Source organism: Alnus glutinosa, chromosome 6 (assembly GCF_958979055.1).
Source record: "Alnus glutinosa chromosome 6, dhAlnGlut1.1, whole genome shotgun sequence".
Lineage (NCBI taxonomy): Eukaryota > Viridiplantae > Streptophyta > Magnoliopsida > Fagales > Betulaceae > Alnus > Alnus glutinosa.
In genome coordinates this window covers 3,469,336-3,529,569 of record NC_084891.1, presented here as the reverse complement: position 1 = coordinate 3,529,569, position 60,234 = coordinate 3,469,336, and the positions used below count along the sequence as shown (strand labels likewise).

General features: G+C 37.9%; 4 protein-coding genes across 4 annotated transcripts; 2 read left to right on the top strand and 2 right to left on the bottom strand.

The window, feature by feature from the left end:
• The first annotated feature begins 23,513 nt into the window (after positions 1 to 23,513).
• LOC133870634 (putative UPF0481 protein At3g02645) lies at positions 23,514 to 24,152 on the top strand. The gene has a single exon (XM_062307797.1). It carries the CDS (start codon positions 23,514 to 23,516, stop codon positions 24,150 to 24,152), a length of 639 nt encoding a protein of 212 aa, XP_062163781.1.
• Positions 24,153 to 33,581: 9,429 nt separating this feature from the next.
• Positions 33,582 to 35,164, top strand: LOC133870633 (putative UPF0481 protein At3g02645). The gene is made up of 2 exons (XM_062307796.1): positions 33,582 to 34,533; positions 34,635 to 35,164. Exons 1-2 carry the CDS (start codon positions 33,582 to 33,584, stop codon positions 35,162 to 35,164), a joined length of 1,482 nt encoding a protein of 493 aa, XP_062163780.1.
• A 3,361-nt stretch (positions 35,165 to 38,525) lies between these two features.
• Positions 38,526 to 39,929, bottom strand: LOC133870632 (putative UPF0481 protein At3g02645). Its single transcript, XM_062307795.1, has 2 exons — positions 38,901 to 39,929; positions 38,526 to 38,846 (listed from the first exon to the last, which is right to left on the bottom strand). The coding sequence occupies exons 1-2, from the start codon at positions 39,927 to 39,929 to the stop codon at positions 38,526 to 38,528; spliced, it is 1,350 nt and encodes a 449-aa protein (XP_062163779.1).
• An 8,176-nt stretch (positions 39,930 to 48,105) lies between these two features.
• LOC133870630 (putative UPF0481 protein At3g02645) lies at positions 48,106 to 49,740 on the bottom strand. The gene has a single exon (XM_062307794.1). It carries the CDS (start codon positions 49,738 to 49,740, stop codon positions 48,106 to 48,108), a length of 1,635 nt encoding a protein of 544 aa, XP_062163778.1.
• Between the last annotated feature and the right edge of the window lie 10,494 nt (positions 49,741 to 60,234).

The following is a 60,234-nucleotide window of genomic DNA, read 5'->3' as shown; positions in this document are numbered from 1 at the left end:
TACTTTGTAATTTTCTCCTGCCACAAGGATCTGAAAATTATTTTTTATATCACGAAGAGTGATTTGTACGTAATTTAGGCCAATTAATTACAAGGTCCAATAATGCAATTTTCCTAAAATTAATTTATCGGTGCTTTTTCATTTAACTCAATCTCTTTAGAAGGAGTTACACAAGATTATTGTAACGACCCACCCCAATGACATAATATTGTCTGCTTTTGGCTCTCCTGAACCAGACTTTTCAGGAGGTCACCCATCCTAGTACTACTCTAGCAGAAGCACGCTTAACTGCGGAGTTCTGATACTTTCATGGCCATCACGACTTTAAAACGAGTTGTGTCAAGAAGGGTACATTTATACATATAAGCACATCCCCATTCCCATACCCAGGTGATGTCGGACGTCACAATCACCTCCTCTTGGGACCCAGCGTCCCCGCTAGCGATCTTTATAGGATCACCCCATTCTTGGCATCCCAGCAAGTGCCCGCTAGCAACCCTCATGGGCTTGTACACGCTCCCCCTATCTCAGACTGGGTAATGGCTCTGATACCATTTGTAACGACTCACCTTCAATGACACAATATTGTCCGCTTTTGGCTCCCCTGAACCAGACTTCCCAGGAGGTCATCTATCCTGGTACTACTCTTAAATTCAGAGTTCTGATAGGTTCATGGTCATCACAATTTTAAAACGCGTTGTGTCAAGAATAGTGTGTTTATATATATAAGCACATTCCCATTCCCTTACCCAGACGGTGTGGAACGTCATAATTATGAAACAAAATACTATTTGGGCCAAACCTTTTCTAGCATGTTATCAACTGGGGTTCGCATCTGTATCACTTCTTCATCTTTCTGTATGTTGATAAAATAGAAGCCCTTTCAACCATTTTTCCTCACACTACAAAAAAACAGGGGATTCGCCACGTGGCTACAGTAGCAGTTACTGTAGCCACGTGGCCATATAACAACGTGTCTTCCAAAACACGTTGCTATATGTAAGAGAAAAGCCAAGGTAAGTATTTGGCCACGTGTAATTTGTACACATGGCCATATGGTCGCGTGTAATTATTCCACATGGCCATATGGTCACGCATATTAATTATGTGTGGCCACATGACCACGTGTACAAATTACACGTGGCTAAAATATTCATACTTTTTATAATTTTTTCAGGAATTGAAAGTTTTTCAATTTTTTTTTTTTTTAAAGATTTAAAACTTTAGTCATATGTTTTATTGGTCACGTTGCCAAAGCTAAAATATTCATATTTTTTTCAAATATTTTCAAAAATTGAAATTTTTTCTGAATTTTTTTGAGGTTTGAAATTTTAGCCACGTGGTTTATTGGCCACGTCGCCAATTGGCCACATGGCACATAAAACCACGTGACTAAGTAATTCCCTAACATTTTTCTCTTTCTTCAAGGAAAGCCCAATTTCCAATTCTTTTTTATTTCATTCTCCTTAGCCTTAAAATATTTTATTTATATGCAAACCAATTTGATTAGTAACGTACCTATTTATAAAATTCTATCTAGAATTCTCAACTTAATTAATGCTTCATTTGTTTAAGCTATCAAAATATACTTGGTCCTTGTATACTTAAAACACCAAGTTAAACTAAATCCACTAAAAAAATTTGAAGCACTTAACCACTTTTAGTATGCTTAATTTAATTCATTCAATAATTAATCACCTTTCCAAGTGGATTCAAAGTCTAATTAAGCGTTTCTATAATATCAATATTATTAACTTGACCTCATGGTCCTTCTCCCATCCTCCCATTGTACAAAATCATCATTAGATATGTGGGGATCATGTGTATCTCACACCCATCCCTATTGACTTAATGGTGAATTTGAAAAGTGGGAAGATGAGAGAAAGTTGTATAGCACATCTCTATAGACATTATCTTCTAATACCTTAGAGCTATTTTGGGTGGCAATTATAATCCTAAGAAATCTTCACCTTAAATTATATGAAGTTATTTGCGCTTAATTCATACTCCCAATAAATTATATTGTAACACTAGTTGAGGTCAAATATCAATTTCCAAATTGTTTATCTCTATTTATTCGACTAATTTATTTATTGGCTCATTTATTAAGTTTGAACTTACTCATAATAACCTAATTTTATCTTTGCTTTCTTTCGACTGGTTTCGTTTAATAACTACTTATTTAATTATCCATCATATTTGGTTTTCTTTTAAAAATCCAAATATATCACTTGACCAAAATTAATTGCTAAAATGCCGTAGACCAATATTAACTTTATGCTAGAGACATTTTACTTAAGCTAACAAAATCATCCCGGCCATCACATTTTAATCCTTACACACCATCAATCAACTCCTAAACTACATACAAATCAAAACCAAAAGGCCCAAAGATACTCACATTCTCACCACACAGGACTAGGGGTGAAAACCCAGAGCCGGTTCTCAGTTATTGGCTAAAACCGATAATCGGTTCCGGGATAACCGGTAACCAGCTCCAGAGTAGCTGGTTATTGGAAATTACCAATCGGCTCTAGATTCGGGTAGCCGGTTAACTGGATACCCCGGTTGGTACCCGGTTATCCAGATCAGGTACTGATTTAACCACTTACAATTACAGATACAGTTAATTTGCCACCAAAATCATACAGCCATATCAAGAAAATGGGTCAAGTAATCAGCATAAACTTCAATTTTCCACTTTCCAGCATTTTCTCGGAGATCAAATAGACCAAACATGATAAATAAGGATCATATGTAAGGTAATATTACACGGAAACATACAAACATAGATGCGTTGACGCTGTCAGTGTTGGAAAGGGAAAGGTCTTAGGTCGGAGGTTGAAGTGAGGGCAAAGGTCGGAGACTCGGAGGTCGAAGTAAGGCGGAACGAAGTGAGGGAAAAGGTCGGAGACTCAAATTTTGCCATGACTCAGAAAATAGACAATCAAAATCAACTCATCATTCCTAATCGGCCAGCTCCTACCGAAACAGGGGAAATCAATTTTCCGCCTCAACTCATTCTCGGCCAACAGTAACCAAACAAATTGAATCCCCAACTCAAAACAATAATTTATTTAGAGTAACTAAGAATCAATTTACCCAAAAGCACAACGCCCAAATATGCAAAAACTCAATCCTAAAATGAACCAAAAACATAAACACCCATTTCAAGATAAAACATTCATCTTTGGGTATGTTGGTACAGTTTACGGTACGGTGTGAATTGCATGTTCTTCGATGTTTTTCATGCTTCCCAAGAATACTACAAAACAATTAAAATTAAGAGACCCTTTCGAGGGTCTCGCTCTAATGCCTAAATTAGTTTATGAGAGAAAAGTATGCTTTAAACAAATATTCAGTCTGTAGTTTATACATGGGGTATGAGTCAATTTATAGGCAAATATGTGGTGTCAAATCTAAATTAGGTTTATTATTCCTTCCTAAACTAGAAGTGCCTGGAGTTTGATTTGTTATGAGAGTCTTATCCCTATTCAACTGGGAGTTGGACTGTTGATCAGATTCTTTAAGGAGTCTTTATTGGACCCGGTTGGGATTACTACCTCAATTCGACTTGGAGCAGGATTATTCCCAACAAAGTGCTCCACCGCCAAGTTGAGCCTAAATCGCCGCAGATCAAGTTGCGTCGCACCAAGAACGGGTCGCACCTCTCCCTGTACACCCAAAGCCACACGACAACCCAGCTCTCTCAAGATGCAAGTATGCAACACTCACAGGGTGATAGGGGGGAGTCTTTCATAAAAGGGGACCAAACTCGGTCCACAAGTTGCATACATTTTCTTTTCTTTTTTTAACCACTATAAGTTTCTTAGTTTGAGTATGCCCCTGCTTATTTCTTGTTTTTTCTTTTATCTCTATAATATTTATTACTTGAGTAATGCTACACAGTACACACACTCCCACTTTCTCGCATTCATTTTCACACTCCTTTAGGTAGCTTTTAAAACAACCATTGAATTTATGATGGATCGCTATTGAATTTTAATCCAATGGTTGTTTTAAAAGCCACATAAAGGAGTGCAAAAATGGATGTAGGAAAGTGGGACGGATTAGCATCCATTACAATTTCAAAAAAATTGTATATTATCAAATTATAGAATTTAGATCGTTTATAATCGCATGTTATCGAAGAAGCCATAAATAATTTTCCTCCCAAAAGACTTTTCCTTCACTTTTGTAAAGATGCTTCTTGTTCATAAAACCAAACAGCTATTTTTTGCTCAAAGTTTTTTTACACCATAGAGAGCAAGAATTTGATGAAAATATTCTCAATTTTCAATTGTAACGTGTCACAATTTTAATAGGTGACGTTTTTCAATCGTTTTGATGCCTAGAAATGGCCTAAATTCTATAATTTGAATATATACAATTTTTAAAAGGGAATACTAATCCAGGTGGAAGTGTGTGTGGCATTACTCTTATTACTTTAACTATTTCTAATTTCTCATTATCTCTAATTTTGTCTCTCAATCACTTAGGATCTAAGTAACTCTCCAAAAAATTTCCATTGGTCCCACTAAAATCCCCTATCACTTTTTCATCTCTTGATGATAAAATTAAAATCTAAAATAAATTTATTAAAAAAATCAGGACCTATAAATTAAATTTCATTAACCACAATTCATTTCATAATAACCACGTGTTCTCTTAATTTCTTCCAAAATTATTGCTTTATCTATAAAATATTATAATATAGTCTTAATCTCAAAATGAAAGCCTCTTTACTCCGCGCTAAATCTATAAAAGGCGGCAAAAAGTTATAGAGAGCCATTGCGGTAAGAGGTGAAAAGGAAGTTTGTCGGGGTTGCAAGTTGAGTCAAGGTTTACATATGTTTTGTATGTTGACTAGTTGTAACACATATTTTCTATAGTAGATACCTTTGAGATTGGCTGACTCCTAGATTAGTTTACTTTTGAAGATCTTTTCAAGAAGTTTTCACTTCGTCACTAAATCCTTGTGTCTATTTTATTTTATGCTTAATTTGGATGTGGTGATATCAACTATATATGGTAATTTGCTTAACAATTGATTTATTTGATAATCTGATTAATAACAACTTTAGCATCTAAAATGAATTTTTTAGTTTGTTTTATACTTGAAATGATGACATATCTTCCTCTTATGTGGAGCACCCCCTAACGATATACGACCTTGGCTAAGGGTCATCTCCTAATGGGATACAACCTTGACCAGGTGTGATGCCAAACTACGGACTTGGCTTGGCGTGACCCATGTACAAGTACGGCTTATTGTAAGGTTGTCATTGTGACTTGATGATGCATTGGATTCTATGTGTTCGCTAACAGTTAGTACAAGAAAAGGGGTGGCTATTCTGTGTGCCCCATTCCTTACGCTTCTGATGCAATTGTCGGGCTGGCAGGCTTACTTCCTTGGCTCAATAAGGGCCAATGGGGCTTGATTGACTTGGCCCAAGCCGTGGACTCCCATGCCCGTAATCTCAAACTGCGCGGCCTATCTCTGTCTCTCTGTCTCTCTCTCTGTCTCTCTCTGTCTCTCTCTCTCTCTCTCTCACACACACACACACACACACACACACACACACACACATATTAGAAGTTGGGATAACTTCACAAAATGGTATCAAACTATACGTCGTTTTGATAAAATGGTACTGAACTATCAAGCGTTTTAAATTAGTGTATCCAAGTTTTAAAACGTCTCACTTAAGGGCAGTCCGTTAGGATTTGCTATTAAATCCTGCAAAAATTTCCAAAATACCATTTTTTTTTATGAAAAAAAAAAATAAAAAAAAATGTTAAGATTTAGATGTTGGTCAAAATTTAACGGAATTTACAAAAATACCAATGCCTGAATCTATGAAAATTTTTATAATTTTTTTATAAAAAATAAACACAGGGATATTTTAGAAATTTTGGCAGGATTTAACAGAAAATCCTAAGGGAGTATCCTTAAGTGAGATGTTTAAAAATTTAGATATACTAGTTTAAGACATTTGATAGTTTAGTATCATTTTCTCAAAACAACGTACAGCTTGATACCCTTTTATGAAGTTATCCCTTAAAAGTCAAACACCAAACCAAAGACATGGCCAATAAAGAAAAGCGAAATCATGAAGTTAAGGCTTCCATACCAAAGAATGCAACAAGACAAAGAATTCTTTATTAAAGATTGAATAAGAATTGATAACATATATGCCACTCAGTATGCCGTCAATCAAATACAAACATTAAACAACAACAGAAACAGAATACATTCATAAAGCGGCTGCCACCCATTTGGAGCAATTGTACATAGAACAAGTAGTCTCTAGGGTAGACAACAATATCAGCATGTTAGCAGCTAAAAACGCGCGTAAGATATGGCCATGAACCGCATATATACTTTTTCATGACCACATTCATCTTGGCCTTCCAACTCTCCGAATAATAAGTATTGCACCTTTAATGGCCTTGTCGAGAATTGGAACTTTCGTTACCCTCACAGGCTTCGTCATGCCATTCTAGAGTGCTGCCACTTCTTTATCGCTTTTGAGGCGGTTCAAGATGATCCCTGCCTCTCGAAGAATTCTCACATCTTCCTTCGTATCAATTATTCCATTCATCAATTCCATGTAACGTGTAAAAACCATCACCTCTGGTGAAATACATGCCTCATAGGCCACGAGGTTCCTCAGCACAACTTCCGAGTTATCATCCAAATGAATAACCGGAAGGTAAAATGTACCACAAGACTTGTCGAAATTGATAGATCCCAAGCCGCCCTTTGTTGGATGAAATTTGACACCAATTTTATGGAGTTATGTCACTCCTGGGATTGCAATCTCTTCGACCAAAGGACTTTCGTCTTTCATCTCATGAGATGCACTTTCCACCTCTTCGGCCATACTCCCTACCGATGATATTAGACTGTTTATATCACCTTTTTTTTTTCAAGATGAAAAACATATGAGATGATTGTAAATGGCAGTGTAACTAAAAGCATGACCGCCTTTGATTTGAACGGTTAGGGGTGTGCAGATTAACCGATTACCGCCTACCGAACCGCGACCGAACCGAAATTGACCGCCTACCGACTTAACCGACAAAATTTGGTTCGGTAGTCGGAAGAGAATCTTTTAACCGAAAATTGGTCGGTTCGGTAGGCAGTCGGTTAATCGGTTAACCGAATTACCAAATCGAACCGAACCGAAAATTAACCGTCCGGTTGACCGATCGATTAACCGACCGATTAACCGATCCGTGAATTGAGATTTGAGAATTTCACTGAATTGGAGTTTTCATTTTTATTTAATTATGTTATGTTTTCCAATTTCCACTGCCACTGGACCACTTTTCCATTTTTTTTTTTTTGTTTTTATGTATTATTATTATTATTATTATTATTATTATTATTATTATTATTATTATTATTATTATTATTATTATTATTATTTTTAAAAAATGTATATATGTAAAAAGGACTCAAGGTATAAGAAAATAATTTTGATTTTCATTTGAAATTTTGAATGGGCCAATAGGGCCATTGGCATTGGCTTGTAGTTGTGGAGTTATAGACCTTGTGGTGGACTAGTGGCAAAAAGGCCTTAAAATTAATTTGACTTTTTGACCTATTAAAAAATGAGGCCCAAATTAAGAAGGCCCAAAATAAAAAATGAGGCCTAAAACCGATTAACCGACCGCCTTACCCAACCGTTAACCGATGCCTTAACCGACTGATTACCGACCGCCCTAACCGCCTAAACCGAAACCTTCGAAAATTTTTCTTGTCGGTTAAATGTCGGTGAATTAATCGACTTAACCAACCAAGTTGGTTAACCGAACCGACTTAGCCGATTTAACCGAATTTCGAACCGCTGCACACCCCTATGAACGGTTTACTGAGAAGGTAGAGCGGTGCCAAGTTAATATAAAGTAGTACCGCCAAGAATGATTTCAAGGCCTTTTTAAACCAGCCAATCTCTTCGTCCGCTTTCGGCTCCTCTTGTTCACAATCAGGTACAAGTTGCAGCTTTGGTGCAACCATGTGGTAGAGAAGGTCTAGCAAATGAGCTCTCTCAAAACATTCTTCTCTAAAATGTTGGTAATTAATGTACTTGATGGGTGATAGATCTTTGCAGAAACCCATCAACATTGTGGCTAATGCTTGGTCATGATCTTCTAACCCTCGTTCTTCTTGGCTTTGGAAAGGTTTATTGAAAAATCGTAAAGTTGTTGAATTAGGAGCATGTATTTCTATTTCTAATGGTTTGAATGTGGATATTTGGGACTCTCCATGGATTCCTTTAATGCCAAATTTCAGACCTAGACCAAATGCAAATCTGATTGTGTTATCTTCTTTTTCTGTTAATGATCTGTTATTTACAGAAGATCATGTGTGGAACATTCAGTTGCTGATTGATCTTTTTGATCCTACTATTGTTCAGAATATCATGAGTATTCATATTCCTCGCATCTCTTCATTTGATAAATGGGTTTGGGCTCCTCCTTCAGGGCAATTTTCAATGAAATCTGTGCTTGAGATTTCTATTGCTCAAGGGGGCCATGTTTCTTCTCTCTGTGGATACCTGGAAATCCCTTTGGGGTCTCAAAATCCAGGTTAGGCTTAAACATCTTTTATGGAAGATTGCTTGGGATATGTTGCCTTCACGTGCAAATGTTGGTCGATTTATTATCTCTAAGGAAATGGATGCTTGGGTTTGTACTTTCTGTAAGAATTCTCTTGAAACCTTATCTCACATTTTCTTGGAATGTGATTTAGCTAGAATTTTATGGAGGAGCTCTAGTTGGCCTCTTTTTCCCTCAGCTTTCGCCACTAGACATATCTCAAATTGGATTCTTTCTATTATTTCTCCTGTGATGATGCTTGCTATTCCTAAATCTGAAGTTAGGAAATTTCAATTGTTTGATTTTCTCACTTTAGACTTTATCTGGATGGCTCGGAATAAACTTATTCATAATGAAATTCAACCTTCTCTTGCAAAAGCAATCAAGCAGATTTCTTATACTTTGGGCTTGCATTGTGAGGCATGGTCTGATTCTATTTTACCTTCTCTTTGGACAACACCTTTTGCTAGATGTATCAAAGGAAACTTTGATGTTGCTGTCCATGGTGCTTTTTCTGTTGCTGCAGCAGTTATTAGTGACAAAAATGGTAATATTATTCTAGCTGTTACTCAAAAGTTGACTTCTTCTGATGCACTTCTTGGAGAAGCTTCTGTTGCTTTTTTGACTTCTCAGTTGGCTGCATCTTTTGGTTGTGGGAATTTATTTTTGGAGGGAGATGCTTTACTTGTTATTCTTGCTATCAATAATCCTCCTCTTTTCTCTTCTTGGTCTTTTGCTAATTGCATTTCAGATATTAGTTTAGTTTTATCTTCCTTTCATAGCTGGAATGCTTTGAAAGTGTCTCGTAGTGCCAATTTTCGGGCACATTGTTTAGCTAAGTGGACCGTTTCCAATCATGTTTTTGGAAGAATTCCCATAGGATCTCATATCTTCTCTTCCATTAGGATAAGAAGCGGGAAAGATCTAACCTTATAACCCTTTTCTCATATTCAATTAGAAAAAAAGAAAAAAAGAAAAAAAAAAGTTCGTATTGACTTGTAATTTTTAATGGTTTTAAGGGTGTGATTACTGATTAGAGAGAAAAAAAAAAAGCCATAAACTTAAAAACTCACACGCACCCCTGCATGGGCGTGAGTCCGCTGGTCCCCCCCACATTCTCCACCGAAATTAACCACATGACTACTCTAATTCTTTTAAACAATAAATCAACAATATAACCTGATGAATAATGCCGTATTTTCGTAACGTTTATTAAATATTTTTGTACATATAGATAACAGTTTATTGTTAGCAACAATCCCTAAATCACTACAAAAAAAAAAAAAAAAAAAAACCCGTCTAGAATCAATTTCAAACGGTTTTTTTTGGACGGTTTAGAAGAGAAGCAAATGAAAGGCTTTCATAAAAATTCTTGTAGAATCGAGAATGAAGTTTTCATTCTGTACATGCCAGATCATGAATTAGTAACTGCATCCAATCTCCAAAAAAAAAATTCCAATTGCTTCGAACTTTCTATTTTTGGAATGGAATATTTACAGAATCCCCACCCTTTCTTTATTTTATTCAAGTTTATTAAATTTTTAGACAAAAACAAGATAATAATATACACATAAGAAGGGAACGTGAAATTCTCGTTTTATTCGCCTTGCCTAATTTTCATTTCGCAGAAGAAAGAATTCTCTCTTTTTTGGTTTGATAGAGGTTTCCTTATTAGTAATCAGGAATATTGGTAAAAAAAAATTATTCGCATAATTCTTTTTACAATTAAATCTTATGTTACCAAATGTTATCAAAGTAAAAATAAAATCCGAAGAATTGATTTTTACTTTGATTTCTATAAACTAAATAACTACTTGTTCTACACACAAAAAAAATAATTTCTATTTTTTTTTTATTAAGCATATACTTGATTGAATTTTGATTCAGAGGAAAGAAAGCATGGAGCCGAAATAACTCATTCAGAACGCCTTATAAAACCGTCCAACATATGAAATCACTAAATGAATTTCTGGATTTTTTTTTCCTTTCTCGATTTATTTCTTTTATATATATGTGTGTGTGTGTGTGTGTGTGTCTTAATATTTCTTAATTATCGTCTAGAATATCTAAATACGTCCAGGAATTTTCTCGTTTTTGGCGTTATTGTTTTTTTTTTTTCTCCTTCGCCAGAAACTTTTTCAAGGGCCGGCGAAATCTTCCCCTTCCTCCCCCATGAAATCCAACCCAAAATTAAAATCCAACCAACACAGAGTTCCAAGAGAGTTCAAAAAGGGAGAAAAAAGTGGAAGATCGAACCCAATCTTCCAAAAATCTGGCCTAGAGAGGATCGGGGTTCGAAGCCTTGATCTCCGTCACCATGACGTCAAAACCAACCCCCCAGCGAGAACTCGACGCCTAGATCTCCGTCACCGGCGACCGAGTCATGCGGCGGTGGAGTCAGTCATCCCAGTGGTCCTCCTCCGACGCTCAAGTTAGACCAAATGTTCGTGAGGAAAAAGAGAGAGATAGAGAGAGTAGGATCCAGGAAAATCCGAAGAGAGAGAACCCAAGCTTAGTACCTGGGTCTTGCTATTTATAGGCAGTTGTGATCATGGTTAGGTGGGATTATTCTGGCTTTTAAGGGACATCACTTCCCCATACGTGAACAGTGTTCTAGTACACTTTCAATAGTGACTGGCAGATGGACCCCTCGCTGATGGAGCATGGGACTCCAGTAAATCCCAGATCTTCAGGGGTTTAGCTACCTAACCGCACTTCTTTGTCAGCCTCATCATCATTATCACCTATCGGTTAATGGAGCATCCGACACTTCGCTGCTCGGACATCTTTGGTTGGGACCTTCCCTTCTCGGGAAAGTGGTTTTATCAACAGTTATCCCCCAATTCTTTTGTCTCATATTACGAGACAAAAGAGTTTTTTTTTTTTTTAGGTCACTAGTCAACCAGATTTTTGGGTCGGGATTTTTGAACGTAAGAACTGTATTCGATCGTACTTCCCGACGCCGAGAGGTTGAGCGTACTGGCCTCGCTGGATTGTGTTTGCCGAGAAGTGCAGCTGGCGACCCCTCCATTTTTTCGAAAGAATGAGTGCGCGGGAGTTTTTATTTTTTCGAATTTAAATTTCAGACATCTGCTGCCATGCCGCCAGCATTTAAAGCGCCTGACGCCTCGTCTGCCACGCCCAGCGCAGTAATTATTGCTGTCGCTTCAATATCCAAACGAAATCTGTCAACCGAGTCGATTGGGTTTCCGGTCGTGGGAACTGTTTTCCCTACAATGGTCCGCTTGGGGTCCAAGTCGCGGGCACCAGCAATCCCCGGTCGTTGCGAGTCCTATAAAAGCCTTTCCCCTCATTTTTTTTTTACTTTTAACTTTTCTCCTTTCCCTTTTGCTCTCCCGTTTTTCCATCGGTGCGCCCAATACTCTCTCAAAATGCTTCCTAAGAGTAAAGCCGACGCCTCATCAGTGTCTGCTCGTGTGGTCGCAGAAAATGTAGCCAAGCAGAACGAGGAGGGCATTCTCAGGGATCGCCCCCCAGTGCTTATTCCTCTTGAGAACCGACATGTCTCTCTCCTCTTCGTGCAGAATGAATGGGTTCTGCGTGTGGACTACGACATCGACAACTCGGTCCGTCTTCACTTCCAAGATCCGTCCGCATTAAGCATCTTGGGCGGTGATATTTCCCTTTTTGAGAGGATGTTTATGGCAGGGTTGAGGCTCCCGTTTCCCGACATCGCTCGGGAATTTTTTTCTTTACTTGAAGCTAGCCCCGAGTCAAATTTTCCCAAATTCGTGGAGGTACCTCTTCACCTCATTCATACTTTGGAGGACCGTGATCGGGATTAGGATGTCGGTTCCCCAATTTATGAATGTATACCGACCGGCTATGGACTCTGAAGGGGTTGTGAAGCTGCGAACCCGGCAGGGTCCTTCATTTATATTTTTTAAGCCCATCTATTCAAATAACAAAGACTAGGAGAAGCAAGTTTTCCGAGTATTCGGGGAATGGGAATGCCCCACATCTATGAAGATCGCCGAGTCCCAAAGGATTTCTCGGGAATGGAGGGCTTTGGATGGCAACCTGGTGAACCCCCCCGAGATCTCCGATGCTGAACAAGAGGAGGTGACTCGCATGATCGACTTTTGTAATTGTCACCACAAGGTGGAAAATGATTTCGATGTGATTGTCACCGACAAGTCACTGAACGATCACTTGGGCTACAAGATTCCCGAGAATAAGGTCCCACTAACCAAGACTGGGAAACCCAAGTTTACGAAGAGCAAGGCCCCACTGATATCCGTCCCATCCGCTGCTCAAAGAGGGACATCGAGAACTCGGAAGCCCCCCTCTTAGGCTACCAGCTTCGAAGGCGTCCGTGCGGCCCCAAGCGCCCCCTTTCTCTCTCGGGAAAAAATGACGCCTAGGGGCCCTCAAACTCTGAGGCACGATACTGCTACTGCTGCAGATTTAGGGGCAGTTGTTGAACCCGAGGCTCCCTTATTCCGAGAGGCCGGGGGGGTGGTGATAGAGATGGGTATACCGGATTCCCCCCAAGCGGCAAGGGCCAACTCGGCGGGAGAATCAGATGAGGCCTCCCGAGAGGAAACTCCAGTTACTAAGATCCAGAGGGACGTCATTCTGCCGGAGGTTCCCGACCAAAGATGTGCTCCCGAGGTCCATCAAACCACTCACTCTGACGCAACACGCCTCCGTAAGGACATTGGGACCAAACACAAAGCCGATCTCCAGAAAGGCGGGGTCTCGAAAAGGCTTTATGTGGAAGAGGGGGATGACTTCTTACTTAATGAGATCTCCCTCGCCATCCAAAACTTTGGGCACCCGAAGTTTACATGGCGAGGTGAGCCTCTTTCTCCCCTGAGCCTTGCTGGTAAGACTAGAGAGGAAAGCGAACCCTCTCCAGAACTTCAACCTGCCTCGGTGCTCATACATGCGGGGAGGAAACCGCCGAGGCGCTCGGGGCAATCTCTCCCGATACTCTAGCAGAAAAATCAGCCTCAGGGTCCAAGGATGGTTCCCCAAGATGAGGGACTCGGCCAACGCGCACCATTGGATCCGGGTACAGACGCTCCCAGGGACAGGCCTTTGGGAGAAACTTCCATTCCGAGTACTTCGAGTGTCGGGTTTTCTGATGCTCCTGGCACGTTTGATTTTTTAAGCGTCCGCCTGCTCGGCGACCCTCTAGAAGCGCTGGCCTCCGTCCTCCCCGACGGCCTTTTCGAAGACTTCGGAAAGACTACACCTTTCAAGTTTGCCCAGGATATTATTGAATCCCAAATAGCGGTACCCTTCCTTTGCTTTCTATTGATGATTGTTCTCTCTTTTCTTTTCTTTTATTTTCTTTTTTTTTCGGTCATTTCTCATCATTTTCTTCGCTCCAGGATTCTCTTCGATCCGTTGCAGCCTGGTCCAATTTCTTGGAACATATGCGCGCCAACCCCGACATAGAAACTATTCTTCGTCCCAAGATCAGCCAACTTGAGCACACTGAAGTGTCTCAAGAAGAGGTCATTGTCGGCCTGAACCAAGAATTGTCCGATTTGAAGGAGAGATATAGGGTTCTTCAGACCAGGGCCAGAGTTCCCGAGGGTATTCCCAGCCGAGTTCCCGACCTTTCCCCCGAAACTGGGGGCGTTGGGGTACCTCCCGCCGTCGAACGGATGCAATTACCTACTGATTCGATCGGCGCACGCCAAGAAGTGGAACGCCTCTCTAGAGAACTGAGTTCTTTGAGAGACGAGAAGTTAACCCTTGTTGCGGACCTTAACTCGGTGGTCCTCTCCAAAGAAGCTTTAGTTATTGAAAAAGCTCGTCTGGTCGTCGAGAAGGATGCAGCCTTAGCTGAGAGGGACACGGCTCTTGCTGCGAAGGACACAGCTCTTGTCGAGAGAGACGCAGCTTTAGCCGAGAAGGATCGAGCTCTGAGCGACAAGGGCCAGATATTGGTTGAAAAAGATGAAGTATCATTAGCACTGGGGAAGGCCGTGTCTGAGAGAGATCTCGCCGAGGCTAATAAGGATCAAGCTATAGCCGAGCGAGAATCCGCTCTTGAAAAACTGGAGGGAATAAAAGGTCGGTACCAGAGGATTCGGAGGAAATACCGTCATTATAAGGCCAGAGTCAGGAGACTCTCAGAGCAACTGTCTTTTGTGCCTTGGCTTCGGACCAAAGCTTGGGCTTTCAACTTCCACATTGGGTTTGAGAACTTTCGAGCTTTAGTTCTTCGCTCAGATCGGCTGCGAGTCTCTTATGAGAACGTGAGTTCTAACTTCTTGTCGCTTCCGAGTTCATGTTATTCGGAGCTGCTGAACCTCGGGATTGAGTATTTCCCCGATGTTTTTGACTGGAGCAAAGACACTCCAAACCCGGAGGATGCCTCAGACGGAGAACGTGGCCGGGATGATGGTTCGGGAAACGACCATCCCGACGGCGAATAAATGTTTTTTTGCCTTGTGTTGTTTTCTGTAATTTGAGCGAATTAAATTAATAAATTTACTTGCTGGCTTAGCATCATTTGCTTCCTTTATTTCTCTTTTGAGATTGCTGAGAACAAAGAAGATTGTCAGTGCTTACTCCATTGCGTAACCTTGCTGCGTGGGTTACTGGTTGGTTTCGTCATGTTTCTTTGTGCTTGCATGACCGCACTGGTTGAACTGGCCATGCCTTAAGTTAATTTTACTACAGACCTAGTTATTTATCTTCCCCCCTAAAGAACTAAGGTAATTGCCGTTGCATTACCTTAGTTGTTTTACACCGAGTTAGTCCTCTATCCGAGTGAGGGTAACCGAGAAAGATTCTTTTAACTTACCCCCCTATCCGGGGGAGGATAAGAAAAAATGTTATGCCGAGTTACCCCCCTATCCGAGTGAGGGTAACCGAAAATGCTTTTAACTTAGCCCCCTATCCGAGGGAGGATAAGAAAAAATTTTATGCCAAGTTACCCTCCTATCCGAGTGAGGGTAACTGAAAATGCTTTTAACTTACCCCCCTATCCGAGGGAGGATAAGAAAAAATGTTATGCCAAGTTACCCCCCCTATCCGAGTGAGGGTAACCGAAAATGCTTTTAACTTACCTCCTTATCCGAGGGAGGATAAGAAAAAATTTTATGCCGAGTTACCCCCTTATCCAAGTGAAGGTAACCGAAAATACTTTTAACTTACCCCTCTATCCGAGGGAGGATAAGAAAAAAAAATTTATGCCGAGTTACCCCTCTATCCGAGTGAGGGTAACCGAAAATGATTCTTTTAACTTACCCCCTATCTGAGGGAGGATAAGAAAAAATGTTATGCCGAGTTACCCCTCTATCCGAGTGAGGGTAACCGAAAATGCTTTTAACTTACCCCCTCTATCCGAGGGAGGATAAGAAAAAATTTTATACTGAGTTACCCCCCTATCCGAGTGAGGGTATCCGAAAATGTTTTTAACTTACCCCCCTATCCGAGGGAGGATAAGAAAAAATTTTATGCCGAGTTACCCCCCTATCCGAGTGAGGGTAACCGAAAATGCTTTTAACTTACCCCCCTATCCGAGGGAGGATAAGAAAAAATTTTATGCTGAGTTACCCCCCTATCCGAGTGAGGGTATCCGAAAATGCTTTTAACTTACCCCCCTATCCGAGGGAGGATAAGAAAAAATTTTATGCCGAGTTACCCCCCTATCCGAGTGAGGGTAACCGAAAATGCTTTTAACTTACCCCCCTATCCAAGGGAGGATAAGAAAAAATTTTATGCTGAGTTACCCCCCTATCCGAGTGAGGGTAACCGAAAATGCTTTTAACTTACCCCCCTATCTGAGGAAGGATAAGAAAAAATTTAATGCCGAGTTACCCCCCTATCCGAGTGAGGGTAACCGAAAATGCTTTTAACTTACCCCCCCTATCCGAGGGAGGATAAGAAAAAAAGAATGCCGAGTTACCCTCTATCCGAGTGAGGGTAACCAAAAATGATTCTTTTAACTTACCCCCTATCCGAAGGAGGGTAAGAAAAAATGTTATGCCGAGTTATCCCCTATCCGAGTGAGAGTAACCGAAAATACTTTTAACTTACCCCCTCTATCCGAGGGAGGATAAGAAAAAATTCTATGCCGAGTTTCCCCCCTATCCGAGTGAGGGTAACCGAAAATACTTTTAACTTACCCCTTATCCAAGGGAGGATAAGAAAAAAAATTTATGCCGAGTTACGCCCCTATCCGAGTGAGGGTAACCAAAAATGCTTTTAACTTACCCCCTATCCGAGGGAAGATAAGAAAAAAAAAAAATTATGCCGAGTTACCCCCTATCCGAGTGAGGGTAACCAAAAATGATTCTTTTAACTTACCCCCTATCCGAGGGAGGATAAGAAAAAATGTTATGCCGAGTTACCCCCTTATCCGAGTGAGGGTAACCGAAAATGCTTTTAACTTACCCCTCTATCCGACGGAGGATAAGAAAAAATGTTTTGTACTGATTTTTCCTGCAACTTCAGATTTTCCATTCAAACCACATGGGCTTACAAAAAAGGGAAACTTTTTTAGAATTACATGTAGTATTTCTTTAGGTGTTCTGCATTCCATGCTCTTGGGATGGGCTTGCCTTCCCTAGACTCCAAGCGATAGGCTCCTTTGCCGTGGCATTTAACCACTCGGTACGGCCCTTCCCATTTGGCATTGAACTTCCCTTCGGCTGGATCCCTTGTCATTACATTAAGCTTCTTGAGCACCCAATCTCCGACTCTGAATTTCCTGGGGTCAACCATCTTGTTGTAGTACCTGGCCACTCGAGCGCGGTAAGCTTCGTGCACTGCCTGCGCGCTGTCTCTCCGCTCCTGCAACAAGTCCAAACACGTGCTGATCCCTTCGCTGTTATGGGCTGGATCGTACTGTAGGACTCTGTAGCTTGGGGAGCCAATTTCTACCAGTATCACTGCCTCGGTTCCATACGCCAATGAGAATGAGGTTTCTCCGGTCGGGGTTCTAGCTGTGGTCCGATATGACCATAAAACTTCAGGGACATATTCGACCCATAGCCCCTTCCGCCGATCTAATTTCTTCTTCAATGTCGCCAGCAAGGTCTTGTTGGTCGCCTTTACCTGCCCATTTGACTTGGGGTACATCGGGGTAGAGTAATTGTTCCGGATGCCGAGTTCAGCACACCAGCTACGGAACGGTTTTCCGTCGAACTAGGCGCCATTATCCGACACTAAGGCGTAGGGAATTCCGAAGCGGCAAACGACCGACCTCCAGAGAAAATTTATGACGTTGTTGGCGGTGACGGTTGCAAGGGCTTCAGCTTCCGCCCACTTCGTGAAGTAGTCCACAGCTACCACCAAGAACCTCTTTTTCCCTTTCCCGTACGGTATCGGTCCAACCAAATCCACCCCCATTTGGAGAACAGCCAGGATGACAAGACCGATGTCAGTCTCTCGGGAGGGTTCTTCATAATTCGGGTAAATCGCTAACACTTACCCCAGCTCCGAACGAACTCAACCGAGTCTTATGTCATCGTTGGCCAATAATACCCGGCTCTCACCGCTTTGTGGGCTAACATCCTTCCTCCCGAATGGTTCCCACAAACTCCTTCATGAATTTCCCTTAGGACATAGTGGGCTACCGGAGCCGAGAGGCACTTTAACAGAGGATGTGAGTATCCCCTTATGTATAGCACGTCGTCAACCATCATGTAACGTACAGACTGTAGCCTTACCTTATGCGACCATTTTTTATCACTAGGTAACTCTCCATTCCTCAGGAATTTAATCACATCCGAGGCCCATTCAGGTTCCGGTTCCTTCTCCCGGGCAACCTGCATCAAACCTTGAGTCCTGTCAATTGAAGGGCTGGGTTGGACCAGTACCTACTGTTTCATTTTGGTAATTTCTTGTTCGGTCGCAGACCCTACCCTAGCCAGCGCGTCTGCTGGAACATTCTTTTCGCGGGGGATTTTCGTGATAGCCATACTCCTGAAGCAAGACTGAAGGCTATGCATTTTCTCCAAGTACTTGGCCAGCCGGTCTCCTTGCGTTACAAATTCTCCCGAGATTTGGCCTACAACTACTTGCGAATCGCTCCGAATTTCGACATCGAGAGCTCCTACTTCCCGCGTGATTGCTAACCCTGCCAACACCGCTCCGTATTCCACCTCATCATTTGTTGTGATGAAGTCCAATTTGATGGCGTATTGAAATTTCTACTTTTACGGACTTATCAGTACCACCCTGACACCGCTTCGCTGGCACTAAGAGGACCCGTCCACGTAAACAACCCACATTGGATGCTGGGCAAGGTCTCGAGACTCCGAAATATTGCAAAATTCCAGGAAGAAGTCAGCCAGAGCTTGACCCTTAATTGCTGTTCGCGGGTGAAATTCTATGTCAAATTGCCCGAGTTCCACAGCCCAGTTGACAAGCCTACTCTAGAGGTCTGGTTTCTGGAGAACCTTCTTCAAGGGGTACTCGGTTAGCACCCGGATGGCATGCGCTTGGAAGTAAGGCCTCAGCTTCTGAGCTGATACTATCAGGGCAAACGCCAGCTTCTCTATCCTTGGATACCTCTCTTTCGCCCCACGGAGCGCTCTGCTTGTGAAGTATACCGGCTTCTGAATGCCTTTGTCTTCCCGGATGAGGGCTGAGGAAACAGCCGAAGATGATACTGCCAAGTACATATAGAGGACCCCCCTCTATCGATCGACTCAAAAGAGGAGGGTTCATTAAATATTCTTTCATCTTCCCGAAAGCCTCCTCACACTTCGAATCCCATATGAATGCTTTCTTCAGAATTTTAAAGAAAGGGAGGCACTTGTCGGTGGACCTTGAAATGAATTGGTTCAAGGTCGCTCTTCTCCCGGTCAATTGCTGCAACTGTTTCATGGTCCTCGGCGGTTGCATCTCCAGTACTGCGCGCACCTTCTCGGGGTTCGCCTTTATCCCCCTCTGGGATACCAAGTAGCCCAAGAATTTCCCGGACGAGACCCCGAAGGCGCACTTAGCCGGGTTTAACCTCATCTGATAATGCCTTATCATATCAAACGTTTCCTTCAGATCGGAGACGTGATCGGGGGCCTTTGCACTTTTCACAAGCATGTCATCAGCGTACACTTCCTTATTCTGTCCCATTTGTTTTTCGAACATCCTATTTACCAACCTCTAATACGTAGCGCCCGCGTTCTTCAGTCCGAACGGCATCACCTTGTAACAATATAGGCCCCGATCGGTAATGAACGAGGTCTTCTCCTAATCTACCTCCGCCATCTGTATTTGATTGTACCCTGAGAACGCGTCCATGAAACTTAGAAGTTGGTGTCCGGAAGTTGAATCGACAAGGAGATCTATGCGGGGCAATGGAAAGCTATCTTTTGGGCAGGCATTGTTCAAGTCGATAAAGTCCACGCATATTCTCTATTTATTATTGGACTTCTTCACCAGTACGACATTGGCAAGCCACTCGGGATAGTCAACTTCTTGGATAAATCTTACTACCAACAACTTCGAGACTTCTTCGGCCACCGCCTGGTTTCTTTCGGGCGCAAAAGTTCTCCTCTTCTGCCTGATTGGTCTAAAACCGGGGTCTACATTTGAAAAATGAAATTTGACTTCAAAAATAAAGTGTGTGCAACAAGTGTCAACAAAAATTAAGCACAGCGGAAAATAAAAAGACACAAGGAATTTTTGTTGACGAAGTGGAAACTCAATTAAGAGAAAAACCACTCCGGGGCAGCTAAACCCAGGAATTATACTATTCAGAAGACAAAGCTAGATACAAGATAGTAACACTCACATGTACCGATGCAGTGATCGTACCTTGATCTCTGACATGTAACCCAACACGAACGCTTCCCAACCAGGTCACCTCCCTGAAGGGGTCTTCAATGGAATCTTTATCTTAGAGCCGACCTCGAAGATAGACTTTGGTTTACAGCACAGCACACTTGTAGCACGGCTTCAAAGGGATTGATGACTTCTCTGAGCTCTAATGGAATTCACACCGAATTCTTCCAGTTCTCAATGCCCAGGGGCCTCTATTTATAGGCTAAGGGCTCAAATGAGCGTCAGGCAAAATATACCTAGGCGCCGTCTGGACGGTGGACATGGGTCGTCCGGACGGACAACTGTGCGATAAGATTTTCCGAAAATTTCGCGGAGAAATCTTTCCTGTATAAGAACCTCGTCCGGACGGGATGGCTTGATCGTCCAGACGGACGCACGTCCACTGCAAGTAATTTCCATAATAGGCTTCGCGCATCCGGACCATGGGGGAGGAGCGTCTGGACGGCTGAACTTCAACACTCAATTTCCATATCAGATGTGCGTGTGTCCGGACCATGAAGGGTAGACGTCCGGACGGTTGAAGTCGAATCAACAGTTTCCATATACAATGCACCAACGTCCAGACCAAAACTGTCAGACGTTTGGACGGTCAATTTTGAACTGCGACTCTTGCCTTACGGAGACACGCGTCCGGACGGGATACCACATCGTCCGGACGGTTGATTGATCTTCCCTTTCCTGATACTTGGAAAGAATCAGAGAACCGTTCGAGAACTGAGAGGCGTCCGGACGTGCTGCTGAAACATCCGGACGGATGCAAGCTGGAACAGAACTTCTCGATACAATGTAGGGGTTTAGACGGAAGGAGTACGTCGTCCGGACGGATGATGCTGGACTGTCTGGCGTCCGGACGGGATGTCATGTCGTCCAGACGGATGGAATAGTGGACAGATGGGCGTCCAGACGGGATGGCTTGGTCGTCCAGACGATTGACAGGGAACTTGAATTTCTTCTGACTAGACATCACGCTGAATAGTGGAATCCCTGTTTTTACAGCATCTTTACACATAAGTGATTTTGTCCAAACACAGAATAAGGCCAAAATACTAACAATATTCAGCCTATGCACGATTACCGAGGGGTCAATGCCGGGCATGTCTTCGTGATTCCACGCAAATACGTCACTGTTACTTTTGAGGAACGAGACTATCTCCTCTTTTAGTCTTTCAGGAAGTTAGGAGCCAATCTTTATTCTTTTTTCTGGACTTCCAATTTCGAACTCTTCTAAGTCCTCGATTGGCTCCAGGGAGTGTAATTGCTATTTCTCTCCTTTCCCGACATCTTTTGCAAACCCAACCTTCAAGGTAGTGATATAACAAATGCGGGCTGCCTTCTGGTCCCCTCTAACTACCCCGACTCCTGAGCTGGTCGGGAATTCCATGCACAAATGCGGGGTTGAGGTTATGGCCCCCAAGTCATTCAAGGCTGGCCTCCCCAGGATGACGTTGTAAGCCGACCACCCTTCCACCACTAAGAATTTTACTATGATTGTTTTTTCTTGAGGGCTGGTTCCCACCATGACCGGAAGTTCAATAGACCCGATCAGGCGGACTTGTTCTCCAAAAAAAGGGACCAGAGGGCCCCTTGTCAGGACCAGCTTACCTTGATCTATGCTCATCAACTCGAAGGCTGACTTATATATTATGTCAGTGGAACTCGCCCTTGTTGTATTGACATCAAAGTGCCTGCCGGCTTCCTCCTCACAATTCCCTCCAAGAATTGGGTTATGAACATTTTTCCAAATTCGTCGAAGTTTTGGATGGACTGCGGGGGAAGCCTTCTATACCAATCTCTGGCATTCCCTGACAGGGTCAGTGGGAAGGCGCGGCACGCCTCCTCATCCGGGGTTCCCTGCAATTCGAGGTGAGCACAATAGTTGTCTAAGTGCTCAACCAGGTCCTCCTGCCCGGTGTAGGTTTTGATGTCAGGGACTTTAAACTTCTCGGGGAGGCGAAATAAGGCCACCCAATCAGCAAATGGAGAAGCTGACTTCTGGAGCAGGTCTCCGGCTTTAGACGTGCTCCCGTTATGCTGATGCTACGCCGCTTCCGTCAACAGGTCACACCTCTGTTCCAGCTTCTCAATGATCTCCTTGAGCTTCTTATCCACCTTTTTCGACGTCCTGCACTTTTAAGGCCTTTGATCTACGGTATTATGATTCTTCTTTCCTTCTCCCCGTCTCCTTTGATTTCCGGGTTGTGCTTCTTCATCCTGCTCTTCTTCTTCATTAGGTTGCGGGATCGCCGAGTGCGAATCTTCTGCATGGTGTCGTTGCAGCTCGGCGTTCTTCTTCTCCAACTCATACATTTCCTTTTCCATCTGAGCTATCCTCTCATTGAGGATTTCCAATGTGGGAGATGGTCTTGAAGAGGATTCCCCCTTCTCAGGGTGCTCCCTCGCCCGATCTCCCCACTGGCCTCTCAATGCTTCTGATCTCGTAGTCACCATACCGGGTGTACAGATAAATTTCGCAAGAACAACAAGCAGTTCCCACAGATGGGGCCAAACTGTTGATGAAGATTCCGACCGGTGACGCGGAAGCTGATGTTGGAGGATATCTCCGAGTGACCTACAAAATCAAAGAACTCACTGTGGGCTATCCCAGTGGTCCTCCTCCGACACTCAAGTTAGACCAAATGTTCGTGAGGAAAAAGAGAGAGAGAGAGAGAGAGAGAGTAGGATCCAGGAAAATCCGAAGAGAGAGAACCCAAGCTTAGTACCTGGGTCTTGCTATTTATAGGCAGCTGTGATCATGGTTAGGTGGGATTATTCCGGCTTTTAAGGGACATCACTTCCCCATACGTGAACTGTGTTCAGGTACACTTTCAATAGTGACTGGCAGATGGACCCCTCGCTGATGGAGCATGGGACTCCAGTAAATCCCAGATCTTCAGGGGTTTAGCCACCTAACCGCACTTCTTTGTCAGCCTCATCATCATTATCACCTGTCGGTTAATGGAGCATCCGACACTTTGCTGCTCGGACATCTTTGGTCAGGACCTTCCCCTCTCGGGAAGGTGGTTTTATCAACAATTATCATGCTGGAAAACCAAATCCCTCTCTTTTTGCTCAAAGAAGTCCACAGTTTTTATCTACTGCATGAAAATCATGACCAAGCATTAGCCACAATGCTGATGGGTTTCTGCAAAGATCTATCACCCATCAAGTACATTAATTACCAAAATTTTAGAGGAGAATGTTTCAAGAGAGCCCATTTGTTAGAACTTCTCTACCACATGGTTGCACGGAAGCTACAACTTGTACCTGATTGTGAGCAGGAGGAGCCAAAATCAGACGAAGAGATTGGCTGGTTTAGAAAGGCCTTGAAATCATTCTTGGCGGCACTAATTTATATTAACTGGGCCCCGCTCTGCCTTCTTAGTAAAATTTGCAAGTCAAAAGCAATCATGCTTCTGGTTACACTACCGATTACAATCCTCTCGTATGTTTTGCATCTTGGAAACAAGGGTGATATAAAAAATCTCATATCATCGGCAGGGGGTGTGGCCGAAGAGGTGGAAAGTGCATCTCATAAGACTAAAGAAGAATCGAGTCCTTTGGTCGAAGAGATTGCAATCCCAAGCGTGACACAGCTTCATAAAGTTGGTGTCAAATTTCGCCCAGCGAAGGGTGGATTGGAATCCATAAATTTCGACAAGTGTTGTGGTAAATTTTACCTTCCGGTTATTCATTTGGATGATAACTCGGAAGTTGTGCTAAGGAACCTGGTAGCCTATGAGGCATGCATGGCGCCGGAGGCTAGGTGATGGTTTTTACACGTTACACGGAATTGATGAATGGAATAATTGATAGTGAGGAGGATGTGAGGATTCTTCGAGAGGTGGGGATCATCTTGAATCGCCTCAAAAGCGATGAAGAAGTGGCAACGCTTTGGAATGGTATGACGAAGTCTGTGAGGGTAACGAAAGTTCCCATTCTGGACAAGGCCATCGAAGGTGCAAATACTTATTATTCGGAGAGTTGGACGGTCAGGATGAATGTGACCATGAAGAAGTATGTCTTTGGTTCATGGCCATGTCTTACGTTCTTAGCAGCCAACGTTCTGATATTGCTGTCTACTCTGGAGGCTGCTTGCTCGATGTACAATTGCCCCAAAATTTTCAAGCCTCTGTGAGTGCATGTTTCACTTCTGTTGCTGAGCAGTATAAGTATTATATATGTGTCTCAATTTTATTATTTTTTTTCTCCTTTCTTTCTTACCGGGCCAGATCAGTGCATGGTTTGTAGTATGATTTTCAGGTTTCTTGTTTTCTAAGTCTTTCGTGTAAATGATGGACAAAACAACAAGTTCTAGCAAGTTTTCTAAGTCTTAATTGCACTTTTTTTTTTTTTTGGCTAATTAGAATTCTCCTTACGGAAGTGTACGTAATGCTACAAAATTTAGGTTTAGGGTGGTTGTATGACACTATTAAGTTGCTCAAATGATCAACAAAACTAGTTTTAAAAGATTGTTAGAATATGTCAATCAAAACACTTTTTTGTATTTGTAAAATTTATTTTAATTTATTTTTGTCACTTATTACGTACATGTAGAATCAGTCGCAGAGATAAAAAGGGGCGGGCAGGTTCCCCACCCCCTAAATGTCTTTAAAAAAAAAATTTAGGTAATTTTTTAATTCAAACTCTATTCTTTCTTTACAATAATATCTCTACAAGGCTACAAGCCCTACAAATTAAATCAAAACATTTATTTTCCTGTATTTGTTGAAAAGAACCAAAATAAATAAATAAATAAATCTTAGACAGCTTAGTCCAGCCCCAGCCCAGTGACCACAACACCATTAAAAAAAAAAAGTTACCATCAAATTTAAAATAATATTGAACTAAGAAAACTCAACTCAAAACTAAAATTAGACACTATAAATAATAAAAATATAATATATAAAAAGAACAAAAAAATTTTTATTTATTATTATATTTTATCATTTTAATTCCATCTCTATTAAGACAGATTCATAGCTCCACTAGAAGAGGATGACGGGGGGTGGGGGGTCGAGAGGGTCAAATGTCTCTCCTCACCTCCTAAAAAATCTCCTAATCCTTGGTATAAATTTTTTTTTTTTTTTTTTTTTTTATATATCCTTGAAAATCTGGAATCCTCCCCCCTCCCCAAAGCATTTCATTAATGGACAAACTTGCCCGTTGCCCACCCTTTGCCATAAAAAAAAATAATAATAAAAATAGAAAATACATAGGTTTGAAAGGCTGAAAAAGGGACGAAGCCGAAGGTGGAAGACAAGCTGACTTGGCAACAATTTTTTTTTTTTTTTTTTTTTTTCTTCTCTCCTAAACGCACCTTGTAGAAGTCCTCAGAATTTTGTTAAAAAGCCAAAGTTATGATTTAGTCTACAAACTTAGAGTTCAAAGGGGTAAAAAAGGCCAAAAAAAGAAGAAGAAAAGACTAGAGAAAAACCGTGTCAAAGCTGTCTTGCGCACTGTGCACAACGACAGTACACAGTGTGCACACAGGGGCGGCGGAAAGGTGAGTGGATTTTCAAACGGGTAGATACACACTCGTGGCCCACCCTCTTTTGAGGAGGAGGGCACATGTTGTTCACATGTAGAGGATCAGGTCCTTTATATACAAGGGCAGAATTGTCCATGTGAAATTACAATTCTGCCCTTTATACACAAGGATCGGCTCCTCTCCAGTTACAGGTTCCTGATGCAAAAAAAGAAAAGAAAAGAAAAAGAAAAGGTGCAATCTACAAAAATGCAGCAATAGTTATTGAACAGGATAACTTCAATGCTTTTTGAGTGATACACATTCTTAAAAGATAACCCCATAAACTTTCATTGTCTAATGCAAGGTGATCCCCATATCCATGTCATTCATTTATTGACAAAAAGAAAATATGAATTTGGTAGCTGTGCATATCCTACGGGTTTTTAGCAACCCGTCACAGTGATTGCAACTGACCTAAAAAACTACCTAGAAAAAATAAATCCAGAACTTGAGGTAAATTCTACATCTATCCATCCATAAGTAGTTGAACACGGCTGATTGCCTTTCGACCAATTATATATATAAAAAGGGTTCTTTGAGCATTTAAAAATGATAAGCAATATATTCCTTCCCAACAATTAGGTGCATAAGCAAGACAACCACTGGAATAATAAACTAATGAATATTAAAAAAAAAAAAAACTAAAAACCTCAACATTAATGCAAACTGAATATTAACTAATACTTCGTAGGCCTCTTAATAGGCTCCCATAGGTTACCTTACAGAAATCTACAGAAAGGACTTTTTTTTTTGGAAAGTAAAATCTACAGAGAGAAGGATATCTATCACATTAACTACAAAATGAAATCTCGCCAAACTTCCATTAACTGTGAAATATAGCAACAAGAAGTATATTTCGTCAATTGATACATGCTACCAAAAGTGTATTTCCAATTTGCCAACTTTCTATGCTAAAAATTGGATGAAACCTGGTGAGAAATAAATTCCTTGGTTCCACAGCAAATGTCCCAGTAAGCTGATAAAACACACTACTCCCTGAGAGAAATGGAAAAAAATAAAAACTAGTAAGATATTAATCATTTAAAAGAAACAACAATTGCAGTAACCTTCACTTTGAAAATAAAATAAGCTTCAATTACCAATCAGAAACGAACTTGAGTAGCCTGAATCTAAAGCTAAAATTAACACTTCATCATAATTCAAATGCAAAGCATGAATCAAGTATTTCCATGTCATAATCTAGGCATTTCCCATCAAAGAACAATTTTTTTTTGTTGACAACAAAAAGCCAAGAAACTTACAATAGTTAAAAACAATGAACATATCAATAACACCAGCAACTATGCACAAAGAGAACTAAAGGTCAAAATATTACTTTAACAGGTCAGCCATCATATGTACTCTTACAGGAGTTTTCTACTAGTGAACATTCGTTATAGAGAGCTCAAGTATAAGAGCATCCCTAGTAAGCTCTCCATTTAGTTAAAATAGAGAAATATTTAGATAGTTTGATGTAGGAAGCTTTTTAAAAGTGATAGATAAAAAAACAATAGTAAATTGTTTAGCTAAAATTTAGAGAAAATTTGGAGAGCTCACTAGGGATGCTCTAAGTTGTTAAATGTAATTTAGCAAATCATCCAACCAGCATCCAAGGATGAGGTAATTCCATATCTGGAGCAGCTCCACAACCAGCATCCAGGGATGAGGTAATTCCATATCTGGAGCAGCTCCAAAACTCATTTAGCCCTATGCCTTATCATGGAACCTTCTCAAATCATCATAACCTTATCTCACATGGCACAGAAGGCCGCCTTTAGCTATGTCTTGTGAGGATTTGTGAGTTAACTTCAAGTTATATGATAAAGCTGCTGGCGGCAATATCCTGATCGTCATTGAAAGTTGAGCTCAGTCAAGAGCATCCACTCTGAAGATCCATTCTTGGCCAGCTCGTCTAGAAGTGTTAACTGATGGTGACAAACCCAAGACTAGTAATTACATTTTTTCTTTTTCTTTTTCCCCCCCTTGTCTTTTTCTAGATAATTATGCAACTCATGAACCAGTATGGAATTGAGCCTCTCACCTCATCCTCCACTCATTATCTATAGCCGAAGAAGATGCCATTTGATCCACCTAGCAGCATCTGGCTTACAATACAATAAACACATTGGCTTACATTTTGATGACACCTAGAAAGTTCTGCTAAGCAGAACAGGCCACGAGCCTTGAACACTAGAATTTAATCATTAACAATAAATGAAACATGGCGTAACTTTTAATGTGTAGAGAAATTCCTACGGTACTTGTACTAACCATGCATAAACAACAAGTCCTCACTATCTTCGCTTTCCAGAAAGACAAACCCCACAAGTTAGTCCCTTTCTCCCAAAACATATAATATTCGCACTCAACTGTTGAAAAAGAAAAATGTAATGCAAACATAAACTGACTGAGATTGGCTCAGAACATGAGCTCAGTGCCAATGACTTAAATGAATTTCCACTAAACAAGATATTCCACTACTTTTGAACGAGACTCAAATACACATGTTTTGGAATCAGGATATAGCACATTGACCAAAAAATATCGATACACAATGCAGAAAAGAGCAAAATCTTACAAAGGAACAATTTTGTTTGACACAACCAAGAACAGGTTGCCTTGCATCTGGCAAAGATGACATCTTTAGCATGTCTATCAGCCTTCATATTAGCTTAACAAGCACTTACGTGAAGGAGATGGAAATAGAGCTTTATGTTTCGCGGGTGCTCACAAAAAGCCTTCCATTAACTTGTTCTAAGGTGCCTTGGAAATGAAAGCTGACTATGCTGTGAAGCATATGGTAAAGCTCCCTTCTAATGAGGGCCACATTACTTTATTAATTGTCAACGCAGGAAAGTAACCAACAAAAATATAAAATGCCACTTAATAAGGTCTGAAATTCTTGCCTTCTCGGCAAATTTGAATATTAAACCAGATGCTGCTCTCAATAATACAAGCTGACATCATTCAGTGCAGGATAGGTTTCTTATATCTATAAAACTTTAGATAGGTGTAATAAATAGTTGGATAGAAAGTCGACAAACATTTGATGGCCTTCTGCATGAGAAAACCAATTAATATAAAAAAAGTACTGAGTTTTTCCACAGTAATTTTTGTGGTAGCCCAGATTGTATATATGAGGGCATCGTGTAGGTGTGGGGGTGTGCTGAGTGCCTAAATCCCACATCTAATGTGTACTAGGTCAATCTAAGCTATATAAGTGATTAAAAAAACCCTAATTATGACTAATCTTTTTGGGTATAGTATATATATGGCTAACACATCTATAGACAGTGCCAAATGATACTAGAGCTAACACAGTAACACAATGTGGCTCAGTGGCACTGTACCACAGCACGAGTTCCCTATGCCAAGGACGTCAGAATTTAAATGGGAGAGATTGTACCCCAGAGTGCATTTAGAATTCATGTCAAACATTTACTATGTTGATCTTGGTTAAATGCCCTAAATAGTGTCATCTTGGTTGTGAGAGAATTGCACAAGCTTGTACTGAGTTAACGCCATGCATGTACTAAGTCTATCTAGGCTTTATAATCAATTACGAGGAGTTTTAATTGTGACTAGTCATTTTGGGTACCATGAAGATATGGCATCACATCCCCGGTTCATGTTGCCATCGCCATCAGAGCCAACCAAATAAATCCATGAGTCATGAATACGGGTTTTTCTGATGAACGCCGCAGATTTGAGTAAGGGAATTTGCGTTGACCACGTTAAGGATTTAGATTGGGAGGGCGTTGTCCAAGCATGTGTAAGATCACATCAGACGAATTGATCCAAACTACATATAAATTATAAAAAAGAGCTCTAGTTGTCACTAATCCTTTAGGGTATCGTGCAGATATAGTTACCACATTTCTAAATTGTGAATGTTTTGACATCAACTAGTTCTTAATTTCATATACGAGGTGGTTTTGCAAACATCAAATAGCTAAAAGAACGTGACATGTGATAGACTATATTAACTGACTAACACCAAATTCTCCCACTGATATGTATCTAAGCAGGACGCAAGTTACTAAGCAGGGGAGGAACTAGAACTTGAGGGGAGAGGAGGGGAGAAAAACCGTGTCAAAGCTGTCTTGCGCACTGTACACAACGACAGTACACAGTGTGCACACAGGGGCGGCGGAAAGGTGAGTGGATTTTCAAACGGGTAGATACACACTCGTGGCCCACCCTCTTTTGAGGAGGAGGGCACATGTTGTTCACATGTAGAACCTGTTTGGCAACCCATTGCCAAATTTTTCATTTTCTTTTCACTTCTTTCAAAAACATCAAATCAAAAATATTCTTACTTTTTTACACTTTTTACATCATATCAATAATTTTTTATTACTATTCAAATAAAAAAATTCACTACAAAACAAAACATTTTCACTTTTCCATAAAACATTCACTAATTTTATATCACATCAATCATTTCTTACTACTATTCAAATTAATATTTCATTTTACACTTACTTACCAAACTGGTTCGTAGTAAAACTAATATTTTTAGACAAATTGGCTTGGAAGAAACAAAACAATCTAGGGTGGTGGCTATAGGCCGTCTGTAGACGAGACTGACCAGTCTCATAGACCGGACCTATATTTACTTTCTCCTTGAGAGGGAACGTCCTATCGTTGCTCAACGTTACAGGTTATCTCCACTTGGATTAGAACCTAAAGTTTCCATTGAGAGTTAAGAACAACAACAGTCGAACTTGAGACTTCCTTATCAAGTACCAACAAAATCCAAGGGACAGCTCTATTGTTGTTTAGAGGCTTAGAGATGCATAGAATAGTGGGCTTGTTTGGTAAAGATATATACAAAATAGAGTAACGAGTTATTAGTCTTAAAATTAATAAAAAGTAATAATGTGATATAAAGTAAAAAAAATTTATATAAAAAAGTGAAAAAAAAATTTGTATCATAGTGAATTTATATTTGAATTGTTACGATTTAGTCTACAACTCTACAAACTTAGAGTTCAAAGGGGTAAAAAAGGCCAAAAAAGAAGAAGAAAAGACTAGAGAAAAACCGTGTCAAAGCTGTCTTGTGTACTGTGCACAAGGACAATGCACAGTGTGCACACGGGGGCGGCAAAAAGGTGAGTGGATTTTCAAACGGGTAGATACGCACTTGTGGCCCACCCTCATGTGAGGAGGATGGCACATGTTATTCACATGTAATAAAACTAATATTTTTAGACAAATTAGCTTGGAAAAAACAAAACAATCTAGAGTGGTGGCTATAGGCAGTATGTCGACGAGACTGACCAGTCTCATAGACCGGACCTATATTTACTGTCTCCTTGAGAGTGTATGTCCTATCGTTGCTCAACGTTACAGGTTATCTCCACTTGGATTAGAACCTGAAGTTTCCATTGAGAGTTAAGAACAACAACAGTCGAACTTGAGACTTCCTTATCAAGTACCAACAAAATCCAAGGGACAGCTCTATTGTTGTTTAGAGGATTAGAGCTGCATAAAATAGTGGGCTTGTTTGGTAAAGATATATACAAAATAGAGTAATGAGTTATTAATCTTAAAATTAATAAAAAGTGATAATATGATATAAAGTAAAAAGAATTTATATAAAAAAATGAAAAAAATTTTGTATTGTAGTGAATTTATTTTATTTGAATAGTAATAAAAAATTATCGATGTAATATAAAAAGTGAAAAATGTAAAAATATTTTGATGTTGATTGGTATTAGAAAATATGAAAAAATAAGGTGAAAAAAAAAAAAAAAGTACATGAACACTAGAAGGCACTACTATGTTCCGTTCCTGTCCTTGGCAAACAAGGCCAATAGAAGAATTTTGATTTGTTCTTAGGTATTTTCTTCCAACTCAAAGCATTCAACCATTCAAATAAGTCTCGAAAGTTCACCGTTCAAATCAATTTCTAAACAAAACTCAACTTTTCAATTTCAGGTATGTAATAAACTTTTATATTAATTAAGATTTAAGCTTTTATATTTGAATTGTTATTTTCAATTTATTATTCTTTTATATTTAGATTACTTTTTTTTTTATAATTGTTTTTATATTTAAAAGTGTTTATGAATATATATAGTTTTCGTTTCAAATTTTAATTATATAAAATATATAATTGTAATTGCGTGAGATTATGAAGAACAATGATTCAATTGAGCTTCAATCAAATTCTAAACGAGCTTGTATTGAGGTAGATTTAGCAAATCTAACAAACCGATCTTTACTTAAGAAAAAAAAAAAAAAAGCTATTATCTTAATGATATAGACAACATTAAAAGAACATATCTATAAAAAAAAAAAAAAAAACCTTTAGTTAAAATTTTTAATTAATTTTTATTCAACTTTAATTTTTTTTATTCATTAAAAAAAAAAATTCTTAACCCCATCTAAAATTCAGGCTCCCTCATTCTATTAAATGACTTATCACTTGATTAGTCAACATCAAATAATAAGTCTTAAAAGAAAAACTATGATAACTTATATTACGTGTTGATGCTGGAAGTCTTTGAAGTCTTCTCATATGTACTTTCCATTGGACGGTGGCTTTTCAAGGGCACTACGTAACATGCACCGGCCAGTACAATTCTTGAGTGCATGGGGAGTAATTCATACCATAATCAACGCGGAGAATAAAGTACGTTGGGAAGTTTCGGTCAAAATTTAGTTCCTAATTATTATTATTATTCCTAATTATTTTTTTAAAAAAAAGAAACATTCTTCTCTAAAATGTTGGTATTTATGCTCGTTGGCAGTTAGGAAGAAAGAGGGGGGCGGCCATTTTCTGTGCCCCACTCCCAACTCTTATTAGTGGGTTGTTACACTCTTCCTTGGCCCAATTAAGATCATTGGCTCGAACTTGATAAATCTGTCCTTTTAGATCAGTTCTTTTAAAATTAATATGACTTTTAAAATAATTATTGAAACAAAATTTAATAATAATTTATCGCATAATTAATAATAATTTTAAAAGCTACGTTTATTTTAAAATGATTAAAAAAAATATAAGTCTTTCTATATATATATTTTTAGTAGCATTAGTCCTAACTGTAATGTCATATCATCAATAATAAATATAATCATTGTATTCATATTCTAACCGGACAGAAGACGTAAGCGTGAGTGCATATATACTGTCAGCTTTGACGTACATGGGATTGCCATGTTTTTCGTGAGCGCGTGAGGTGTGAACCTACAACTTGGAAGTATACGGTGAGGAATTTGAGTCAAAACAGGGTTTTAAGAGTTGGACACTTGGACCTTCGTGGCTGAGGACTGACGTGTGTACGTAGTTGTGATTTCCTTACTACTAATATTGAAGGAAGAATCTTTCGTGGGCCCTAAGTGCATCTTCTCCGTCTATAATGTACAAGATCTACAGAGATTGGAATCTAATTTATTGTAACGGTCTCCATCCGAAAACAGAAAAACATGCACAAGAGTATGACCGAGATGTTCGTGATTCATCCAACATGTCTTCACGTTTATTGTTCATCGACGACCAAAATGTTCGTGATTCATCCAAGACCAACAACCTTAATCTAATGCTCGAGATAGGAATTTCCACGTTATCAGCGCGAAGTAGCTATGAACGTTCCCCCTCTTCTTATAAAAGGATTCCTAGCTAGCTAGCTAGCTTCAACACATACACTTAGATCGAGAAGCCATGGAATCAACAAAACTTAGTTATGACCAAGAATGGGTTATACAGATAAGTCGAGCCATAGAAGAAGGCCTAGAAGAAAGCGATGAAGAAGGCGTTCCCGTTAGCATCTTTAGCGTACCCAAAAGCCTAATCTCTTTCAAACCAGAAGCATACATTCCACAGCTAATAGCCCTTGGTCCATACCATCACCAGCGGCTTGAACTCTTCGAGATGGAGCACTACAAGCTCACTTCCGCTAAGAGACTGCAAAAGAACCTCCATCCAATCAAATTCTGCCACTTGGTCAACCATATTGCGGAAAGTGATAGCACTCTCCGCGCTTGCTACCACCGCTTCTTGGAGTTCGACCGGGAAACACTTGCATGGATGTTTGCCATCGATACTTCCTTCTTGTTGGAGTATCTTCATACCTACTCTGCCAAAACGGAAGGTTCGCTTGTGCGAATCTCTTCTAAGATGGCACATCTGATCGACCATACAAGAAGGAAAACCGCACACCACGCAATCGTCGGGGATATTATCATGCTGGAAAACCAAATCCCTCTCTTTTTGCTCAGAGAAGTCCACAAATTTTTTCTGCTGCATGAAGATCATGACCAAGCATTAGCCACAATGCTGATGGGTTTCTGCAAAGATTTATTACCCATCAAGTACATTAATTACCAACATTTTAGAGAAGAATGTTTCGAGAGAGCCCATTTGCTAGAACTTCTCTACCACATGTTTGCACCAAAGCTGCAACTTGTACCTGATTGTGAGCAGGAGGAGCCAAAAGCGGACGAAGAGATTGGCTGGTTTAGAAAGGCCTTGAAATCATTCTTGGCGGCACTAATTTATATTAACTTGGCCCCGCTCCGCCTTCTCAGTAAAATTTGCAAGTCAAAAGCAATCATGCTTCTGGTTACACTGCCATTTACAATCCTCTCGTATGTTTTGCATCTTGGAAACAAGGGTGATATAAACAATCTCAGAAGCTGTGTCACGCTTGGGATTGCAATCTCTTCGACCAAAGGACTCAATTCTTCTTTAGTCTTCTGAGATGCACTTTCCAAGGAACCTGGAAAGTGCATCTCAGAAGTTGTTGTGGATTGGAATCCATAAATTTCGACAATTGTTGTGGTAAATTTTACCTTCCCGTTATTCATTTGGATGATAACTCAGAAGTTGTGCTAAGGAACCTGGTGGCCTATGAGGCATGCATTGCGCCGGAGGTGATGATTTTTACACGTTACACGGAATTGATGAATGGAATAATTGATGGTGAGGAGGATGTGAGGATTCTTCGAGAGGCGGGGATCATCTTGAACCGCCTCAAAAGCGATGAAGAAGTGGCAACACTTTGGAATGGCATGGCTAAGTCTGTAAGGGTAACGAAAGTTCACATTCTGGACAAGGCCATTGAAGGTGCAAATACTTATTATTCGGGGAGTTGGAAGGTCAGGATGATCGTGGCCATGAAGAAGTACGTCTTTGGTTCATGGCCATGTCTTACGTTTCTAGCAGCTAACACTCTGATATTGTTGTCTACTCTGCAGGCTGCGTGCACGATGTACAATTGCTCCAAAATTTTCAAGGCTCTATGAGTGTTTTCACCTCTGTTACGTTTCAATTTCATTTTATTTTTTTTTCTCTTTCTTTTTTACAGGGCCAGATCAATGGTCTGGATTGTTTGACTTAATTATAACTAGACTCTAGAGAGAAAGTCAGAAAGTAAAAGAACAAAGTTCTTTATTTAGATGTTGCTTTTGCAAGGCTATACGTCAATAGTTAATTTGACTTAATTATCATCGTACGTTGGTGGCCGAAGTGTGAAACTCTGAAAGTAGTACGTACGTGTTCCATGTGTTTAGTCTTACTGGGTAATGTTTTTGACTTATTTGTATCGTTGACGGATCATTTTTTTTTTTTTTTCGAGAGGAGACGGATCATTTTAATTCAAATCAATTATAAATATGGACAGTGAACATTAAAAAAAAAAAAAAAAATTAGGAAGCTGACCAATATGTGTCGTATTTTTATTGGGACTAAGTTGGCAACCTAACTGTATCTGTTAAGGGAGTAATTTGTACATGCGTAATTTAGGCTAACCACAAAGTTCAATAGTACAATTTTTCTAAAATTAATCTATCGGTGCTTTTTCGTTTAACTCAACCTCTTTAGAAGGAGTTACACAAGATTATGAAACAGAATACTATTTGGGCCAAACCTCTTATAGCGAGTTATCAACTGGGGTTTGCATCTGTATCTCCTCTTCATATATCTTTCTGTATGCTGATAACATAGAAGCCCTTTCGGCCATTTTTCCCCTGCTAGAGGACTGCAGCGATAAGGCCCTCTTTCTCTTTTTCTTTTTATCATGGGCACTGAAGTTCTCACTCGGCTTTTTCAGAGAGATGGATTGATCCTTTCTTCAAGTATCAAAATTGCTAGAAACTGTTACCTAATAACTCCATTGTTTTTTTTTTTTTTTTTTTTTTTTTGCAGATAATGTCATTATTTTTGCTAAGGCTACTTCCACAGCAGCATCCTCCATCAATTGTCTTGATATATAACACATCAAAATCATCAATGTTTTTTTTTGCAGATGACGTCATTATTTTTGCTAAGGCTACTTCCACAGCAGCATCCTCTATCAATTATTGTCTTGATATAAAACACATCGAAATCATCCATGTTTTTTGGTAAAAATATATACCGCCCAGCTGTCAATCAAAAACAGTATTCAAGCCATCTTGCCTTTCAGACCTACACATAAAATTAATGATATATACAAAGCACCTTGGTCTGCTATTACTGTTTGGCAAATAAAAAAAAAAAAAAGAGGCTTTTCAAGATATTGTGGACAAAGTCTTAAACAGAGTTGAAGGATGGAAGGTGCCAAAACTATTTTAATAACTTTCCATTGGAAGGTGGGTTTGCAATTAATTAAGATTCTTGATTCTTCTTAGCAGCGAGTGCATGGGGTGTAATGTCATTGTTTCTCTGAACCAATAATTTCCACGCCGAGAATAAAGTATACGTTGGGAAGTTTCGGTCAAAATTGAGTTCTTTGAACCAATTATAAGTCGGTTGGATCTTTCTTATTGATTCGTGGTGATCTTGCATCATATCGTCTACAATTATTTTCATGCAATTAATCAATCGATGTAGTCTATGTACTCATCATTATCATAGTAGAGGGAGAAAGAATTATGTAGGGCCTTCGAGGAGGAGGATCAATAATTTGTTCCTAGCACGAAACCACTTTGTGTTAGGTTTTATATATTGGTTCATTTCGGTAATCAAAATAAGGGTCGTAACTTTTTAAACACCTAATTAAGTGTTTTGATCAAAAATTAGAATCTAAAATAAATTTCTCCCGATGATAAAATTAAAATCTAAAATAAATTTATTAAAAAAACCAGGACCTATAAATTAAATTTCATCAACCACAATTCATTTCCTTAATAACCACGTGTTCTCTTAATTTCTTCCAAAATTATTGTTTTATCTATAAAATATTATAATCTAGTCTTAATCTCAAAATGAAAGCCTCTTTACTCGATGCTAAATCTATAAAAGAAGGCAAAAAGTTTTAGAGAGCCATTGCGGTAAGAGGTGAGTATGAAGTTTGTCGGAGTTGCAAGTTGAGTCAAGGTTTACAAATGTTTTGTAAGTTAACTAGTTATAACACATATTTTCTATAGTAGATATCTTTGAGATTGGTTGACTCCCAGATTGATCTACTTTTGAAGAATTTTTCAAGAAATTTTCACTTCATCACTAAATCTTTGTGTCTATTTTATTTTATGCTTCATTTGGATGCGGTGATATCAACTATGGTAATTTGCTTAACAATTGATTTATTTGATAATCTGATTAATAACAACTTTAGCATCTAAAGTGAATTTTTCAGTTTGTTTTATACTTGAAATGATGACGTATCTTCCTCTTATGCGGAGCATCCCCTAATGGGATACAGCCTTGACCAAGCGTGACGCCAAACGACGGACTTGGCTTGATGTGACCCACAAGTACGGCTTATTGTAAGGTTGTCATGGTGACTTGATGATGCATTGGATTTTATGTGTTCGCTAATGGTTATAGGACAAGAATTGGGGGTGGCCATTGTCTGTGCCCCATTCCTTACGCTTCTTATGCAATTGTCGGGCAGGCAGGCTTACTTCCTTGGCTCGATAAGGGCCAATGACTTAGGCTTGATTGACTTGGCCCAAACTATGGACTCCCAAGCCTGTAATCTCAAACTGGGCGGCCCGAGTTGATATCTCTCACACACACACACACACACATGCATCTATATTAGAAGTTGTGATAACTTCACAAAAGGGTATTAAACTATCAAACGTCTCAAACTAGTGTATCCAAGTTTTCAAATGTCTCGATACTTCGTTAGGATTTGCTATTAAATCCTACAAAAATTTTCGAAATATCCATTTTTTTTTTTTAAAAAAAAAAAATGTTAGGATTTAGATGTTGATTAAAATTTAATGGAATTTGCAAAAATACCAATGTTTGAATCTAATGAAAAATTTTATAATTTTTTTTAAAAAAATAAAAATGGGAGTATTTTAGAAATTTTGGTGGGATTTAACAACAAATCCTAACGAAATATCCTTAAGTGAGATGTTTGAAAACTTTGATACATTAGTTTGAGACATTTGATAGTTCAGAACTATTTTTTCAAAATGGCGTATAATTTTCAATACCCTTTTATAAAGTTATCCCTTAAAAGTAGTCAAACACCAAACCGAAGACGTGGCCTGCGGTAAGAAATAAAGAAAAGCAAAATCATGAAGTTAAGGCTTCCATACCAAAGAATACAACAAGACAAAGAATTCTTCATTAAAGAATGCAATAAAGAATTGATAACATATATGCCACTCAGTATGCATGCTCTCAATCAATTAAATACAAACACTAAACAACAACAGAAAGAGAAAACATTCATAAAGCGGCCGCCACCCATTTGGAGCAACTGTACACAGAACAAGCAGTCTCCAGGGCAGATAACAATATCAACATGTTAGCAGCTAAAAACGTAAGGTATGGCCATGAACCACATATATACTTTTTCATGATCACATTAATCCTGGCCTTCCAACTCTCCGAATAATAAGTATTTGCACCTTTAATGGCCTTGTCGAGAATTGGAACTTTCGTTACCCTCACAGACTTCGTCATGCCATTCCAGAGCGCTGCCACTTCTTTATCGCTTTTGAGGCGATTCAAGATGATCCCTGCCTCTCGAAGAATTCTTACATCTTCCTACGTATCAATTATTCCATTCATCATTTCCATGTAACGTGTAAAAACCATCACCTCCGGAGAAATACATGCCTCATAGGCCACGAGGTTCCTCAGCACAACTTCCGAGTTATCATCCAACTGAATAACCGGAAGGTAAAATGTACCACAAGACTTGTCGAAATTGATAGATCCCAAGCCACCCTTTGTTGGATGAAATTTGACACCAATTTTATGGAGTTGTGTCACACTTGGGATTGAAATCTCTTCGACCAAAGGACTTTCGTCTTTCATCTCATGAGATGCACTTTCCACCTCTTCGGCCATACTCCCTGCCGATGATATGAGACTGTTTATATCACCTTTGTTTTTAAGATGAAAAACATATGAGATGATTGTAAATGGTAGTGTAACTAAAAGCATGACCGCCTTTGATTTGAACAGTTTACTGAGAAGGCGGAGCGGTGCCAAGTTAATGTAAAGTAGTGCTGCCAAGAATGATTTCAAGGCCTTTTTAAACCAGCCAATCTCTTCGTCCGCTTTCGGCTCCTCCTGCTCACAATCAGGTACAAGTTGCAGCTTTGGTGCAACCATGTGGTAGAGAAGGTCTAGCAAATGAGCTCTCTCGAAACATTCTTCTCTAAAATGTTGGTAATTAATGTACTTGATGGGTGATAGATCTTTGCAGAAACCCATCAGCATTGTGGCTAATGCTTGGTCATGATCTTCATGCAACAGATAAAAACTGTGGACTTCTCTGAGCAAAAAGAGAGGGATTTGGTTTTCCAGCATTATAATATCCCTGAGGATCGCGTGGTGTGCGGTTTTCCTTCTTGTATGGTCGATCAGATGTGCCATCTTAGAAGAGATTCGCATAAGCGAACCTTCCGTTTTGGCAGAGTAGGTTTGAAGATACTCCAACAAGAATGAAGTATCGATGGCAAATATCCATGCGAGTGTTTCCTGGTCGAACTCCAAGAAGCGGTGGTAGCAAGCGCGGAGAGTGCTATCACTTTCCGCAATATGGTTGACCAAGTGGCAGAATTTGATGGGTTGGAGGTTCTTTTGCAGTCTCTTAGCAGAAGTGAGCTTGTAGTGCTCCATCTCGAAGAGTTCAAGCAGCTGGTGATGGTATGGGCCAAGGGCTATTAGCTGTGGAATGTATGCTTCTTGTTTGAAAGAGATTAGTGTTTTGGGAACAGTGAAGATGCTAATGGGAACGCCTTCTTCATCGCTTTCTTCTAGGCCTTCTTCTATGGCTCGTCTTATCTGTATAACCCATTCTTAATTGGTCATAACTAAGTTTTGGTGGTTCTATGGCTTCTCTAATGAATGTACGTGTTGAAGCTAGCTAGCTAGGAATCCTTTTATAAGAAGAGGGGGAGCGTAACGTTTATAGCTGCTTCGCGCATGATCAACGTGGAAATTCCTATCTCAAGCATTAGATTAAGGTTGTTGGTCTTGGACGAATCACGAGCATTAGATTAAGTTGATTTAAGGTTGTTGGTCTTGTCAGAAGACAGTGACAACTAATAATTATAACATAAATATTTTTTATAAAAGTATAAAATTAAGGTTTTAATATAATGCAGTAAAAAGTTAATACATACGGTAGGCCTCTAATTAATAATTGTACAATAAAAATTATTTAAAAAAATAGAATTAAGACTCTAATATATATGGTAAAAAATTAATAAATAATTTCTAATTAAGGCATTCAATTATGAAAAAGTAATTACAAATTAAAAGTCTCATTATTCACATTTACAAAAAATTCTAATGTCCATAAATTCTTGAAAAGTCTCACTTGTTTAGTACTCTTTTTAAAATCCCAATTTTTATGCTTATGAAAGTCCAAAGAACATAATTTTTTGTCCAACATTTATTTGAACTAAATGTTTAGAAGAATATGGAAAGTCTTGAAAATGCATAAATTCTCATTGTTTGCATTGTGCATATAGATAGAATTACACCATCAATAAGTTATAAGTCTTCAACGTCCAACATTTTTTTTTCGCATTATATTTCATTACAAATGACTCTTTATATAACTTATTTCTATTTTTCTCTTTATTTTTTTCTTCTAAGTCTTATTATTTCAGTTCTTTGAATCAAGTAATAATTCATTCTATATCTAATTAGTTATTAAAAAAAAAAAAGATTTAAAGTATATTTTACAAATAGAAAAAATGCCCTAATTATCATATTAAATAAAAATAATAATATAAACATTAAAATAAAATTGATTTAATTAATATTTAAATATTAAACAAAAAAATCGCTTAAACTTGTCTTCTTATATATAGCTTAAAATCTATTGAGCCGACCTGTCAGCCGGGCACCCTTTAATAAAGGGTTGAAGACTTAGAAGAGTACCAACAATTTGGTATATATGTTATTCTATCAGATTTTACACGTGCAACCCGTTTTTGTTTTTCCCTTTAATTTCCTTAATTGATTCAGACCATCCGCCGTTCTGGCAAAGCAACTTTTGCCTAATTTTGTGAAACTTAGGTTGGCGCAATGGACTCGCATCTACCAATTAATCTGTATGGCTCTCTAGCTTAAATAATTGCAAAAAAAATATAAAATTAGTTAATGTAGTAAATTTTGATACCATATAAATGGAGTTTATTGCGAATCAAGTAATTAAATTATAAGAATTGATTTTTTTTTATTTTTTTTTATAAATAATTTTTGAGTTATCCAACCACATGCATAATTGAACATATAATTTTCATATACACTCTCTCACGTTTACTATTTAAATTGCTAATATTTTAGACCCTACCCAAATTACTAAAAAAACGAATAATAAATTTCTGAAAATCCTTGTCCCAATTAAGCAATTCTGTCCCAGGCACACCATCACGCATGAACATGCATGCTCGATATGTCCCGATGTTTAATTTATTTGCTATCTCTTACGTGGTTGGGGTGAAAGGGGGCCTCCACCCTATGGAAAGCCAACCACTACTTTTTTTTTTCTCCTTTTTATTTATTTATTTATTTATTGTTATTATTTTTTATATAAAAAGTGGATACGTACTGTTTGGATAATTACGTGCGCGTGAAAAGCATTAATTACGTACGAGGGTTCAAACAATGAAAACACGGTTTTGAAAAAGTAGTGACGATCAACAACGTGCCCTAAATTAAGGTCCAGTCTCCGACATATCTTGACGTTGTTCATCGAGGACCAGCATGTTCATGAATCATGATTATCATCCAAGGCCAACCTCTCTTGATGGTCGACAGGGCATGCAACAAGATTCCACGTACTCAGCGCCAACACATTTTTCCAGCCCCTTTTTCCCCTTTCGGTTCTTTTAGTACTCCTCCTTTTCCTTTCCCTGAATCTGCCAAACATATATAATTCAAACAGGGTGAGCTTTAATTCAAACCATGCATGTACGAAGCCATTAAAACCATGCATGTTCTCCGTACGTGCATACTTGTCATCGTGGTATATATATAGTCCATCAACAGTCGAAGGGTACTTAGTTTTCTTTCGCCCGTAGTTTTCTGTTGGATATATAAATAGTCCATCAACGGTTCAAGTTTTTTGTCGGATTCTTGTTGACGAATAGTATAGTTCAATCATTGTTTTCTAGGTTTATAGATCGTAAGAAGGATAGCGTGTTTGAATGGATTAATAATCATGTGCATGTATATTATTTTTATGATGTGGAACCCTATCAAGGTATGATTATTTTGTGATTGATCTTTATCTGTCAGGTAAACTTTGAATATATGACCTAGTATGTAAGAACCGTGTATTAGTTAACTAAGCGAGAAATTAAACAACCGATCTAATGGTATTAACCAAACGAGTCAACTATTTGAGCTAATCCCTCGCATGCTATTGAGGGTATATATTGATCATCTCATATATAGGTGACCGTAATAGATTGTACGTCACTCTAGACTGATACCAATTCAATATGAGAAATGTTTCATACCACATTTTTATTCCACAATTATCTCATAATGTTAATTATGTGGCAGTCCCAACCAACCATTATATATATATAATGGTTGGTTGAGACTGCCACATAATTAACATTATGAGATAATTGTGAGATAAAAATATAATTTCTAACATTACTCATTGAGTTTAATCACTTTCACTCCATATATGTGTCTATGTGCATGTTTTGACTGAAAACATAGTCATCATTGGACCAATAATAGCATAATCAAATTACCAACTTCCAAAAAATTTCAATAGATAATAAATAATATACACTTATTAATTAGTTATTATATGCGGTCGATTTTGTAATCTTAAATTATTGTCTACTAGCTAGGTTTTAGAGATTGTCTCATTTTGGTGATCGAAACAAGTGTTGTAAAACTTTTTAACACCTAAAAGTGTTTTGGTATAAAAATTTAGTAATAGAATTGAGGTTTTTGTTCTACTATCAGAAAGACCATCAATTGTTGTCCTAACAAGATGCATGATAAATGAACTCAAAAGCCTACTCGAGAAGACTATCAGATAGACGTCCTAACACTGCTTGTAGAAGGTGAATTTTAGAGCCTACCCAAGAGCACCATTAGAAGGATCATCAAAAGAATGTCTTGGCGCTACTCATGGAAGATGAATTCCAGAGCCTGCCTGAGAGCACCGTCAGGAAGATCGTCAACAAACTGTCCTCACACTGCTCAATTTTCAAGGTTTTTTTTTATGAAGAAACCTTAGAGATGTCTTGGCAGAGCATTTACACATCCTGACATCGTGCAATTTCTTGCACATTCCTGAAGCGTTTTTCATGTGTAAGCTTTAGGGTTTTTCATTGTTGATTTATTTTTATTGGCTACATTTTGTTGACAAAAACACTGCCATATCAGGGACACCGTAATTCCAGAAGACCGACAAAAGACTTATTGCAAAAATATTAATCGAAAATGGAAATGGCTGAACAAAGCAATATCCGAATGGAATATCACTAAGAAGGCAATGTTTTGATCAAGGAAATATTTTGGAAGACTTTATAGCTCAGAAAGTAAGTTTTTCATGCAGACTGTCCAGACAGCCAAAAGCAGCGTCCGGACGCAAGTCACAGAAAGTTAATGTTCGATACCTGTTCAAATAGCCCAACGGATGTGAACCACCAAGAGCTCCTGTTCGCAACTTGTCCGGACGACCCAGGGAACTCGAACTACAGAGAACACCTGTTTACAAGGATGTTCAAACGCTCAAGTGATGACTGTGGACGGAGAAGACTTTCCCTGCAACCGTCCGTACTCTAGGTCAAGCTGTTCAGACGCACTTCAGCAAAATCATAGAGTTTGTTGTTACCTATCCAGACATCGCCTATGGAAATCCAAATTTGTATAAAATTAGGATTTTTGAGGCCTATTTAAAGAGGCTTCTAGGCATTTTTTAGGCATATTTAAAGAGGATTCTGAATAGAATTCCAAGTGTGCTAAGAGAATAGAGTTTAGGCAGAAATTGTTTTATGTACTATTTCTCTTAGAATATTTATGTTGTAACCGTTCAACCATTTGAAACCTAACTATAGAGGAGTTCTAGTTAAAGGGATCAATTGAATAATTCTCTAGAAGAGTTTGGTAGAAAGGCGCTCAAGTATAGGTACTTGTTAGAGTTCAAGGTACAACTACTACAAGGGTATTGTGAGTACTACTATCTTGTAACTAGTTATTTCTTCTGTTAGTTGATTTCCTGGGTTTGGCTGCCCTGTAGTAGTTTTTCTCTTTGGTGCAAAAAGTTTCCACTTCGTAACCAAAATATCTGTGTATATCTCTTTACTGCTTTTATAATTTGGTTGCTTGCTTGGTTGCGGTGAATTTTAGGAGTCTTTATTTTTCAATTGGTATCAGAGCGGGTTCACTCGTTTTTGGATTAATTTCTTGAGTGCTATCCTTGACTCCTCTTATCATGTCTCTAAATCTTAATTTTGTCCCTCATTTTGATGGTACTAATTATAGCTATTGGAAAGCACGAATGAGATTTTTTCTAAAATCTATAGACGTTTGGCACATACTTGAATCTGGATGGACCCACCAAAAACACCAACTGCTGAATGGACTATCATTCAAACTCGTATTTCGAATGACAAAGCCTTAAATGACATCTGCCAAGCACTTTCACCATCTGAATTCTCACGAATTTCTCATTGTGAAACTACCCTAGAAGCATGGGGAATCCTGTAAACTATATATAAAGGCACAAAACTTGTAAAATCTGTCAAACTTAAAATGGTTGTTTCCCAGTTTGAAGGAATTAAGATGCTAAAGGATGAATCTTTTAGTGAGTTTTACACCAAGATTAGTGATTTGATAAATTCTATGATAAATCTTGGTAAGAAAATATCTTATGCAAAACTCATTAAAAAGATTTTTAGATCTTTGCCTAAAAGGTTTAGAATTAATGGTACAACTATTGAAGAAAGCAAAAATCTTGATGAGATGAAAGTTGAAGAGCTTGTAGGTTCTCTTCAAACTTATGAGTTTCCTTGCCCTTATCAAGAAGGCTAAATCCATTGCTCTCAAAGTTGCAAAAGGTAAGAGCAAAATTTCTTTTGATGAAGAAACTGATGATGGGGATGGAATAGCCATGTTTAATTACCAAGAATTTCAGAAAATTAATGAACTTTAAAAGGTTCAAAAATAAGAAATTTTCTGATAATTTTAAAAGTAACCCTAAAGGTACTGAACAAGAAAAAGATGAATCTGATAAAAAGGATCCTCATGGACCGTGGTCCTAAGGGTTATGCTAGAGGTAACTGATCGATCAAGGCATTAAGGGTGTGAAAGCCTCCAAACTTGATATGTTATCTAAGTCTGAGGAGATTAAAATGAAAGATGATGAGGCATTAAATGAGTTCCATGCTCATTTGAATGATATTGTCATTCGCGTTTTAATCTTGGGAGCAGATTGCTGACAATAAGATAGTAAAGAAAATCTTGAGATCTTCACTTGAGAAGTTTAGACCCAAAGTGACTGTTATAGAGGAAGGCAAGGATCTTGATGCTTTGAAGGGTGAACTTATTAGGTCTCTTCAAACTTATGAGTTGTCTTTGCCTCAGCCAAAGAATAAAAAATTGACTTTGAGGTCCTCAAGAAAGAAGGTAGTAGAATCCTCTGATAAGGAATCTATAGAATTTGAGGAATATTTTGGGTTCGTTGTGATGTGCGATTTTGTATTTATTATATTTTACTATTTTGTACTATATTTAAAATTATGAATACTGAAAAAAACTTGTTTTTTGAAATTATGTTTGGATGGTTTGGAGAACCTGAGACAAAATTAGAAAAAGTTGAATAAAACCTTAATAGAATTTGAATTTCAAAAAATAACCCAAACATGTTTCTGAAAAATAAGAAAATAATAATAATAAAAAAAAAAAAAAAAAAAAAAAAAAGTGTTATCCATACATGCTCTTAGCCATGTTGGCTAAGAAGTTTATGAAATTCTTCAAAAGTACTAAGAAGACTAGCAAGACCCCCTATTTGGATCTTTCAAAAGGTGATTCCCAAGGAGTCACACAATGGAAGAAAGAGAGGCCAAAGAAATCGTTTGAGGTTATATATATATATATATATATATATATATATATATATATATACACTCCATATAATGTTAAGAAATTTTCGATCTTTTGATGAGTTGTATTGTTTGAGTTTATATTATTTACTACATATAATGTAAAATGTTAGACTATTGTTTTCTTAATTTCCCTGGAAACATACATTTTACCTTTCGAATTAAGTTGCACCACTTTTATTTCTTCTTCTTTTTTTTGCCTTCAATGTTTAAAAATTAGCAATGTAGTACAATGACGACCAAGGTAACTAATCAAATAACAGCGTCTTTGATTCTGCAAGGAGAAGCGTCTTCGTCTTCTACCCAAAAAGATAAAAACAAGCCCGCAGGCTAAAAGAAATATAAAACTCCGCAAAGTATTTGAGAGAGAATTCTCTGATTTGATAATAATTCAATTGATTAAATTTTACATAATAAGCAAGCCTATTTATAGAAGAGGAATACTTGTAGATAAAGTAAACTATTCCTTGCAGTAAAAGTAATTCTAGTCCTAGTAAGGAAAATAAATAAATAAAGTAAATCCAGTCCTAGTTAGTAAATAAAATAGTCTTAATTGTAAATAAGAGAGTAAAATAAAATAAAATCCTGGCTTGACGATCAAGTATTTTCTTTTGTAATTCTATTGTCTGAGAGTAGGTAAACTTTTAATCAAACGGTGCTTCTCCAATATTATTTTTGACATTTTTTCTATTTTTTCGTTTTCTCCGAAAATATTAGTAAATTATGTCCTACATCAGACACCTCACTTGAAAAAAACTCGTTCTCGAGTTTTCTTTGCGAAATGCCACGCGAGGCTCTTCCGGAGAAAAACACTTGGAGAAATCTACGTAAATAGCACTAAGACACGACTTTTCCTTTTCATCTCCTTCCATAAAAATTTCTCCAATTTTTTTTTTTTTTTTTGACGTCATCTTCAACTTTATTGTTTTCTTCAAATGAATCACCATTGATATTTAATCTGTGGTGATCATAATGAGCTGTGCTTGTGGTGGATATTCTTCCATTGGTACAATAGTTGTAACTAATTGTTGTGGCTGCACATATATAGGTTTTCTATTCGGAGATTCATAAAACCTACTTTGATATCAACTGAAGTAGCAGAAGACTAAGGTACGTAACTAATTAAAGAGCAGCATCTTTGATTTTGCAAAGAGAAACATCTTCGTCTTCTACTCAAAAAGATAAAAATAAGTTCATAGGCTAAAAGAAATATAAAACTCCGTAGAGTATTTTAGAGAGAATTATTTGATTTAATAATAATTTAATTGATTGAGTTTTACATAATAATTAAGTAAAGGAAATAAATTCTTAATTGTAAATAAGAGAGTAAAATAAAATGAAATTGTGGTTTGACTGTTGTTATCTGTATTGCAATCAATTCTAAAATCGGCATAATAAAGATTCATGCGGTAAGACATGGCCACGAACAAAACTGATAAAGAAATACGCATGAGAGTCATATGTATGATAAAGAAATTGTTGGCTTCATCATTCATGCCAAAAGAAAAAACAAGTAGTACGACAAAAACATAAAGTAACATCTAGCCTTGAGTAGTTTAGCGAGTTTGAAGAACTTGTTGTACGTTTTGCCCATCGTTTAATTTAGACGAAAGACTTGGAAAACTAGAAACTGAAAACCAAACTCGATCCAGAGTCCAGACCATTAATGATATCTGTCCCGGTAAGAAAGAAGTGAAAACATGCACTCATAGAGCCTTGAAAATTTTGGAGCAGTTGTACATCGTGCACGCAGCCTGCAGAGTAGACATCAATATCAGAATGTTCGCTGCTAGAAACGTAAGACATGGCCATGAACCAAAGACGTACTTCTTCATGGCCACGTTCATCCTGACCTTCCAACTCCCCGAATAATAAGTATTTGCACCTTCAATGGCCTTGTCCAGAACGGGAACTTTCGTTACCCTCACAGACTTCGTCATGCCATTACAGAGCGTTGCCACTTCTTCATCGCTTTTGAGGCGGTTCAAGATGATCCCCGCCCCTCGAAGAATCCTCACATCCTCCTCACTATCAATTATTCCAATCATCAATTCCGTGAAACGTGTAAAAGCCATCACCTCCGGTGCAATACATGCTTCATAGGCCACCAGGTTCCTTAGCACAACTTCCGAGTTATCATCCAAATGAATTACGGGAAGGTAAAATGCACCGCAACACTTGTCGAAATTTATGGATTCCAATCCACCCTTTGTTGGACGAAATTTGACACCAACTTTATGAAGCTGTGACACGCTTGGGATTGCAATCTCTTCGACCAAAGGACTTAATTTGTCTTTAGTCTTCTGAGATGCGCAGTCCACCTCTTCCGCCACATTCTCAGCGGACGATATGAGATTGTTTATATCAACCTTGTGTCCAGGACGCAAAACACACGAAAGGATTGTAAATGGTAGTTTAATCAGAAGCTTGATTGCTTTTGATTTGAAAATTTTACTGAGAAGGCGGAGCGGGGCCAAGTTAATACAAATTAGTACTGTCAAGAATGACTTCAAGGCTTTTCTAAACCAGCCAATCTCTTCTTCCTCTTTCGGCTTCTGCTGCTCACAATCAGGTACAAGTTGCAGTTTTGGCGCAACCATGTGGTAGAGAAGTTCTAGCAAATGAGCTCTCCCGAAACATTCTTCTCTAAAATGTTGGTAATTACTATGCTTGATGGGTGATAAGTCTTTGCAAAAACCCATTAGCATTGTGGCTAATACTTGGTCATGATCTTCATGCAGCTGATCATAAAAACTGTGGACTTCTCTGAGCAAAAAGAGAGGGATTTGGTTTTCTAGCATGATAATATCCCGGAGGATCGCATGGTGTGTCGTTTTCCTCCGTGTGTAGTCGATCAGATGTGCCATCTTAGAAGAAATTCGCATAAGCGAGCCTTCCGTTTCGACGGAGTAGGTTTGGAGATACTCCAACAAGAAGGAAGCATCGATGGCAAATATCCATGCGAGTGTTTCCCGGTCGAACTCCAAGAAGCGGTGGTAGAAAGCGCGGAGAGTGCTATCACTTTCCGCAATATGGTTGACCAAGTGGCAGAATTTGGTGAGTTGGAGGTTCTTTTGCACTCTCTTAGCAGAAGTGAGCTTGTAGTGCTCCATCTCGAAGAGTTCAAGCCGCTGGCGATGGTATGGGCCAAGGGCTATTAGCTGTGGAATGTATGCTTCTGGTTTGAAAGAGATTAGGGTTTTGGGTACGCTGAAGATTCTAACGGGAACCCCTTCAGCGTTGTCTTCTAGGTCTTCTTCTAGGGCTCGACTTATCTGTATGACCCATTCTTGGTCATAACTAGGTTTTGGTGTTTCCATGGCTTTTAACTCAGCAGACATGGTCTCTTTAGAGAGAGAGAGAGAGAGAGAGAGAGAGAGAGGGAGCTAGGCGAGAAAGAATGTGTAGTGCTTTTCTACTGACTGCTGTGCTGAGCACACCCTTTTATAGTGGTTTTATTTTTTTTTATTTTTTTTATTTTTCTCCTGAGCATGCAATTATACAAGGAAAGGGGTTGGATTCTTCCCACTCCCAAATGGGTTGGACTTAAAGAATACCAACAATTTGAAGCTAACCCGTTTTCGTTTTTCCCTTTCCTTGAATATTCCGACGTTCTGCCAAACAACGTAACCGGCCATCAGGCATGAACATGAATGTGTAGTGCTCCGATTGAAATAATTAACTAAGAGAGATAATAATCTAGCTGTAAAAATGACCTTTTTTCCATAAATTCAGGCTATTCGGCTAGGGGAAGAAAGGGTTATTACTTATATTTCTCATATAATTTTTCTATTTTTTGTCATAAGCAAAAACTTTGGATAATTGTGTTTGAAAAATGTTTTTGAAAGAAAGAAAAAAAAAAAAATACTTGAAAAGTATTTGAAAGTAATATTGAAAACAGTTTTTTAAAACATAAGGAAATAAAACAAAAAGGAAATATTACTTACACCAAAAAAAAGGGGAGGCTTAATTTCGCTTGAATAGTATCGTTTATGGCTCAAAAAATGACACTATTTAATTAGCGTCTTTTGAATAGTGTCTTTTGCTTAATAGTGCTAAATATAGTCGAGATTAATCCAGGATATATAGCACCATTTTAGCTCAAACAACAGTAACAGTGTAATGTCATTTGAATAGTAAAAACGACGCTAACTTAGTGTCGTTTTACTGTTCAAATTAATTAATGAATTTCGAAGTTTTTATTTTTATCTTTTAGCTTCTTGACTTTGTTCCTATTATTAAATCAATCATTCATATTATTAACCCCAACCAACACTTGAATTTTTTGTTTTTATTTTTAACACGAACTTATAGAAAGGTTGGTTGGAAACTGCTACTACAATATGAGATAATTATGAGGGGGAAAAAAATTTAGCATTACTGTTTTCAAAAATACACGATTATAAAAGTTAAACCGCCCACGTTTTCGCGAAGCAAATTTGATACGCGTCAGTTACCAAGATTGCCCAAAAACACGGTTTTGAAAAGTGCTAACAAACATGCTCAAGATAGACTTTTCCGTGTGAGAAGTGATCGAGCTTTGATTGATGGTCCATGGAGTGGCTTTCTTCCTCCGTAATTTCTTGCTTGGTGGTCCACATGAAGAATTCAAGATTTTTGTCAGCTTCTTGTTGAGGAATGAATGGATCGAATTAGTTTATCATTGTTTTGTAGGTTTTTCGATGGTAAGAAGGATAGCGTACGTCTTTGAATGGATTAATGGTATATATTCATCTCAAAGAGAAGGTGACCGTGATAGTTTGTCACTCTAGAAAATGATAGGCAATATTTCAGTATCATGATCATTACTTCATATACATATGTGTGTGTGGGTGCATGTTTCGAGTGTGTAAAACAATATCTTCAATTGGACCAATAATATTTGGGCAATAAAATTATCAGTCTCTAAAAGTTTAGACTTAATAATATTCTAATTTTTTTTCAATATTTGGAGTAGATCATTGAGAGATACGCTTACTTTATTCTTACCAAACACTTCTGCTTTCTCTGCTTATTTTCATTCTTAGATCTCATCACGGATTTAGGCATCGGAGTTATAACTCTCTGCTGAACCACCAATGGGCCGGTCACTTTAATTAAGCTTTCTTTGTTTCTTACCTTGCATGCATTGTCGTTCAAAAGCTTGGTGTGTGTGCAATTAACTAACATCTTCAATGATCTTAACAAGTCTTATTACAACTGAAAATGCACCCAAACTGAAATTTTAATTTTTTTTTATTCAGTAAACTGGATGCACTCCCATCAACAGGGATACAACAAAACACCCGAAAGCAACTCAGCTAAGACAAAACAACATGACAACTCAAATTAACCCAAACATGAATTCCCCACTCCTCAATATATATTGTTAAAGTTTTGTATATCAAATTAATATATATATATATATATATATATATATATATATATATATATATATATATATACTTTTTTTTTTTCTTAAAGCGAAAGAGACTGACAGTTTTAAAATGCTATCAATCTCTTTCTCTCATTTAATGCATCTTTGGCTGTATCAAGGGAAAGGAAAAAGAAAGGGGTGGAAGAAATGAAGAAGAAGAGGGAACGTGCATATATAGCTGCTTCACCCGTGTTGAACGTGATAATTGCGTAAGGACTTTTGTTTGTTAAAATGTTTTGAAGAGCGTTTTTTATTTTTGGTTTGAAATTTTGATGTATAATAAAGATGAAAGTAATTAAATTAATTTTGTACGTACGTTCAAAAATGTTTTGTGTCTGAATTATTTGTTGATAATTTTTATTTTTATTTTTTTAAAAAAAAATAATTTTAACATACCGAGGCATCTTGTACGTTGCTCCCTCGATCGATCGAGCATCAAAGGATTCATGAAGATCGATGTTGGTCTTGGATGAAGATGAACATAAAGGTCGCGATCGAGACATGTCGTAGACTGGACCAAAATTCATTATTGTCATACTCCGTGTGTTTTTCTGTTTTTGGATAGACACGTTACAATAAATTAAATCCCAAAAAAGATTAATTTGATTCCTTTCGGTAGTTACGTACCCATAACGTGATCGAGCACAAAAACAATTTATACCATTCATTTGAAAAGATGGGCTCTTCCTTTGATAATGCCTTTTAGGATAGATTTGTGCTTGTTATAAGCAACCACTACAAAAAATAGGCAATTCACGACACGGCTACAGTAACCAGCTCCGTGCCACGTTGCTGAATTGCCACGTGGAAATGAAGGCCACGTTCGGAAATTTTTTAGCAACGTAATCCTTGTTCCACGTCTGCATTTCTGGACGTGGTTAAGTAGACACGTCCCCACATAAAGACATGTTATATTTTCCACGCCGTCGTAGGGTGATGTTCTACATTGAACACGTTGGCATATATATATATATATATATATATATATAAATTTTTAGTGACATGCAGAAACAACACGTGGGGAAAAAATGACGTGCTATAATCCAACACCTGGCTATTTTGAGATGTGTTGTATGTGGAATGTCACTAAATAAATAAATATTTTAAATATTTATTTATTGATATATAATTATTTAGATAATATATAAAACATATTAAAAATATAAAAAATGCTAGACTTCTCAATTTTTTTTTTTCCAAATGATGTGTCACAATCCCATGAGATTGTAATCACGTACACATTCCCCAAATTGATAGATCACATGAGATTGTGACACAATATATACATAATGTGACACATGTTTACATTTGTATATTATACATATAAAATATAAACTTAAAAAATAAATACAACTTTTAATTAATACTATATACATTTTTATGTATATTCTATATATTGAAGTATTGAACCCTAACCCTAGTTTAGTCTTATATATAGTATACGTAGGGTAAGAGTTTACATTTGAGCAATATACATATAATGTATATACTTAAAAAAAATGAATACACCTTTTAATTAACACTATATACATAATGTATGTATACTATTTATTGAACCCTAACTCTAGTTTAGTGCTATATATAGTTTATATACGTAGGGTTATGGTTTACATTTGTGTACTACACATATAAAACATATACTTTAAAAAATAAAACAACTTTTAATTAATACAATATACATTTTTGGGTATAATCTATTTATTGAACCCTAACCCTAGCTAGTTTAGCGCTTTATATAGTATACATAGGGTTAGGGTTTACATTTGTATACTACACTTATAAAATATATACTTTAAAAAATAATACAACTTTTAATTACTATTATATACTTTTTTCGGTATATTCTATTTATTGATCTCAAACCCTAGTTTAGTGCTATATAAAGTATATATTCGTAGGGTTAGGGTTTACATTTTTGTACTACACATACATCAAATATATACTTTATAAAATAATACAACTTTTAATTAATAATATAAACTTTTTTGAGAATATTATATTTATTGAACCATAACCCTAGTTTAGTACTATATATAGTATATATACGTAGGGTTAGGTAAGGGCGTAGCTAGGTGAAGGCTTGAGGGGTCCATGGCCCCCCCAAGCCCCAAGCTTTTCCCCAAAAAAAATCTAAAAAAATCTTTAAAAAAATGCTAAAAAAAATAAGTTTTACCCCTAATTTTTTTTTTTTTTTTTTTTTTTTTTTTAGTTTTGGCCCACTCAATTTTATTTTTTTTTCAATTTGGCCCCCTAAAGTCTAAAAGCTAACTTCGCCAGTGGTTAGGGTTTGCATTTGTGTACTACACATATATAAAATATATACTTTAAAAAAATATGACAACTTTTAATTAATACTATATACATAATGTATATATACTATTTATATACCATAACCCTAAATTGAGTGCTATATATAGTATACGTAGGGTTATGGTTTATATTTGTGTAATATACATATAATATATATAGTATATTATAATCAAGGTTGTATTTTAAATAATATTAATTACTGACGTGGCAGTATAACAACGTATCTTCTTGCCACGTAGCTGAATGGCGACGTCCATGCTTCATGCGCGTCGCAATTTTCGCCACGTGGCAATGTGCCAGGTGGCTATTTCGTGACGTGGCACGATGCCACATCTCGAATATTGGCAGCAATTTGCCGCACGCGGGACATCTCCGCGCCACCTAGGGAAAAAAAATTAAATTTAATTAAAAAAAAATATTCTTAAGAGACTTCTCGAAGAAGCCTCATCTCTCTCTCTCTCTCTCTCTCTCTCACACACACACACACACACACACAGCCATCGTCAACCAGCCCACCACTGCAGGTCCGATGTTCCCTCCTACAAAAAATCTCACCAATCATTCCTCTCTCTCAACCTCTCACTCTCACTCATATTCTCTTTCTCTCTCTCTCTCTCTCTCTCTCTAACCCCAAAGTGCCCACCGTCCGGCAACCCTCTACTGCGCGACCTCCAGTACGGCGCCACCACCGGTAATACACCGCCTCTCACTCTCTCACTCTCTCTCAATTCCATCTCTCTCGGTTGTTGGAGCTTGCATGTATAAGTGTAAGAACTATTCTTTTCCTCCCATTATAGGTACACCGGCTGATTGAAGCTTAAGAACAAGGCAAATTGTTCTCCATAGGCAGACTCTCTATTCCCTTAATTTTTTTTAATTTTTTTTTTTTTTGTAATTTTTTTTTTGTTCTGCACGTGTGTGTGTGTGTGTGTTCTTCATTTTTTTTTTTTTTTTTTTTTTCTGGTTCAATGTTCTTGATAAATTTGGGTGTTGATGTTTAAATCTGTACTGTTTTTTGTAATTTTTTTCTTATTTTTCTTTGTTCTATACATGTTTTTTCTTATTTTTCTTTGTTCTATACATGTATATATGTCTTCTTGATTTATTTATTATTTTTTTTGTTTCAATGTTGTTGATTATTAATTTAGTATATATATTGAGAGGAGATTAGAAAAATGTTGTAGATGATTTTTATTTTTTTTTTTGTGTCTATTTATGGGTGGACAATTCGGATTGTAGTTTTTCTTTATTTATTTTTTATTTTTGGGTGTTTATGTTTCTATTATGGTTTGTGTTGTTTTATTATGTTTTTTTTTTTTTTTTTAATTATTCATGGGAGAATATTAAAGATATTTTGTAAGGTGACATGTTTGTAGATGAATTTTGGTGTTTTTGAGAAAAAAAAAAAAAAAAAAACCAATTTTCCAACATTTTAAATCTACAATAATATTGTTAATCAACAATTTAAAATTAAACAAGATCGACGACCAATAAAAAAATTTAATAATTGGTGAGCCAAATTAAGTCAATGCTTGCATTAAGAGTACGTCCCACGACAAATTATATAAAAAGAAATAAATATGACAAAATGTTTAGGTACATAGATAACCTAAAAAACTATGTTAAAAGTTATAAATCTCTGTCTTTTCTTTCCATTTTAGGTACACTGGCTAATTGAAGATTAAGAACAAATTAGTCACTGTAAGTCTCCACCAGCCGACTCTCTATCCCCTTGCATTAATTCTATTTTTTGTAATTTTTTTCTTATTTTTTCTTTTGTTCTGTATGTGTATATATGTGTTCTTGATTTTTTTTTTTTTTTGGATTCAATGTTCTCGATTATTTCTGTTTAGATGTCCTTTGTTGTTGATGCTCAATTCTGTTTTGGTTACCACTGTTTTTTCGGATGTGGAACTTTGAGATTTAGTATGCAGGTTGTATCTTGTTTTGTTGTTGGTTATGCATTGTAGAGGGCCGAAGGAGATAGTAGTCAAGTATAAAATGTATGTAGTCAATGGCAAACTATTTCGCACTCTTGCACATGATGTGGGAATGAGGACTCAGAATAGTGGCGTATGTGTGATAAGTATTGAATTATTTGATTCAAGACCCCTTAATTTGTATTTGTTAGACCTAGTTTGTGTTGTATATATAACGTTTTGTTGTAGTTTTGTGTTATGTCTTATTTTCAGGTCCTAGTTGAAATCTAGTTCAAAACACGTGAATTAGACCTGAAAAATACATCAAGGGCAATTTGGTCATTTCCAGAGTTTGAAGTTGATCTTGAAAAGATGAAAAATCGTCCAAGGCATTCAATAGATCGATAATTTGTATAGTCAATAATTCGATCGATCCAGATGCGATCGATCGATTCTCAGAGCATATAAAAATCGATCGATCGACTTCGTATCTTCCAGAAGGTCCAGATATTTTCAAATCTTTGTGTGATCCAAATTAAAAGTTGAGTTCTATGGACAGAAATGGACGGTGACCAGCTCTGTTTGTGGGCTAGAATTGATCCTTGATGAGTCTTTTGTAAATCTAAATCTATATATATATGAGATGAGGGTTTAGGGTTTAATTATGCATCTTTTGGGGGTTTCGGATTTTCTCAAGTGTATCACTTTAATTTCTTGTGTTTTAGTTTACTTTGATGCACGTTTTCTGGGCCAAAATCCAGAGAGCAACTTCTTCTTCTTTTACTTCTTTGTTCTTCATGTTTTAGCTTAGGTTTTATTTTTCTTTTGTAATCCGAATTTCATAATTTTAATATAGTTGTTTTTGATTCATTTCCTTCTTCTTCCTTTACTGTTTTCATTAATTTTCATGCTTAGATTATATTCAATTATGCATAGCTAAATTAGTTCTTTGGGTTTGATCAAAATCCTCTCCAAAAACCATGAAGCGTTCTTGACGTTCTTGAGTTTTTCTTGATATGTTTGATGATTGTGAAAGGCTAGAGGATTGCAAAACCCATGCTAAAAGGTTTTGTCTTCAAGATTCCAATCCATTTATTCATAAAAAAATGATATTGCTTGTCTATGAGTTTTCTTAGATTCATGAGTAAAATCAACATTCTTGAAAGAGAACGATGTCTTTTGCAATGGTTCTATTTAACATGATGTGTGTTTACCTATTAAAGTCACCTTATAAGGTATGCTAGGGAGCACCGGTAATTTCATACCTTTGGTAGTATAAAATGTCTTTCCATTGTAGTTTAATCTTTACATAGAATAGATTGATGTGAAACTAAGATACCTTATTATTGTGGCTTAACTAGGGTGTACACGTATTGTGTATTCTTATTAGGATGTGTTATAGAGTAGTAAGTTAGGAGCATCAATCCCCCACACCTTTGATAGTATAATCGTTTTTCAATTATAGTTTAAATCTTTTCGTGGTAAGTGTTTGATGTAAAACTAGGTTCTTTATGATTACGTCTTAATGAAAGTATTTTCATGTCGAGATCGTCGTAATGGTTGATGCCCATTATGCGCTCATATCATGCATGTTAGGAAAATCCCTTTAGACTTTAAGCATTCCATTAGCTGAGGATTTGATAAGATCAATACCCTAAGTTTCCTTTAAGTTTGTTTTCAATTTTCGCTTTTCTTTACTTTACTTGTTGTAGCTTCAATTCTACAACTTTACTTTTGCTTTTATTTTGAAGTTAAGTTAAATACGTTATTTAAGTATCCCATTACGCAAAACAACCCTCAATCTTTGTGGTTCGATAACCCTTACTGCAATACAATTGATTCGTACTATTGCGAAGTGGTAAAACATATAAATTTAAAATCCACGTACGTAGTCGTCTAGACTCGAGCGTACCAATGTGTGCCGATCGTTGATGGGGAAATGTACTACGGAAAGTTAATAGATATAGTCGAGGTCGAGAACTATGATAGGACTAAGTACGTCCTATTCAAGTGCAATTGGGCGGACACCATGAGAGACATGGGGTACAAGATAAACGACTATGACCTAGTGCATGTAAACTTCAATCACCTTGTCCACAAGGGAGAGCTAATTACTGATGAGTCTTAAGTGTTAACTTCTCAAGTTGACTAAGTCTTTTACGTGGAAGATGAAATGAATCCAAATTGGGCTTGTGCCGTAAGAACTAAACCGTGGAACATGTACGACGTTGGTCAGGGTCAACGGCTTAATGATGCAAGTGCCACTTATCATGAGTGCGAGCCGCTCGTGTCAACCAATGGTAACCTCCATGATCTGCATGATGAGTTTGACCATGACAGGCCCGATTTGGATCCGATTGAAGTGCGTGTGAATGAATAAATCCTATTTGCTGGCACTATTCACATAAATTCTATTACATCATTTGTAAATTATAGTAATTAATAAGTGCATTGATAAAATGGTATAAATCTCATTGTCAAATTCGCATTTTCCTTATGAATATATTTGGGTAATTATGCATATTAATTAAAATATTTGGGTGTCTAATGTATTTCGCAAGTTTGAATGGAACCAAGGAGTAAACATTGTGTGACTCGGGGCCCACACATGCTTGTGCCTTTTACGTCGTAAGGGTCACAGTATAGCGCGCTAGATGTTGCAGATGATGATTATAGACCAGTACTCCCAGGTGGGGCGGGGTACCAAGCCAAGCACGGGCAAGGCGGCCTTACTGGTTATTCTTAGATGTCTTCTATGCTGCCGACATTGTCCCAATTGGGGTTTACTTCCTAGGGCCTCGTGGATCAAAATTGCCCCTATACTGAACCCGTTCCATACCATTGTGGACCCATTCCATACAGACCATACCCCTGGTTTGAACCCGCACCATGTGGCTCCGATAGTGAGACACAAAAGCTTGCAGGGGCCCAGCTATTGCCTCCAAGAGGGAGCCAGATGCCTATAGCCGACGACAGCCAGATGTCGCTTCTGGACGACACCCAAATGCCACCCCCAAACGACAACTAGAGGCTACCCCCAGACGACAGCCAGATGTCGCCCCCGAATGGGAGCTAGCGGGTGCATCCAGAGGAAGGGGTCCACGATACGGCACCCGATGACCCTGCGACCCAGCCCTTGCAGACGGACCAGATGCGGTTGATTGGTAAATACATATTTTTACAACAAAAAATCTATATATATATATATATATATATATATATATATATATATATATATATATATATATGAAGTTTTAAATAATAATATACATTTTTCATTTTTTTTTTAATGATTTAAACATTTCATTTTCTATGGTTAGGTTATAATCCGAATGGGAGAGTGTACTTCCAGGTGATTTCGAACCAGAGAAAAAATTGGGTGCTCCCGGTGGGAAAAAAAAAGATTGTACTAGAGTACAATGTTGTGACACAATCTGTTGGACGCAATGCAAACCGATTTAGGCAGCATACAGGCAAAATAGTAAGAAGCGTGAACTGTGTACATATGCAGGACAAATGGTTGAAGGTAGATAAGCGGATAAAGTTGGACATGTGGGCGACGTTGATAGTATGTTTAAAATAGATGTTAAAATTCACGTCCGAGTGGATGTAATTTTTTTTCCAATTATGTTTTTGGTGAATTTATCAACTTAATTGTTAAACTGTGCAGGTGGCGTTCTATCTTTCGAAAACTGTAGATCTGGAAAAGGCACCAACATAAAGAGTTCCAGGATATGGGATATAAGCACCGGCAATAAAAGCATACATTTAAAGACGCGATTGAAATTCAACTGGGTGATACGCCATCAAGCATCCATGCAAGAGTGAATGCAAAGTTTCTCACACAACATGAAACCGCAGATGTAGAGCATTTGTTGGGGGCATGGTGTACCGAGAAAAATAAGGTACATAGGTCATGACTTGTATTACTATTATGTATATTTTCAATCATTTTTTAATTAATTAAATATTTGGGCAATTACCTTTTCCCCCTATGAATTACTAATAATGCCTCCATGAACTACCAACTCGACCAAAAAAGAGCATTCAACTACCACAGTTACATGTTTTGCCCCTTTCTGTTAGCCTAACTCGTGAAAATGCTTAAATGCCCTCAACTTAAATAAAAATAATAATTAAATTAAATTAAATAATAATAAAAAATAAAAAAAAAAAAAAAAAAAAAAAAA

Excerpts from the sequence above, each read along its gene's own strand:
- LOC133870633 (XM_062307796.1), top strand. The coding sequence starts at position 33,582 with ATGGAATCAACAAAACTTAGTTATGACCAAGAATGGGTTATACAGATA. Across the intron at positions 34,534-34,634 it reads TTTGCATCTTGGAAACAAGG|GAACCTGGAAAGTGCATCTC; the intron begins GTGATATAAACA and ends GCACTTTCCAAG.
- LOC133870632 (XM_062307795.1), bottom strand. The coding sequence starts at position 39,929 with ATGGAGCACTACAAGCTCACTTCTGCTAAGAGACTGCAAAAGAACCTC. Across the intron at positions 38,847-38,900 it reads AGGCATGTATTTCTCCGGAG|GAAGATGTAAGAATTCTTCG; the intron begins GTGATGGTTTTT and ends ATTGATACGTAG.
- LOC133870630 (XM_062307794.1), bottom strand. The coding sequence starts at position 49,740 with ATGTCTGCTGAGTTAAAAGCCATGGAAACACCAAAACCTAGTTATGAC.
- LOC133870634 (XM_062307797.1), top strand. The coding sequence starts at position 23,514 with ATGCTGATGGGTTTCTGCAAAGATCTATCACCCATCAAGTACATTAAT.